We start from the raw sequence: 64,159 nt of genomic DNA, 5'->3' as shown, positions 1-64,159 counted from the left end.
GATTATAATGCTAAGCGAAATAAGTCAGACAGAAAAAGTAGAGAACCATATGATTTCACTGATATGTGGTACGTAACACTGAAAACAACAAAGGAACAAGACAAACAAAAGAAGAAACAAAAACTCATAGACACAGACAATTGGTTAGTGGTTACCAGAGGGTGGGGGGAGGGTTAGATGAGGGTAAAAGGGATCAAATATATGGTGATGGAAGGAGAACTGACTCTGGGTGGTGAACACACAATGTGACATATAGATGATGTATCCCAGAATTTTACTCCTGAAACCTATGTAACTTTACTAACAACTATCACCCCAATAAACTTTAATTTTAAAAAAGAAGAAAAGATCAAAAGTATGAATAATAAAACGGCAATAATTCCATATCTGTGAACAATTACTTTCAATGTAAATGGATTAAATGCTCCAATCAAAAGACATAGGGTTAAGGATGGTGAAAGGGGAAGTATTAAGAAGTACAAATTGGTTGTTATACAGTAGTCATGGGGGTGTAGGGTATAGCATAAGGAATATACTCAATAATAATGTAATAACTACGTATGGTGCCAGATAGGTACTCGATCTATCAGGGTGGTAGTTGGGAATAGGGTTGTTTAACTAGTACATTGCTTTGTACACATGAAACTAATTTTTTTAAAAAAAGGAGGAAAACAACAAGAGAGAGAGATCCCAGAGCACTAGATCGGTGTTCCATCATGTGAGGATATAATGAGAAGCCTATAATATGGAAGATGCCTTCACCTGACCATGCTGGTTTCCTATCTCCGACTTCTAGCCTCTAAAACTGTGACAAATAAATTTCTGTTGTTATAAGCATAAAAAAAAAGACATAAGGTTGCTGAATGGATAAGAAAACAAGATCCTTACATATTCTGCCCACAAGAGACTCACTTCAGATTGAAGACACACACAGAATGATAGTAAAGGGATGGAAAAAAGATATTTCATGAAAATGCTACGGTAGCAATACTTATACCAGACAAAAGAGACTTTAAAAAACAGGCTATAACAATAGACAAAGAAGGATCCAGTCATCCCACTTCTGGGTACTTACCGAAGAAACCCAAAATGGTGCTTTGAGGGGGTGTGTGCATCCATATGTTTATTGCAGCATTGTTTACAATAATCAAGATACGGAGGGAGCCTGGGTGTTCCTGAATGGATGAATGGATAAAGAAGAGGTGATATAGATAGAAGATAGATAGATTGATAGATAGATAGATAGATAGATAGATAGATAGATAGATGATAGATAGATAGATAGATAGATAGATAGATAGATAGATAGATAGATAGATATAATGGAATATTACTCAGCCATAAAAAGAATGGAATCTTGCCATTTGCAACAACATGGATGGACTAGAAGGTATTATGCTCTATAAGTCAGACAGAGACAGACAAATACTATATGATCTCACTTATAAATAGAATCTGAGAAACAAAGTAAATGAACGAAGAAATCAGAAACAAACTCATAGAAAAAGAGAACATTTTGATGTTTGCCAGATAAGAGGGGGGTTGGAGGATGGATGAAAAAGGGGAAAGGATTAAGAAGTACAAATTAGTGGGTACAAAATAGTCGTGGGGACAAAGTATAGCATAGGGAATGTAGTCAATAATATTGTAATAACTATGAGTGGTGTCAGGTGTATACTAGTTTTATTGGGGTGATCACCTTGTAAGAATATAAATGTGCAATCACTTTTAGTATACTTGAAACTAATATATTATATGTCAACTGTAATTGAAAAATGAAAAATTATTTAAAAAAATAAAAGCTATTATTGTTCATTGCCTGCTGTTGGAAAAACATGAATGCCAGAACACGGGATAGCTGAATTAGGGTCTCCTAGGCACTAGGGTTAGGTACCCTTTATATGTTAGTGCTACATGTTTGTTGAAAGCCTATCCTGCCTGAGTTCATACCCCAGCTCCATCAGTTACTAACCGTGTGACTTGCTTATCCCTTGTGTGCCTCAGTTTTCTCATCTGTAAAACACAGGTAACAATAGTACCTACATCATAAGATTGTTGTGAAGGTTAATGGAAACACTCCTCGAACATGGTATGAGTTAAATTTATTCATTTTTTCCTTCATCCATTCAACAAATATTTGTGTAGTGTCTACCTATGTACCTGGCACTTTGCTTGGTACTTAGGCTATGTCAATGAGTGAATCAATGATCCCTGTCCTCTTGGAGTAGCCTGAAAGGTGTAGTGGCAGAGAGAATAGAAGAAAAACAATATAATACGATGTGTTAGAAGATAAGAGCTATGTTAAAAAAAAAAAAAAAAGTAGAGTAGGATCAGGAATAGTGGAAATGCTGCAGAGGTTGAAAGTTGACAGTATTAAATAGAAGGGTCAGAATAGACCTCACAGAGAAGCTAAGATTTGAACAAAGAATTGCAGAAGGTAAGGAAGTAAGATAATGTGGATATCATGTATCTTTTGAAGAGCATTCAAAGCAGAGGGAATAGGTAGACCAAAGTCCCTAATGGTAGGAGTGTGCCTGGGGGTTCTTGGAACAAGACAGCCAATGCTGCTGGAATGGGATTAAGGCACAAAGTGGCAAGAGAGGAGGTCAGAGAAGTATTGTGTGTGGGTGGAGGGTGGGGTGTAGGGCCTTGTAAAATATTTTAAGGATTTTGGTTTTTACTACAAGTGAAATTGAGAGATTTGTAGGCTTTGAGCAGAGTGGTAACATGATCTGACTTAATATTTTATAAGTGTCTCTCTGGATCTGTGTTGAGAATTGATGGTTGTTGTGGATTGAATTGTGTCCCCCCAAGAGATTGCTCAAATCCTTACCCAGCCCCCTGTGCCTAAGAATGTGCTCTTATTAGAAATAGGGTCTTTGCAGATGTAATCAAGTTAAGATGAGATCACAAAAGTGTGCCCTAATCCAATCACTGATGTCCTTATAACAGGAGGGGAATTTGGGCACATAGACACACAGGGAAGACAGGTATGTGAAGACACACACACATAAGGAGAACACCATCTGAAGACAGAGGCAGTGATGTGTCTACAAGCCAAAGAAGGCCACAGATTGCTGGCAACCACCAGAGGTTAGGAAAGAGAGACTGTCCCTCAGAGTCTTCAGAAAGAATCAACCCTGAAACAGCTTGATTTAAGACTTCTAGCCTACATAACTGTGAGAGAATAAATGTCTGTTGTTTTAAGCCACCCGTTATGATACTTTTTCACGGCAGCCCTAGGAAACTAATACAGTGGGCAAGAGTAGAAGCAGTTAAGAGGCTATTGCAATAGTCCAGTCAAGAGATGATGGAGGCCAGGATCAGGGTGGTAATGGTAGAGATGGTGAGAAGCCATCAGATTCTGGATACATTATGAAGGCACAGTCAACAGAATCTGCTGATGTATAGGATTTGGTGTATGAGAAATGTTAGTTGTTGTTGTCTGTGTGAATAGTTTAAATATTAATCAACATGTAATATATCCCTATAAATGTATGTGTTTTCATTGCCTCTAATACCCCAGGTTTGAGGCTACACAAACAAAGATCACTTGCCAGGGAAATCAAAAGAAGCTTATTTTCTGTGTGATCAAAGGATAAATCACATTACTTCACTGGGTCTCAATATCCTACTTGGTAAAACAAGAAGGTTGGCCTCCATTGTGTGACTTTATGATTCTACTATTATCAAGTGCCTCATTGCTTTGATGTTGATAACGTTTCCAGAGGATAGTAAACCACTTTCTGACTTCCATATTTGTACACCTATCTCCAAGTCTGTAGTGGCTTTGAATAACAAAATTTTGTCCTCACTGCTGTTGATTCTCTGTCATTTGATACTTTGAGTGCATTGAAGGAGAGACCCACCATATTCAAAAATGGCATTACAGCAAGACCAAGGTAACGCTTTGTGCATTTTTTCAGGGATGTGGAAGTGGGGTGGGGTTGTCTAAAGGGAGCCTGAAACAAAGGTTTGGAATTCTGGATCTGGAGACTTCAGACTCTACTTCCCAGAGCATATCCTGGGTTATCACCATCAGTGTGTTTATATTTATATTTTGAGAAGGTAATGAATTTATAAGACAAGGTAATAATAATAATAGCAAACATTTATACAGGGTTTGCTATGTGTCAGGCCTTGTTCTAAGAGTTTTAAACAATATTTATTCACTCAATCCTCACAACATTCTTATGAGTTGGGTTCAATTATTATTCCCATTGTATAAATGAGGAAACCGAGGCACAGAGCAATTAAGAAAGATTATTTTATTACATTAATAAGGGATCTTATATCAAGCAAAAACAAATGGGACAATTTAAAATAATTACAACAGAAATGATAAATACAAAGCTATTTGGAGACTTAATATCAAGGAAAGAAGTTTTGTCAGAATTCCGCAAACAAATTCTAATCGGGTCCATAAGAAAACATATTCATACTTTGACACTGGGGCTTCTTCCTGCCTCTAATTCTTGTTGAAATTGGTTCTCTGAGGATAATTGAGACTGAGAACTAGGCTTCGGGGTGCCTGAATGCAACTTTGCCGGATCCCAAACACCTGTTAGATCCTGGTCCCGAGAAGTTTTGAAGTTTTGAAATGTATCCTAGCATTGTTTCTAAGTCACTCCCTTGCTTGGTCTTAATAAATTAGACTGTCACTTTTTAAACGTGCTTAAACCTCCTTTCACTTGAGGTTCTAGAACTAATGTTTCCTTTCACCCTCATGCTTCCTAGAAAATACTAGCTTTCCTAAAATTCACTATTATTACTTTTTTGGATACCCAAGTTCCACTCTGTTTCAAGGCTCCACAACCTTTGCCAGTTCCATCTTTTGGTGAGGCCCTGTGGGTGGGTCCAAATCAGTCTACAGCCAGAGTATGTTGTCAGTGTGTGTGACCAGTTTGGTGATGGAAGATCAGCATTGGACAACCAGGCTAATAAAAGTCTAAGAAGACTGTTGATTTATGCAGCAAAATACCATGACCGAAATCTATGATGTAATGAAGAACATGGGTTTGTTCCCCAACTAAATCCTGGAAGTTGTGAGCAATCTTTGAAGTTCCATAAAAGTAGTTTGGGGACTGATGAAAGGAAATCATTTTACACTGCCAGTAGTGTAGAACTAGTTGCCTGCAATAGGTTTTAAATTCAAATAGGTGCAAGAGCAGTTTAGAGAAATTCTTGAGTCACAATGAGGAAACGATAGGCCCCCTGAGATACAAACTCAGTCTCCCATAGGGGCATAACCGGGGACAATGCTCTCCTGACACAGGTCTTTGGAACCTTGGCCAGAGGCAGAAATTCTGGCCATTGTGCTGAGGGGCAGAGGTGCAGGTGGGGGTGGGGAGCGGGGTGCAACTGCCAGATTGTTAGGGACCTTGAACCAAATCCAGGCCACCTTCCAGAGCTACCCTTCCTTAATATCACGTTACTGACCTGCAGGCCTAGGGAGTAACTCTGTACCACTCCCTCCTTCCCCGACAATTGCAGTGTCCAGGTGACTTTGTGAGTCCCCCAGAGCCTTCATAATAAGCCCACTGTGGGTGGGGCTGCCTCGCATTTTCTTGTCCCTTCCCACCCCATCTTGGTTCTCCTGTGATTTGAGCTCCTGCTTCTTGCAGGCAGAAGCCGCCACGAGCCCGCCTCACCGACCATGCGCAGTGCTCCGCACTGTGAGCGCCAGCCCGCAGCCCCCCCCCCCCCCCCCCCCCGTCTCTTTAAATCAGGCCGGCCAGTTGCTAGGCAACTGCGCGGCCCGCGCTGGAGCTGCACTGCAGAGGCTCTGCCCCGGGCCGGCCTGGCCCGAGCGCGGTGGCCAGCGCCGAAACTGAGGACTGCGCCCCGCCCGTGGTGGCCGGCTTCACGGAAGAGGTCACAGGGCCCACTGGACCCCACCCATGCCTCCAGGTACGTCTGTGCGCGGGAAAGCTGGGCTTCCCCGGGCTCACCCCTCTTCTTCCTGGGCGCCCCTCGCCCACCTCGACCCCACTGCGGGCTTCCTCTCTCTTTAAGGGCCCCAGGCCGGGAAGTCGGGTGCATTTGGGAGGGAAGAGAACAGGGCGTGGGAGTCGGGATGTGGAAGGAGGAGTGGGGTCAGACCTCGCCCGCTGCCCTCTCCCTGTGTGCGCCAGCCAGAGGGTAGGGACTGGGAAGGTGGATGGTGTCACCTGCTTTGAGGGCCAGGCAGCGCCCTGATCCAAGCCACCTTCTTCTCTCCACTGGAAACAGCGATGGCAGGAGTTTTAGTGAACGATTTACAGAGAAAATCCCCACACTACGCATGCATAGATACAGTTTATAGCAAGAATGTGACTTCCATGCTAATAAAGTAGTCAGCCTTCAGAATGAAGGGGACTCTCTTTTCTTCTAGAAGGAATTATTTCCCACTAATAACAAAGAATTGGGGTAACAGTTGTTCACAGGGCCCAGTTTTCGATGGCACTTTGCTTTGCTTCAGTATCTGCCAAACAATAGAGATGACAATTAGTCCCGTGAAGTGGACACTTGGCTCATATGTTAGGACCCTGAGAGATTAAGGCACAAATCGGGATCACTGTCCTTTTTAATGATTCTTTCAAATTAACTGTGCTCTAAGGGAGGGAGGCAAGGCCTAGGCTCCAGCCCTTTGCTAAGGTGGCTCTCCACACGCTCATTAAAAACAAGCATCCTGCTCCTGCGGCCACCCGTTGGTGTCTCATGTGTTCAATAGATGCTAAAGGAGAGGAGATACTGTGTTTGATTACGATGCCACCTCGATTCTTGTCCCATTTGATATTTGCATTGCTTGGGGAAGGAAGACTTAGTGGCATAATAGTTGGGAAAGTGGGTTGACAAGTTAAAAAGAAAACTTGCTTCAAAGTGTCTGGCATCACATTTCAGATGGGCCAAAGGACATTCTAAGTATATCACTTGCCATTTTAAGCTGCATCTCAGATAGAAACATGGATATGGGCATTCTGGTTATATTTTCTAACTATGCTAGGGGGATTTTATTTATTTTTTTTAGTTCAAATTGGAGAAGGAGAACAACGGTATCAAATAGAAGACCTTGGACATCAGGAAGCGTAAGTACAGTTGTGCTTGCTGATATCTTATTATGGGTGTTTAGAAGTACAGAGCCTCGCCCAATGTACATCTTCAACCTTGTAACTGTATCATTAATCTGCATTGTCAGTACGCTATAAAAAAAATGCCTCATAAAAATACAAACGTGGCCTGAAGACTTTATCTGAGCCAAATAAACTTTGAGGGAAAAATAAAAGTCCTTTCCCTAAAATGTCACCCTAAACACTTCATAAGCCAGAGGAGAAATTATAAGTATTTATAAAAACTCAATTAGAATCAAAGCATCATAGATTCAGGAAGAATATTGAAGATCACTTATTCAACAAATATTTGTTGTATCAGGTAACAGCTAGGGATACAAAGATGAATAAGGTGCCAGGAGATCCAATGTATCGGTAAAATAAAAGTATGTATGAAATGCTGTAGAGGCACAGGAAAAACTGAGTGCAGTGTCATCCTTGCTGATATTCAAACTGATACTCCAATTGTAATATTTCTAAGAAGTTATTGGTGGCTCTGAAATACACTGGAGCATTTGCAAAGTTCTTGGTAAAGTAATCGGTGATAAAAATGCAAATATCTTCGGTTGTAGAAAATACTACCACTTTTCTGCTAAGAAAGAATCAATTTAACTTCACAAATTTGTGAGCATCAGTAAATTACAGGATTTAGGGCTAGTTCTTCCTTGAGGACGCAGGTTAAATTTATGTAAGATTTGAGTTTAGGTTCCCCTCTGCTTACCATACTACTTCCTATATATTTTTTTTTTCAAACTGACTTTTTCTGCGGTCTGATGACTTCAGGCTGGCAACTTTGGAGCACATATCTTTGGGAAAGGGTTGCATTCTTTAACTAGCTGGCTTATGTTCTAAGGGAGGGAAAGGAAAACCTAAAAAAGACCCAAGACCCATTGTTTACAGCATACTTTAAAATTACTTCCATTTTCATTTTCATTCATTTCTCTTAACTACCTGTGAAATAGGTATATTGTCCCTATTTTACATCTAAAGAAACTGAGGCTCACAAAAGGTAAGTTTTCACACAGTTCTAAAGTGTGGAGGTCAACATAACTGACTTCTTCAGTCTCCCTCATGCCCATAGTCTACACTCAGTTCCTTTCTCAAGAACTTCCTTTTCCTTCTTCTCCACAATTTTAAAACATATTCACCCATCTTGACTTCAGACAGTTCCTTTGAGTCCTCATTTTGGTATTTAATAGTTTTCTGCAAGGCAGTGATTCCCAAGAGGGTGGGGAACAGCAAAGCTCCCCTAGATGGGGTAGGTTAGACTCTCCTTGAGTAAGAAGACAGGGTAATGATGGCAGTGTTTTGTGCCTGGGAACAGTGGAAGCAGAAAAATAGGTTAGGAACTACGGCTTTTAATGAGAAAGATTGGACAACTGAGCAAAGAAGCAAGGCCAGTGCCTTTCTTTATAGCAGACTTTCCACCCCCCCCCCCCCCCCCCCCCCCCCCCCCCGCCCCTATTTTGGCCAAGCAGTTTTTCTGAGGGTCCGAAGAACTGAAACCATCAAAGAATAATGGGAAAAGTTCCCTGGGCTAAGAAGGGCCCTTTGTCTCCCACTTACTGCCCTCGGGCAATGATTAAAAAGCCCCGTCTTTAGTTGAGAGGGGCTGAGGAGCAGAGGGTAGTGACAGAAAGTTGCTCATCACAGGTTGGAGATGACCTTTTCCAACCATCATTCCCAATTTACAAAATTAGGGATGAAGCGTTCTTGCGAGGTGGGAAAAAGCTTCTGGAGGTTTTCCAGAACTGTTTCCCAGTCCCTGCCTACCCCTGCCTGGAAGAATAACCTGTTTTTTGCAGACAGATCTAGATTTATGCAAAAGAGGTGGTCCTAAAATTTTGAAATCAAATTCTAATGTAAACAAGGTAAGGCAACAGGAAAAAGATCTTTGAATTTTATGTCATCAAATTTCCCTAAAGCATGTAATTTAAAATATGAATATTTTAGGAAAAAATAGAGTTTACATATTTGATCGCTTGTCCACTGAAATATGAGTTTATTCCTCAGGGCCCCATACCTTGAAAATGAAAATGCGATGGTTTTGTGGCTTTCTCCTTTTACAATAAACAGTAGTGTATTATTTTCTGTAACTATTTAAAGATAGATACACATTTACCTAAGATTTTTATGGAAAAATTTGCCTAAAGATCCATAATAAATGATTACTCTTTGCTTAGCTCTCAACAATTATATTATGTCACATCACATTACATTATAAACTCATTTTCAATTTATTTTATCACTTTTTTTTCCAAATTCTTTAGGTAAATATAAGCCACTTTTATGAGTCAAGAGATCTCTTACTCCACCAAAATGCCATACTACTTTGCCACTGCAAAAAGAAGAAAATCACCAGAGTATGAATGGTGATATTTTCAGGGACACACTAACTAGAACCATCAGGAGTCTATTATTCATGTCGGACACGAATAAATAGATGTAGCCATATTATGGACACCTACGCCTTAATATGCAGTCCCAATGACTTCTGGGGGATCACGCTCTTAGGGGACCACTAATAGTATTTTTGTCATATGACTTTATATTATTTTTCTGTGTTCTGTCTTATTTGTTTCTTTAAATTTTTCGTTTCTCTTGGACCTCCTTTCCCTCCCCTTTAGTCTTTAAGTATCCAATATAGTTTTGGGTAGGCACTTATAATAATAAATATTCACAATTGACCCACTAAAAAGGCAATTTTGTTTTACAAAGGAAGAACTTTAATCTATACCTCATACTATGTAGAAAAACTAACTCAAATCATATTCCTAACTGTAAATCAAAAACTATAAGTCTAGATTTCTAAAAAGACAATCTTGTACTTGCAATAATGACTTCTGGTTTGATTTGCCTTATGCTGCAACAAATTACCTAATCAAGTTTATTGAGAGCACAGTGGCTGCCACTCCAGGGTAGAGGAGTGTCATTGTTTCAAAGCATATTCCTTGTCCTTGCCAGAGAATACTAATGCCATACTTGTTCTCCATAAAAAACAAACAGTACAATTTGCAAAGAGCAAATGAGAGTGTCAGCTTTTAACCCTGGCCTGGGCTTTGCCATACTCTGTGAGTAGATTTGGGAACAAGCCCTTAAACCATATCTTGCATTGCAATGAAAGAGAAGAGACGAGAAGAGTGAGAGAGAGTGAGAAAAAGGAGCTCAGAGACCCTTTGACCCTGCCCTGTATCAGCCATGGGAGGGGAATTCCAAAAGGCTTTTCAAACCTTTCTCTTTCTGTCTATTGATATGTGACATGCAATTCTCCTTACCCTCCCCTTTCCCCCTTCATTTTTCCTCTGTCCTTTTGTGGCCCCTTAAAAAATATCTAAGCTCTGAAAATAGTGGGGTTTTTTGTTTTTCGTTTTGTGTGTTTTTTTGTGTTTTTTTTTTCAATCTGTGAAATGAAACCTAGCAGGAGAATAAAGAGGAATTTTAGAACTAGAACTGACCTGGGAGACAGGGTCTCAGTTTTACCATTACATGCTTTGTGGCCTTGGTCAAGTCACTTAACTTCTCTGAGTCTCAGTTATAAAATAAGAGGACTCTTCCCAATTCTGTGAAAAGCATTGGCTATATCGGGAGATTGTACAGAAGCTCAGGAAGAAAGGTAGTGAAATTGATATATATATATATAAAATTTTGACTGCTAAAAAATGTGACTGGCTATTAGCATCACCATCTTTTCTCTTCTGTTCCTTTCCTTTACAAATGCTGTAATATTCCCCACTCATTTGCATTCATATACTAGAGAGGAGAGAAACCTGGATTATGATTATCTTTCCCCCTTAAGAACAGATAGATCATACATGCTTCTGGACGGTGACTAGTAGAATAATAAAAGTAAAAAAGGACTATTTCAAGAGAAAGGAGATGATGCTTCAATGGCAAACCCATACCATGAATTTCAAGTCTTAGCTTATTACTCTGGTCTGATTAACTAAACTTCAATAAAGCTTTGTTTATGACTTTCAAACCCATCATTTTAACACCTTCACTGAATATGTGTAACTTTCCCTTTCCTCAAAGCCAAGTAGTTGCAAAGGGGAATGTACCCTTGGGGATGATAGTGAGTCCTTTCCCTCTGTTTTGGGGGGCGGAGGTCAGGCATGTCCAGGACACATAGGTATCAAGTTTATTCTTTCATTTTCTGTAGCAAGGAAAATCTGTTAAAATTTAAACTACTGTTGCTAAAAAGAAAATACTGGAGAGATAGTATATCAAAAAGTGGTTATCTCAGGGCCATGGGACTACAAAGGAGATTCCTTTTGTTTTCTCTGCTTTTCTGTATTTTCCCAAATTCTACAAATAACATGCACTACTATTATAATCTTTGCATAATATGAAATATTGTATAAAATATGTTGTATATTAAATAATATAATACAACATTTATAATCTTTAATAATATTAAAGAAAATATTAATTAAAAAATAAACAACAAGAGTTGCCATTTTTCATTACCAAGGTAAAATTACGTTTGTGTGCATAGGAAAAACAGATGCAGGCATACTTTGGTCTTTCTCAGTGGTTATAGTACAAATATGTTACAGGAAATTGATGTATAAAATGAATGAAGTGACCCTTTACTCCTCTTTCCCACTCTATAGCGGTCACTGCAGTTATCAGTTTGCTGACTTCCGATGCCAGTGGCCCTTCAGTGTGTTGCCTGGGTCATTCTTCCGTCTCTCAGAAGTAGTAACTGATCAAATATTCCTGTGCTTTAGGAAAGCTGTATGTTAAAAATTCCTTTTGAATAGGGAAGATTCCTTTTGAAACAAAATAAATATCCTCTAATTTTTATGTATTTAGAAAGTCATTTGTGATTTAGTATGCTAAGTTTTCATCTAAAAACTACACTTGGAGTCAATATCTCGAGAAAAACATTTGGTGGCATTAATATTTTCAATTGTTGACATTCGGTTCTCATCATGAAATTGCTGTCAAAACGGATAGAATTCTATACAGTTGGCAGCCTTGTCTAAAAGCAAAGCCCAAGAATGGAATAGCAGGAATTTATAGGTCAAGACAGAAGGGCATTTGGCAGAGTTGGTCATGAGGAAGTCTGTATGGTGTACTTTACCAAAAGCAGCTCACATTGCATTAAGACCTGATGTTTTAGTCACTTTAAAGAATGAATAAACAGTAGTCCAACCCAAAAGAACTAGAAAAAAATCAGGCACATTGGAAGCACAGGTATTAGCCTATTATTAATATTAACCTATCAATTTTAAATCACTTACACTCTTTGAAGCAGTCTGTTTTCATGTGTATGATTGCTTTCCAATAGAATTATTTTCTCTACAACAAACAGCCAAATGTGTCAATTTATTGGTTATATTTCCTAGGATCAGAGAATTTTAAAGCTGGAACTTAGCTAGTCTAATCCTTTCAATTTACAAACGAGGGAACTGAGGCCCCAGTCACTTAGTCAGTTAGAGGGAGAGCCAGCCTTCAAATATTTAGGTTCCTTCGCCCATGAGCCAGCATTCTTAGTTCTTTCCACTACACTAGCTGCCAGTGTAAATAATGTGCCTTGATTTTAAATTTTGTTTTCAAGGAATTGGAAAAGGTACCTGAAGAAATGGATGCTAGGAGGAAACACTGGAAGGAGAATATGTTTGCTCCTTTTTTTAGTGCACAGGATGTTTTAAATGAGGCTTCTCAGCCTGAATCTTTTACTGAACAAATGACTTTAGATAAGGTCAAGAGAATGGAAGGAATTTGTAATTTGTCTAGTAGAAAGCTTCCAGAAGAGAATAAATTTAAGAGGAAAGAATTTATTTTCCAACTAAATGAAAAAGAACAAGAACCAAATATAAGAGAAAGAAAGATGAACATTTCAAAGAATGAAGCAGACATGAACTCTGCCTTCTGTGAATCATCTAATTTGGATGTTGCTACTGAAGAAAGCTTCAATAGCACCGAAGACCATTCTATCGGGAATACAAAGAAATTACCAACTCTACCGCGACAAGACACGAAGAAATTTACCGAAGGAATGTCTCCAAAACTGCGCCTGAATCTTTTGAATGAAGAACTGGAAGAACTCAATATGAAGTGCAGAAAAATAGAAGAGGAATTTGAAAATGCTGAAAAAGAACTTTTGAACGCCAAAAAAGAAGTCTCCGCAAAACCCCGAAATTTTCAAGAAACAGGGACGGAAACTTTGAAGAAAGACTGGGAACTTCGAGCTTTAAGAAATGACCTATCTGCAAAAGCAATAAATGTCAAAAACTTAACAGAAGAGCTCCAGCAAGCCAAAGAAGTCATCCACAAGTTGAGCCTAGAGAACAGAGATTTAAAAGAAGCTGTGAGGAAGTTAAAGCGTCACACTGAGGTTGGAAATGCATTCCTAGAAGAAGATGTGAAATTATATTATGAATTAGAAATGGAAAAGATCCACAGAGAGCTCAATGCCATCAAGATTGAACTGAGAGCTGAGAAGACCCTGCAAGCAAGAAATAACAGGGCCCTGGAGTTGCTTAGAAAACACTTTTCTTCTCTAACGTCAAGCACCCTTGACAGCTTTACGGGGGATTTTTTTTTTAAACATAAAAAAAATTTTCTAAAAGCCTTTCATTAGGCAAATCATTGAACCACATCAGTGTTTCTTGTGCTTTCTTTGTGTGCTATTGAAAAATGTGTGTAATGGGATATAATTTTCATTTTTGGTGAATCAGGATATCTGTAAAATGTATACATGTTAACTTCAAAGCTGCTTTCTCTTTCTAATGAAGTTTTTGCGAGAGTCCAAATGGAAATGAAGCTTCAGAAATCTCTTTTTTTACTGTATATTTCACTCAAGCCTGTAGTGATTCACCAAATCATTTATAAATAAATATCAACATCCATTTTGTGATCTTGTGAGCATTATGTCCTTGGCACATGAATATTCTTCCGTGTTCACTGATGTTAACAATAAAAACCTTGTTTTTGTGTATAAGCATAACATGTGTCTGTGGGTCTTATAGCTGCCTGTTCAGACTCAATGGGATACTAAAAATGTGTTTGCTTTCTTTGAGATCTAACCGTAATTAGGCACATATAAACATCTCCAGAGAAAATGCAGATTTTTCTCCTCCCCGCTGTTTTCCTCATGCTTTCTCCTTCGACCTAGCCACGGTTCCCATAGATTGGAAGACGATTTAGAGAGATGGCTGTGATAAGACCTCTGATTTTGTCAGCATTGGCTTTTGCATTTTCTTATGTTGACCACCAAGGGGCGTTGTTTACACAGTTCTTCCAGAATTCTACCAGGGAAAATTTATAACCTTTCTGCCCAGCTTACATCACCAGCTGGCTGGGACTGGGGTGAATGGTGTTGGGTGTCAGCTAGGTAAGCTGTTAGTGAGCTGGCTTGATTTATACAGGAATCCAGCCCTGTAAGGGCCCTGGGCAATGACAATTCATTTTATAGAGAACAAAAATATACTGCCTCATTCCTTTGGTGGAACCGATGGGCTAGTGGATTCTTTGCATTTGTTTGTATCAATCATCAAGATTTCTTATAATTGGAACTCTATTTGCATGGTATTTTTAAGTCCAATAAACCAAATGTAATTACAAACTGAGGGTGGGATACAATTGTAAGGATTTAGGTATCTTCCATGATAGAAAATCTCCAGACTGGGAGTCTGGACACTTGGGTTCTAAGACCTGCTTTGCCTTTAACTAGCTAATTAAGTCCTCATCTATAAAACGAGGGAATAGATCTGTCATCCAGATCTGTTCACTTTTAATGTTCTGTGATTTCACTGCAGTGATTTTATTTGCAAGTGTAATTGTACCTATGAGGAAGTAAAACTCCTATCACATTGGGTGCACTCGGTTCTGGTACTTTGGGGGGACCTACTTTGAAGACCCCACCCTTTCAAAAGAAATATACAAAGGCTTTTGTTTTTCTTTGATAGTTTGAACATCTCTAAATAGTGTGCTAATATTAATCAGGAGAGGGAATAATGAGGTTCTTTCTTCTCCTTTCTTTTGTTTCCTTTTTACTTCTTAAGGTCGGGGTGGCACTAAATGGAGAAAAACTAAGCTGACCTGGGGACTGAGCAGGCTCTCCGGGCCTGGGAAGATTGGACTAAATTGGAAGATAATAATCTTTGGCACTTTCTGACTTAGTCCTGATAACCCAAGCACTGGCAGCCTGCTCAAAGGGGAAGATGACTTTCAGGTTTTTGGTGGTCACTGGCGTCTCACCAGGGGTCTAGGTACAAAAGCAAATTAGGAACTGTTTGCCCCAATTGCCTGTTTTCCTCATTACCCCCTTAAAAATTATCCCTTTGTCCTTGCCCCAGAAAGATTCTCAGTCCCTGACCACTACTGTGCAGAGCTACTTACATGCTAAAATATTTCACAAGTTATATTAATTAAGCTACTGGGCTCAATCCTCTTAGTATATATTTCAAATTCTAAAGAGGAGCTTTTACACCGGGAGAATTTCTATCAACCAACCACTCATCTAAAGTCTTCAGTGACAACTTGGTTTATTTTGAATGAGTGTGGACATATGCTTATGTGTGTTTGAAGGGCAGGGAAGGAGTGGGGTAGAGGGAGATCCAGAAAAGATAAGAGCTATGACTTGGCCAAGCTCTAGGATGGTGGAGGGTTTGCGTTTCTAGCAAGGACCCGGAAACAGCCTGAGACGCTGAGCACCAGTGAGGTCCACCATATGGCAAGGCCCTATGGAAAGCCTAGGTCCAGACACTAACCAGGGAGACAGTAGACAATCACCAAGTCCAGAGGGCCAAGGAGAAGCAGAAGCCAAGGCAACAGAGCCAACAGTTTGGGTCTGGGAAGGGATCAGATCTTTTGATGCTTTTATTTTTAAAAGCAGGGCTGCAACAAGCTGGGAGAAAGCCGTGCAGTTCTTGCTGGGCAGATCGGAACAGCAGTGGGTTGAACTGGCTTAAAGAACCAGAATCAAGGCAGATGCAAATAGTCTTTCCCACTGTCTCTGTAATCACACTCATTGCAATAAGTGTCCCCCAATTTTGATCAGAATATATTATCACTGTACCTTTTAGTATATTGAATTGGAAATGTGGAGATGTTGTGGGGTTTGTTTTGGTTGGTTGGTTTTGTTTTGTTTTGTTTTCTTACAAAAATGGCACATCAGGTTACTCATCCCTTTAATGTGTTGGGTAAAATACTTGAAATCCGAAATGCAGTTGCACACCATTCCCCACCAACTCTCAGTTCCTTACTTATTAAGAAGCATGGGCTGTCACAGGGCTCTAAAATATCTGCTCCAGCTTGGGTTTACAATCCAGTTCTAGAAACATTTGCTGAGTACTTATTACCGTAGTTAATCACTTCTAAGACACACTTTAAAAAATGTTTTGACATCCCTGAATGTAGGACACATCTTGATAGCGATGGCTTGTCATAGTATAGTTCTCAGTGGGGTTTTTTTTTTTAATCTTTCTTAACGGTTCATAAAATAATGGTGTATCTTACAATCAGTAGGGTTTTAGATTTGATGAAATGTGGTATGTGCTAGGCTGGGGATGTGGGGATAAAAGGATTTATGAATAAGACAGGTCTCTGACCTCAATGACCTTATTTATGCGCCTAACTAAAACAATGTGGTAAGTGCTATAGTAGCAGTGCTAATACAAAGTGCTGTGGGAGCAGAGGAGGCTCAATTAATTCTGCCTGTGAGGCTGGGAAGGACTTCATAAAGTAGGTGACATTTGAGCTGAGCCTTGAAGGATAAGAAGGATTTTTCCAGGCCAAGCATGGGGGCAGGGGCGGGGGCATTTCTGGAATGTGAATGTGGAAGGTCTATTTGGCTTCAAAGAGGACTCCTAACAGCAATGAATTAGAACACTGGGATATTACATTTTGCTGACTTTTAAAGTCCCATTTGAGGTTCAACTTTGCACACTGCAGATTCCAACATTTTTGCTCATTTGCATGTATGTTTGCATGTATGCTGGAGAATGAGGTTCTCACGACAAAGACCAGATACCAGATAACAAACTGCAGGAAAAAAATTTTGCTGGTGCCACTGTACCTTTGGCTGCCATCATTTCTGTTTTGGAAACAAATGACCTAAGAGATTTTGGTCATTATATCCAGCTAAGTCTACTGTAAGCGGTCTGGTTTCAAAGAGATGTATAAAAGAAACACCACAGTTGCTCCTCTCTCCAAGGAAACACAGTACTTGTATAACAGAGATCGAGTACACAAACTTTGATTATCCACTTACTAGCCGTGTGATCTTGAGCAAGTTGCATAATTCCCAGTAGCTCAGTTCCCTCATTTTGTAGGATGGGGTTAATAAATAGTATTGTTGAGAGAATATGATGAGATCACATATAGTTAATAAATGTCACCATTGTTATCATCGTCATCATCATCATCATCATCATCATCATTATTATATAACTGATAAGGGGAAATTGACCCAGTCCATCTGTCTCCTCCCACCTATTACTCTCACCAAGCTTTACACATATCGTCCCTCAAATTGTGTTCTCTGGAGAGGATATGATAAACTTGTTCATAATATATGTATTAGTGATAATGTGACATGTTTGGAAAGGTGGAAGAAATTGCAGGGAAGACATTTTGATTTTATTAGTATATGAAATCTTAAGGCAAAGTAATGAATCTGTCATGATGGACTTTCTGGCCTCAAGGCAGATCCTGTAAAGGGAATTTTCTTGAGTCAGAGCCTACCCAGTCTCCCTCCAATCAGGTTGGTTTAAGGCTGGCCCTGGCCCTGGCAGGCAGAAGGAGATAAAAAGCCCTGCTGTAGTGCTCCAGTGGGAAAAAGCTCATCTAGGAAAAGAGAATGGAGACAAGAGAGGCTATTATAGTATTTTCCATTTCCTCTTGGCACACGGAGCCATGCAGCTGGGGACACACTACTACAGCTGCTCAGATAATAATAAGTCATTGTCTTGTTCTTTGTACTCTTAAGACACTAAAGCTGTAGTTCGCCATGTATTGTAGGTATGCCCTCCTTTCCATACGGAGTATCAAGGTGATGTCTCCCCTGTTTAGTGGCCAGAGCTACTTTTCAGTTCTCTCTCTCTCTCTCTCTCTCTCTCTCTCTCTCTCTCTCTCTCTCTCTCTCATCTCTTCCACTCCCTCTCTCTCACACACCATTGATCACACTCAGCCTTTTGATGTTTGCTACATTTCAGTGGGCTCAAGTTGCCATTTCCCAGGAGACTGGGATATACCTGGTTTTCTAAGGATGTGTTCTGGGGTATCCTTGAAACATTTCTTTTGTCTTTCAGCCCATGCCTGTTCACTCCACAATAGGTGTTGTCATGTATATTCCAGACCATGATAGGAGACATACCTGAGAGATTCTCCTCATGTCACTAATACGCTAGCTTGCATTTGGACTGTTGGTTAAAGCCTCGCCACAAAACTTTATTATGTGTCACACACTTCCATGTACACCATCTTATGTAATCTGCACAAAAATACTTGATCATTAGATGAGGAAATGGAGGCTCAGAGATATTAAATGACTTGTTCAATATCGCACAGCTAGTAAGTGGTGAATCTCGGATTCAAACCCATCCTGTCCAATTTCACATATGATGCTTGTTCCATTATATCTGGCCACCTTTTGTGCTAAAATTAATGAGCCAAATGTTCAATCACTATGAAGGTTATTTAACTTTTTCAAAGACAAACTGGTATATTACAGCAATCTGAACTCAGCTTGACTCAGCCATCTCTTAAATTGCTGAGATGAACAGTAAAGATGCATCTCATTATTGGAAGGACGATAAAGTTTTCATGTCTTCTCATGGTGAGTTGTTAGGTCTACATGAAGGACACAGCATCTTCTTCCTATAGCAATGAAATTGACTGTAATAGTAACCTAAAAAAAACAAAACAAAATTGAAATATGAAGCCCAATTGACAACTCCAGCCCTGATGCAACCAAATTAATAAAGAACCAGGACTCTTTGATCAACACTCATTGTGCGTTTGGGGTCTGTTTTTAATTTTTTTTTATAATTCAAAATTATCATATTTAAAACAATATTTTGCCCTTGGAATCTTTGCCTCCTAAAGTGTTTTCATTGAAAGCTGACTACTTTTTAATAAAAAAAATGCTGTGATGGGGCCAGAAAGTCCTTGATGCTTAGAAAGTGTTAAATATGCTTGGTGATTATATCTGTATATATTTCCCCCTTGTTCTTTCCTGGTAAGTTTCTCAAAGTTACATTAAACGAATAGTATGCTGTTCAAGAATCACTGAAATGATTCTTGAAGAATACTAAGTCAGGATCTCTTTATTAAAATATCTTCAATAACAAGACAAAATATTTTCTTTAAATTTACAAATTTATTCAAGATTTTACAAAACACCAACCCCCCTTTATATAATAAAGTAGAAGAGAGGAGGCCTGAGGGGGAAAAAATAAAAGAAAATCTGGAGAGCTGTTTGGGCATTCATAAATGTGGGTTATGTCAGTGGAGAGCCTGGAGGGCATTTCTGGTTTTGAGGTAATCAACCTTTTAAAATGCGTAATATACTTTTATGTGGTTTTAATGAGTACAAAAAATATATTTGCATGTAGTATAAAGACTTTTCCCTCATAAAATGTGAATTATCTGAAATCTTTTCCTTTGGGGATATATTAAAGCACATTTATAAATAAACCGCTGAGAGCAAAGGGCTCCAGTTCCTATGTTTGTGCCAGGGCAGAGTGATAGACTAGAAAAAGCAAGAGATGTGGAGTTTGCCCTATTTCGTGCATGGTAGAAGACACTGAGGTGGAGTTTGGGGTGCCAAAAGTTTATTAGGGATCAACGCCAGTGAAGGAAAAGGAGAGGAAGCAGGATTGAGCAGAGAGAGAAGTCGAATTGCCATGCAAACCTGACAAACACTTATCAACCAGGCAGGGAGCTCTGGAGTACTGTCCATCAGTGACCCAAGTTGGGTTGAAACGTGGCTGGGACTTTATACCCCAGCCTCACTCAGTCACCAGACAAGGGTTGTCTCTGGAAGGGTATAACCTGGGACAGAGTGGCTCTCCACAGATAAGGCAGAACCTGAAGGAACTGACAGCTGGAGACTGTCTGTTGACCTCACTCCCCTTTGTTGGGCAGTAAGTCCTTCCTGGAGGGAGACCTGGGTGGTGCATCTTTGTTTCTATTACTGTCCATTCCTTACACCTCCCCTTCTGGATTCCATTGGACCTGTCTTCTAGAGGAGAAACTTAGAATAGTGCTGTTAGTGAGACTAACTACAGCCCCCATCTCTGCAGCTGGTCTTGGGCTGCAATTGACAGAACCTCCTTCCTTCACTAACCATTCTAAGTCACTCTCACCCTTAGCTACTGCCCTCTGGTGGCCTCAGTGGCTTACTGGCTGACCTGACCCAGACCCTCATCTCTGAAGCAACTGAGCCCCTGGTCATTATGCTCTTCTCAGACTGGGGCTGCTGTACCTGTCCGAGTACAGTCACCATTGGGCAAGGAATATTAACACATGCCCAAGTGGCATATATTTCCACACATATTTCTCCACACCCACATTGTGTAACAGCAGCCCTCCTCCTGATAATCAGAGTCGTTTACCCTGCCAAGCCACTGACCGCTCTTCTGGCCTGCTGGTCCCTGAACATAAGGAGCCTAAAATGCCCAGGCAGAAGCTGTAGCTTAGAATTCAGTGGGTTTCTTGCTGTGCCCCCCAAGAAGGTGTGCTCTCTTTGAAAACCAGGTCCTCTAGTTCTGTAGAGTTATAAGGATGGTAAGCACAAAGTTCCTGTATTAGTCAGTATTCAATCAGAGAAGGAGAACCATTAAGAGATTTTTATTTTTATATCTATGTCATCTACATCTATCTATCTGTCATCTATCGACATAGACATCAGAGATTTCACCTTAATTGTGGGAGCTAGTTAAATGATCTCTGTAATATTTACTTCTAATGCAGGAGTTTGAAGTCTGCAGGGCAGTTGGGAGGGGGCAATAAATGTAAAGTTGGGGAGAACAAAGACAAACCAGAACACAGAAGCATGAGCTGGAACCCAGGGGGATGAACTGGAGTCTCTATCAGTCTCTCATCTCCAACTTTGATGATGTGGCTATCCTGCACATCATATAGAGGGGAGGGTGTAATAGCAGCTGCAGGCCTGGTTGTTGCCCCACACCAGTGAGGTGGGCCAGTAGATAAGTGACAATATATGTGAGCTACAACTACACCTGGTGCCCCTGCACTGAATTTCCAATGTAGAAACTATACTCACATGTTGGATTCCTGCTTCATCAAGCCCCACCAAATCTGCAAGTCATCTCACAGGTAAAGGAATTCTTGGAAATGTAGTTCAGTCTAGGCACGTTGTCACATTACAAACCTACCGCATTCCCTCAGTGGGTCATTAGGAGTAGGATGGTCATTGGAACCAATCCTACTTCCACCCTTTGATTCCCAAACTACGTATTCTTCTACCTGAGAACACGGTGCTGTATAAAATTCTTTGATTCGGTGCATATACTGGAAGGTGGTACTCTATTCGTATAGAGTGTTACGTACTTTGCCTCAATTTTTGAATGATATTTTTGCTCGGTAAAGAATTTTTGCTTGATTTTTTTTTCCTTTGAGTATTTTAAAGATGTGGCTTCACTGTTTTCTCATATGCATTGTTCCTTTGTTCCTTTACACATAATTTTTTTCTAGCTGCTATTACCAGTTTTAAATAATTGATTGTCATGTGCCTTGGTGTTGTTTTCTTTGTGTTTCTTGTACTTGAGGTTCACTGAGCTTAGATCTGTGGATCTATGTTATATCTTTAAATATTTTTCTCTCCCTCATCATTCTCTCTGAAGCTGAGCTTTCAGCTGGCTGGTCTATCAGACCAGCAAATTCTGAATGATGTGGTATGTAATGTGGCCAATGGTCCTGGGCCCTCTCTTGCAACCCCTTGCTGTAAAGTTGGTCTTCCTGGTCTGACACAATGTTCTGTGGGATCCAATGCTGGTGGATCAAATACTCCCTAAGTCCTGAGAAAGAGATACTGGCTGAGGCCCTGCAGGAAGGAAAGCTAAACCCATACTTGAAATATGTGTCTATTCTTATGAGAATGAACCATTGGCCCTTTCAGGATAGAAGGAGCATAATGTTATGAACTTGCCATCAAGTTGCCATATGGTCTCCTCGAGGAATGGTGCCATACTGGGGGCTCTGTTGTGGTCTCTGTACTTGGCAGGTTGAACATTCTGCAGTAGCAAAGGCTAGATCAGCCTCGGTAACTGGCAGTTCACGCTGTTGGGTCCATGCATAGCCTCCATTTGTGTCACTGTGCCCATCATGCCATCACTGGGATGGCCAAAGACAAAGACTGGCTGATGTCAACTGCCCAGGTCATTTTGTCTACTTGGTTGTTCATTGCCTCCTCTGAGCTATATGCTGTCTGGTGGGTGTTAACATGTGATGCAAAGATCTTCATGCTTAGAGACCAAGCTCACATGTCCAACCACGTGCCTCTGCCTCAGATCTCCTTGTTCTCGATCATCCAGTCTTTTTCCTTCCAAACCCTACCAGCTAGCCAGGCCATTCACCACTGATCATAAATTCATAAATATTTTAACCTTGGGCCACTTCTCTTTCCACCCAAGGTGGGTAATCAAGTGCATAAAGTCCCTCATCCCCCAAGTGAGGCTATATTTCAGCCATTGTCCATTTTTGGCTTGCACTCTCACATTGACCCAACCCTTCCATGAACAAAGCTTCTTCCTCCTGCTTCAGGTGATCTGATGGGGTACCCAAAGAGCTGTAGGCATGAACTGAGGGAGGTGCACTGGTACAACAGTGGTGTGTGTCATGGGCATCTGAGCTATCTGATCTTGAAGTTTTCTTGTGCCCTTTAGTCCTGTTCATAGTCACTTCTGGATACTCCCCATTTCATCTTTTGATAGATTGTTGCTGGGTCTGCCTTACCTTATGATTTAGTGGGTCCGATAAGACCCAGTTCATGATAGGCAGTTCTAGTTGCATGGTTACTTGGTGTCCCACGGTCACCAGGGCCCAGTAGCATACCAGAAGTTCTTTTTCAACTACTCTTGTGATTCTCTTCTGCTGATGGCATGGCCTTGCTCCAGAGCTCCATGGGCTTGCATTGTGATTCTTCCACAGAGGTTTGCTATAGGTTCTATACTGCATCTTTTCCCACCACTCATACCTCCAATACCATATGATCTGCCAGATTGTATGGTCCAGGTGGCAGGGCAGCTTGCATGGAAACTTGGACTTGCTGCAGAGCCCTTTACTGCTCTGGGCGGCAGTCACAGCCGAGAGCCTTCCTGTCACCGGGTATAAGGGATGGAGTAGAATTCCTAGGTGTGGGATGTGCTGCCTCTAGAATCCAAAGAGGCTCACTAGATATTGTGATTCTTTCTTTGTAGCAAGGGGTGCAATGTGCAAGAAGTTGTCTTTTAAGTGAGTGCTGCCGCATACCCCTGATCACTGGACCTCTAAAAATATGGATCTGGTAAGAATGTGAATTTTTGTAGGGTTTTTATCTCCCACCCTCAGGAGTGCATGTGTCTTACCAAGACATGGCACACTACCTACCTCTTGCTCTTCCGGTCTGATCCACAAAATATCATCAATGTAATACGCTGATATGATGTTCTGCATGATATCCAGATGGTTGTGATCTCTTTGGACTAAATAGTGACAGAGGGTAGGGGAGCTAATACAGCCCTGGGACAAAACTGCAAATATATACTATTAATATTTCCTTTTCCTTTTGAATTCCAACTCTTTCTGCTTTTCTTTTCTGATTGGAACAGAAAATACAGTATTTGCCAAATCAACGGCCATAAACATGTAGTTGAAGTTATATGAATCTGCTCCCACAAAGATACCATATCTAGCACAGCAGCTGTGATTGGAGCTACTACTTGGTTGAGTTTGTGGTAGTCCATAGTCATCTCCCACCTGACTTCTGCAGGCACAAGACTGGTAAGTTAAATGGAGATATGATGAAAATCACCATGCTGCCTCCTTTAGATGCCTAAGGGTGGCACTAATCTGTACCCCTGCCTCCATGTGATGATCTTGGCCAGGATTGGTGGTCGTGGTGGTGATGGTTTAGTAACAGACTTCCATTTGGCCTTTCCCCCTGGGGTAGCGCTTATCTCACTGGCCAAAGTCACAAAGCCGTGGTTGTGCCAATCACTCAATTGTACATTGGAGTTCTTACACTCAGTGGTTCTCCTATGAACTGGATCTTGGCCAGGACTCCATTTATTACCTGGTCTTCATGTTTCCACTCTCACAGGTGGCCATGATGGTGTTTTGGGTCTCCAGGTATCTACATCAACTCAAGCTCTAATAGTCCTCAAAATATCTATGTGTACCCTTTCTCCAATGCATAGTTAGCCAAACCAAATGGCCAGGCTTTCCTTTGCAGAAGGAAAGAAGGGAATCACTACAGTTTATACTTGTGGTATTGCAGGGTCCTTTCTCCTAGGGACCAAGCCACATTTTCTATCAGTGAGTTCTGGGTTTGAAAACTGGCTCAGGTCTGGAAACTGGACAGGGGATCATGAATTTTTATTGAAATGACTGCCCTCGGCCTACCAGATTTTTTCTGCAATTACAAGCTGAGTAGTACCCTTTTCAGCGGCCCATAAACTTTGCCCCTAGGGGGTGCCATGTTCTACTAACCATCTCCATAACTCTGTGGGTCGGGCCCCTTGGCTGCCATGTGAACTTTATTTTATAATAATTTCAAGTTCCCAGCTTCTGGCAGTTTAGCACCACCACCTCGCTTCTGTTGTTTTGGGTATTATCCTCTACAGTGTTATCAGTGAGCTAAGTTTATAACAGCTTTTTCTACTGTCAGTCCTGGACTGCAGGGGAGGCCAACACTGAACTTTTGAGTGATGCCGGTGTCCCTCCCACCAGTGCAGTCCTGATGGCTTTGTTAAATAGTGTGCCCTCTGCCTCTTCCCATGGAGTACAATCTTCTGGTGTGTCTTGTGGCTGTACATGGTGATATCCACTCCAGTATGCCCACTCACTTCCTTGAGCCTTCTAATCCCATCCTCAACTATTTGCCACAGCAATTCTGATGTTTCAACTCCACTCAGCATAGGCAATCACATTTTCTTTCTAGGAGCCATCCTATAAGAAAATTTGTACCGTTTCCTGGTGATCTTAATAGAGTGTTAAATCCTGATTCTCAGGAAAGCACTCAATAAACTCATTAACCTCTTTTTTTTGGTAAGGTAAACCATCCAAACAGTTTTGATTAATTAATATTCATAAATACAGCAGCTTCATTAGAGATTTTAATTTTCCTCTTCACTTTGAATGCTAGGAGAGCCTTTTGCATGTCAAGAAGGTACAGGAAGCAGAGAGCATCCCTGCACTGCTATCTACATTTATCTGCTAGAAGTAAAAATTAGTTAAGGGAAATGATTATCATATATATTTTTTCTCTCTTCCTTTTGAATGTATACAATGCAACCAGAGTGACAGACCTGAAATTAAAATCACCAAACAAAACCAAGATAGTTGTTGTCCAATTTCATTGGCAATTACAGCACAGAGGACATTGTCTGTAAATTGGGATATCATCAAAGAGGAGGTGGTGGAGGCTCATTTCCCTTATTACTCTCTCTTTTTTTTTTAAATTTATTGGGGTGATAATTGTTAGTAAAATTACATAGATTTCAGGTGTACAACTCTGCATTACATCGTCTATAAATCCCATTGTGTGTTCACCACCCAGAGTCAGTTCTCCTTCCATTACCATATATTTGATCCCCCTTACCCTCATCTCCCACCCCCCACCCCCCTTACCCTCTGGTAACCACTAAACTATTGTCTGTGTCTATGAGTTCTTGTTTCTCATTTGTTTGTCTTGTTCTTTTGTTGTTTTTGGTTTATATACCACATATCAGGGAAATCCTATGATTCTCTGCTTTTTCTGTCTGACTTATTTCGCTTAGCATTATACTCTCAAGATCCATCCATGTTGTCACAAATGTTCCTATATCATCTTCTCTTACCGCCGAATAATATTCCATTGTGTATATATACCTCAACTTTTTTTTTAATTTTATTTTTTAAATTTATTGGGGTGACAATTGTCAGTAAAATTACATAGATTTCAGGTGTGCAACTCTGTATCACATCATCCATAAATTACACTGTGTGTTCACCACCCAGAGTCAGTTCCCCTTCCATCACCATATATTTGATCCCCCTTACCCTCATCTCCCACCCCCCAACCCCCTTACCCTCTGGTAACCACTAAATTACGTTCCCCAGATTAATTTTCAAACCCCGATATACCACAACTTCTTTATCCATTCATCTATCGAAGGACATTTTGGTTGTTTCCATGTCTTGGCCACCATAAACAAAGCTGCAATGAACATTGGAGCACACGTGTCTTTATGGATAAAAGTTTTCAGATTTTTTTGGGTAGATACCCAGGAGAGGGATTGCTGAGTCATATGGTAATTCTATTCGTAATTTTTTGAGGAACCTCCACACTGCCTTCCATTTCGGCTGCACCAGTCTGCATTCCCACCAACAGTGTATGAGGGTTCCTTTTTCTCCACAGCCTCTCCAACACTTATTACTATTTGTCCTGTTGATGATAGCCATTCTGATTGGGGTGAGGTGATATCTCATTGGGGCTTTTATTTGCATTTCTCTGATGATTAGTGATGTTGAGCATTTTTTCATATGTCTATTTGCCATTAGTATGTCCTCTTTGGAGAAATGTGTGTTTAGGTCCTCTGCCCATTTTTCAATTGGGTTGTTTGTTTTTTTGTTGTTGAGTTTCATGTGTTCCTTGTATATTTTGGATATTAGCCCCTTTTCGGAGGCATTGTTTGCAAAAATCTTCTCCCATTCAGTTGGATGCCTCTTTATTTTGTCAATGGTTTCTTTTGCTGTGCAGAAGCTTTTAAGTTTCATATAGTCCCATTCGTTTATTTTAGCTTTTACTTCCACTGCCTTTGTAATCAAATTCATAAAATGCTCTTTGAACCCAAGGTCCATAAGTTTAGTACCTAAGTTTTATTCTATGCAGTTTATTGTGTCAGGTCTTATGCTTAAGTCTTTGATCCATTTTGAATTATTTTTGGTACATGGAGACAGAAAGCAGTCCAGTTTCATTCTTTTGCACGTGGCTTTCCAATTCTCCCAGCACCATTTATTGAAGAGGCTGTCTTTCCTTCATTGTATGTTTTTAGCTTCTTTGTCAAAAATTATCTGTCCATATATATGTGGTTTTATTTCTGGGTTCTCAATTCTATTCCATTGGTCTATGTGTCTGTTTTTCTGCCAATACCATGCTGTTTTGATTATTGTAGCCCTGTAGTACAAGCTAAAGTCAGGGAGTGTGATACCTCCAGTATTGTTCTTTTTTCTTAAGATTGCTTTGGCTATTCAGGGTCTTTTTGGTTCCAAACAAATCTGATGATTTTTTGTTCTACTTCTTTAAAAATTGCCATTGGGATTTTGATGGGGATTGCATTACATCTGTATATTGCTTTGGGTAATATGGCCATTTTAACTATGTTGATTCTTCCAATCCATGAGCACGGAATGTCTTTCCATTTCTTTGTGTCTTCTTCAATTTCTTTCAAAAATGCCTTATAGTTTTCAGCATATAGGTCCTTCACATCCTTGGTTAAGTTTATTCCTAGGTATTTTATTCTTTTTGCTGCAAGTGCAAAAGGAATTGTTTTTTGTATTTCTTTTTCTGAGATTTCATTGTTAGTATATAGGAATGCAATGGACTTATGTACGTTGATTTTTGTAGCCAGCACTTTACTGTATTCGTTGATTGTTTCTAATAGCTTTTTGGTGGAGTCTTTAGGGTTTTCTATATATAGCATCATGTCATCTGCAAAGAGTGATAATTTAACTTCTTCATTCCCAATGTGGATGCCTTTTATTTCGTTCTCTTCCTGATTACTCTGGCGAGGACCTAGGAAGGCTATATGTTTCTAAGAACTTGTCCATTTCTTCTAGGTTATTGAATTTGGTGGCATATAGTCCTTCATAGTATTCTTGGATGATCCTTTGTATTTCTGTGGTGTCCGTGATAACTTCCCCTTTTTCATTTCTGATTTTGTTAATTAGTGTCTTCTCTCTTTTTATCTTAGTGAGTCTAGCCAACGGTTTGTCAATTTTGTTAATCTTTTCAAAGAACCAGCTCTTTGTCACATTAATTTTTTCTATTGTCTTTTTTGTTCTCTATTTCATTTAGTTCTGCTCTGATTTTTGTTATTTCCTTTCTTCGGCTGACCTTGGGTTTCCCTTGTTCTACTTCTTCTAGTTCTTTAAGGTGTAACATGAGGTTATTTATTTGGGATTTTTCTTGTTTCTTGAGATGGGCCTGTAATGATATGAATTTCCTTCTTAAAACTGCTTTCGCTGCATCCCAAAAATTTTGGTAGGATGTATTTTCATTGTCATTTGATTCTATGTATCTTTTAATCTCTCCTTTAATTTCTCCTTTGACTCAGTCGTTCTTTAAAAGTATGTTGTTTAATCTCCATGTATTTGTGTTTTTTCCTGCTTTCTTTTTGCAGTTGATATCCAATTTCAAAGCCTTGTGATCAGAGAATATGCTTGGTATAATTTCAATCTTCTTAAATTTGCTGAGGCTGACTTTATGTCCCAATATATGGTCTATCCTTGAGAATGTTCCATGTACACTAGAAAAGAATGTATAGTCTGACGTTTTAGGATGAAGTTTTCTATATATGTCAATTATGTCCATTTCATCTAATGTGTCATTTAGGGCTGCTATTTCGTTATTTATTTTCTGTTTGGATGATCTATCCATAGCTGTCAGTGATGTATTTAAATCCCCTGTGTAATTGTGTTTTAGTCAATTTCTCCCTTTAGTTCTGTTAGTATTTGCTTGGTATATTTCTGTGCTCCCTGATTGGGGGCATTGATGACTGTTCTATCTTCTTGTTGTATAGTCTCCTTTACCATTATGAAATGTCCATCTTTGTCTCTTATTATCTTTTTCACCCTGACGTCTGTTTCATCTGATATCATTATGCCTACACCTGATTTTTCTCTGGGTACTATTTGCTTGGGGTGTCAATTTCCACCCTTTCACTTTGAGTCTATGCTTGTCCTTGTAGCTGAGATGTCTCTCTTGGAGACAGCGTATGGTTGGGTTGAGTTTTTTGATCCAATCTGCTACTCTGTGCCTTTTTATTGGTGAGTTCAGTCCATTTACATTTAGGATGGTTATTGATATGTGAGGATTTCCTGTCATTCTATCTTTAGTTTTCTGGTAAGGCTGTGTCTCCATTGTTTCTTTGCCTTGTTGTTGTTGTCTATTATTTCTGTGTGGTGGTATTCTATGATATTTTCCTCTGTTTCTTTTTTTTATTACAGTATATATTTAAGTTCTGGATTTTTTTTGAGTGGTTACCCTTAAGTTTATGTAAAAGAAAGTTTGATATTTAGAGTATTCCATTTTCTTCAGCACACTGACTTTCTCCATTCCATATTCCGGTTCAGGCCTTACTCTCCCCTTTTCATGTTTCGGTTGCCACAAGTTGTCCCTGTTGATGGTGGTCGAATAGCCTCCTTTAGTATTTCTTGTAGTGCAGGTCGTGTATTAGAAAATTCCCTCAGCTTCTGTATGTCTGGAAAGGTCTTTATTCCTCCTTCATATCTAAAGTATATCTTAGCTGGATATATTATTCTTGGCTCATAATTTCTCTCTTTCAATAGTTTGAATACTTGGTTCCATTCCCTCCTGGCTTGTAGAGTTTCTGCTGAAAACTCTTCTGGTAATCTAATGGGCTTTCCTTTGTAGGTTACCGTCTTCTTGGCTGCCTTGAGGATTCTTTCTTTGTCGTTGATTTTAGACAGCTTCGATACAATGTACCTTGGAGAAGGCCTGTTGGGACTGAGGTAATTAGGTGTTCTCTTTGCTTCTTGGATTCGAGGATCCAGTTCTGTACATAAGTTTGGGAAGTTCTCATCAACAATTTGTTTGAATATGTTCTCTGTTCCCTTCTCTCTTTCTTTTCCTTCTGGTATGCCCATTATTCTTATATTGCTCTTTCTGATGGAGTCAGAAAGTTCTTGTAGAGTTCTTTCATTTCTTTTAAGTCTCAAGTCTCTTTCTTCTTCCATCTGTGTAATTTCCAGGTTTCTATCTTTGATGTCACTGATTCTTTCCTCCATCTGGTCAACTGTACTACCAAAGCTGGTTATTTCATTCTTGATTTCTTCTATTGAGTTCTTAATCTCCAGAAATTCTATTTGGTTCTTTTTTAAAATTTCAATCTTTTTCGTAAAATGCTCATGTTGTTCTTTGATTGTGTTTCTGAGTTCATTAAACTGCCTTTCTGTGTTTTCTTGCATCTCGTTGAGTTTTTTCAGAACTGCAATCTTGAATTCTCTGTCAGTTAAGTCACATATTTCCATATCTTTAAGTTTCTTAGCTGGAGACTTTTCACTTTCTTTCTGAGCTGTCTTGTTGCCTTGGTTATTCATGGCAATTACTGATTTATTATTTCTCTTCCTAGACAGCTACAGGAGTGGCTTCTGCAACAGGTTGATAGGAAGAGGTCTTTCTTTTGTTTTCCAGTACTTCTTGGTAGAATGTTTTATTTTCTCTCCGACTGCAGCCTTTTTTTTTCTCTCTCTCACACGGTAGTGCTATGTTTTCTCTGCACTATTCCACCTTCTCATACAATGGGGGATTTCCCTGGGAGATGGGCTTCTCCTCTGTTAATAGTTCCCCTGGGTCACAGAGCACAGTATCCTTGTGGGTATGCGGAGAGCTTTTGAAGTTCCAAAGCTCTTCCTGCACCAGATTCAGAGTCCCTATGTTTCAGCAGTTCTGTTTACTCCTGCAGGGATCCGCCCAGATAGGTGGGGCCAGGGGCGGGGAGAGTTGTGAGAGGTGGCCCAGAGCAATGGTGGCGACCGCCACCACAGCCGGTCCTGCTTCCACAGCTCCCTCCCCTTTGCCAGAACTAGTTGGCCTGCGAATCTGTGTCTGCGTTCCACAGTTCTCAGAACAGCAAATATTCTGTTCTTTTGATCTGACACTGCTATTGTTCTGCTTCTAGCATCGGACAGGTGGGGGCGGGGCGAGCTCTGGGAAGGTAGGGAGGGGGCGGATAGTCTCACTGCCTAGGGCTTCCGTTCTCTGCTTCGCAGTGAGGGCTTATACCGCCGTTTTCAGCCTTCTTCCCTCAATGTTTTCTCCGAGGTCTTTGCTGTGAGCGTTGGGTTCATCCGTGTTATATGCTGCCCCTTCAGCCGTATGGGCCATAATCGGAGCCCTAGCAGTCCGAGTTCTTCCCTCTCCCGCTGCAGTAGTTCCGGGATGCAGTGAGCTCAGAACACTGAGCTAGGTCTGTGTCCTTCGCCCACCCTCGCGGCTCCATCTCAGCACTTCTCCCTTCCCTCCTCCCCCGCTCGTGTGATTCGCCCACCTTTAGGTGAATTCAGTAGTGGGCCTCTTCGTCTTGCCTGTCTACTGGGCAGGGAGTCCTTTGTGGAGTTACTGTTGTTCGATTAGTAGTAAATTCCAGGGGAGCTTTACAGAGGCTCACCTCACGCCGCCATTTTGATAGGAATGTTCTGCTATTACTCTTTTAAATTTAGGTTTTCTAAAGCAACATCTAAATGCATAATATCTACAGAGCCCATAGCACCAAAATCTGCCATCTGCCCCCGTTCGTCCTCATCTGAGGAGGAGCTCTCTTTGCGCACTTAAGTCGACAGAAGGAGCTCGGACAAACAGGCTGTGGTCTGCGCGCTCACTTACCATGGACTGGCACTCTATTTCAGATATTCTAGGATCATTCGACCTTATTAAAAGATACTGAGAATTCTGGATAGTTTGCTGACTGCTTTCTGTGTTTGCTGTGTTGGTTGGTGCTGTGGATTGTGTGACTGGAGTGGTGACACATCTCCTGTTAGTACGTCGGCTTGCATTGCGTGCCGTCAGTCTCCAGTTGCTACCGTTCCAGTTGTAACTGAGAAGCCGAAGGGCCAGAAGATTAAGCTGTCTTCTTGCAGAACGTCTCACTCCTGATAACTGAGACAAAAGTTCAGCTATAGGATCCATGGCTTCCCTATTGCTTGGAGAATGTGAACTCTGAGAAGAAAATCCACCAGTAGAACTGCTAGTAAAGTGTGTGTTTGATCTACAAGCACGATGACCTAATCCCTGGCCAGTGTGAAACATTCCACATACATGTCGAACACCACTTGATTCATCTAAATCTCTAGGTGCTCTGTGTTCAAGTGTTAAGATGAGCTGCAAAGTCATCTGTGATGTGATCAGGATTACCTCTAGGTAATGCTGCACATTTTGGAAAAATCACTTCTGTTGATGTTTCTGTGTGTTCAGAAGTTACTTGTTCTTGAAGAGATGTGTCCATATAGCCCATTTTTTCCACAAGAGGAACAAGTAAAAGACCGTGGCTGCTCTACAGAGAAAGTTCCCCACCATGGTACAAATAAAAATCTATACTTGTCAATATGCACTATCTGGGGTGGTCAGTTGTGTATGCCTCGTTGTTGCACCACTTTCATAACAAGATGCACAAAGATCGTAATTGTAGCAAATTAAATACTTATATCTGCAACCTGAAAAGTTTCCTTTTAAACATACCTCACAGCTGACACCTTCATGTCAGGACATCCTAGTTTACCCCGTGGCGGCGCGGCCCCTCCCGGGCTCGGGTTGCACTGTCCGGCGCGGGATCCCCCGCGCTGCTTGCACCAGCCTGCTGCGGGGGCTGGGTGGGCAAGGGAGTGCTCCTAAAGGTGGCGGCTGGGAGGTGGCGTAGGGCAGGAATGGGGCCGGGCCTGGCAGCGGCTGAGCTCCTCCAGGATGCGGGTCCCACGTCATGCCTCTGCGGGTGTCCGCCGTGACTTGGTCACTCTCCGGCCCACCGGCTCCCAACTGTAGCGTCATGCTCAGCAAATCCCGCTGCTCCCCTCCCCTGGTCCACCCCTGCCCTTCTCAATCACCTCTTATTGAGTGTATCTGTCCCTAACTTGATCAAGCGCCCAATCCAGTCTCACCTATATTTCCCTTTCTCCTGCTGTAAGCCAGCTACTTCTTGCAGCGTTTTTGAAGCTTCCTTATCAGGCTCAGCACATCCCCAGCTGGGTAACGCTTAGACTTACCCTAACTACTGGTATAAGGCTAATATCCTAAAAGGGAGGTGAGAATGGGTTCTTTAGAGGGAGTATATGTTTCCCTGTAATAGGCCTCTCCATGGTCTTCCAGCATGAGGATTGGAGGGTGTTAGGGATGGAGCAGTCCTTGTCTACTAACAGAAGGTGCAGGGAAGTCTGGGGAGTCAAAATCTTTGTCAGTACTCACCTAGAAGACTCCATCCATCAGGATGCCAGATTTTCCCAACCAAGGGCCTTGTCTTGCTTGGGTGTTTAACCTTGGTTGAAATTCAGCCACTCTGTTAAGTCCTGGGCTTGGTTCTCAGAATTCTAAGCCCTCCCCATATAGGAGATGTGAGTTCTTTTATATTCAACCAAAGAGGCCTTGTCTTTCATACTTGGCTTTCAATTGCCTGTTACTCTCAGCAGTTCATTAAATCTCTAGTCATCTGAGCTTAGTAGCCATTTAGTTAATATTCTGTACCTGTATTTCTTTTTTATTATTTGAATAGAATATGGGCATTATTTTATTTTTTAATTTATTATTTTTTAGGGTATACAACATTATTTAATATATGTACGAGGTTGGACAATTAAGTTCCCGAACTCATCCTAGAAAAAGTGCTGCATACCTCATTGCTGAATATCACTACAGTCATCTTCGAAGTACTCCCCTTGGGAAGCTATGCACCGATGCCAGCGCCTACTCCACCCTTCAAAGCAATTTGGGAACCCTTTCTGAAATGGCCATCAGAGCTGTCGTCGTATTACCCTTGATGTCCTGAATGTCATCAAAATGTCTTCCTTTCAATATTTCCTTTAGCTTTGGGTAAAGAAAGAAATCATTGGGGGCCAGATCAGGTGAGTAGGGAGGGTGTTCCAATACAGTTATTTGTTGACTGGCTAAAAACTCCCTCACAGACAGTGCGGTGTGAGCTGGTGCATTGTTGTGATACAAGAGCCATGAATTATTGCCAAAAAGTTCAGGTAGTTTTTATCTAACTTTTTCACGCAGCCTTTTCAGCACTTCCAAATAGTAAATTTGGTTAGTCCAGTCGGTACAAATTCATAATCAGTAATCTTTCTGATATCAGAAAAAGTTAGCAACATCAGTGCAACAAGTTCGCGAACTTAATTGTCAGACCTCGTATACATTGTGAATTAATTACCACAATAAATTAACACATCCATCACCTCACATCGCCTTTTGTGTGTATGTGTGTGTGTGTGTGTGTGTGTGTGTGTGTGTGTGGTGACAACACTTAAGATCTACCCTTTTAGCAAAGTTCAAATATACAATACAATATTATTAACTATAGTCACCATGCTGTATATTAGATTGCCAGAACTTATTAATCTTATAACTGAAAGTTTGTACTCTTTAACCAGCATCTCCCTATTTTCCCAATATCCCCCACCCCCTAGCCCCTGGCAATTACCATTCTGTTTCTATGAGTTTGAGGTTTTTAGATTCCATATATAAGTGAGGTCATACAGTATTTGTCTTTCTGAGACTGGCTTATTTCACTTAGCATAATGTCCTTCAGGGGTTCATCCATGTTGTTGCAAATGATAGGATTTCTTTCTTTATTACAGCTGAATAATATCATATATATATATATATATATATATATATATATATATATATATATTCACATTTTCTATATCTATTCATCCGTTGATGGACATTTAGGTTGTTTCCATATCTTGGCCATTGTGAATAATGCTGCATTGAACATGGGAGTGTAGCTATCTCTTCAAGATTGATTTCATTTCATATGGTAGTTCTACATTTAATTTTGTGAGGAACCTCCATGCTGTTTTCCATAGTGGCTGTACCAATTTACATTCCCACCAACAGTGTATGAGGGTTCCCTTTTCTCCACATCCTAACAGATGTGAGATGAAATCTCATTATGGTTTTGATTTGCATTTCCCTGATGATTAGGGATGTTGAATATCTTTTCATATACCTGTTATCCACTTGTATGTCTTCTTTGGAAAAATGTCTATTCAGGTTCTCTGCCCATTTTTTAAATTGGGTTATTTGTTTTTTTGCTATTGGGTTGTGTGAGTTCCTTTTAAATTTTGGATATTAACTTCTTACCAGATATATGGTTTGCAAATATTTTCTCCCATTCTGTAGGTTGCTTTTTCATTTTGTTGATTGTTTCCTTTGCTGATTAAAAAGCTGAATCTTTTGAGTTTGAAGTAGTCACACTTTATTATTTCTGCTTTTTTTGCCTGTGCTTTAGGTAAAAACCAAAAAATTATTTCCAAGACCAATATCAAAGAGCTTTCCCCTATGTTTTCTTCTAGGAGTTTTATGGTTTCAGGTCTTACCTTAAAGTGTTTAATCTATTTCAAGTTAATTTTTTGTGTATGGTGTAAGGTAAGGGTCCCATTTCATTCATTTGCATGTGGATGTCCAGTTTTTCCAACACCATTTTGTCTTCTTGGTGCTCATGTCAAAGATTAGTTGACCATATATGTGTGGGTTATTTCTCGGCCCCCTCTTCTGTTCCATTGATCTATGTGTCTGTTTTTATGCCAGTACCATACTGTTTTGATTGCTTTGTAATATAGTTTGAAATCAGAAAGTGTGATGCCTCCAGCCTTGCTCTTCTTTCTCAAGATTTCTTTAGCTATTCAGTCTTATATGATTCCACACAAATTTTATGGTTGTTACTTCTACTTTTTTTAAAAATGCCATTGGGATTTTGATAGAGATTGCATTGAATCTCTTGATTGCTTTAAGTAATATGGACATTTTAATAATATTAATTCTTCCAATCCATGAACACGCATTATTTTTCCATTTATTTCTGTCTTTTTCAATTTCTATCATCAAGATCTTATGGTTTTCAGCATATAGATATTTCACCTCCTTGATTAAATTTATTCCTAAGTATTTTATTCTTTTTTGATGCTATGGTAAATCAAGTTTTCTTAATTTTTAGATAGTTCATTGTTATGTATAAAATGCAACTGATTTTTATATGTTGGTTTTGTATCCTGCAACTTTACTAAATTCATTTTTTTAATTAGTTTCAGGTGCACAAAACAATGTAATAGTTAGACATTTATCATTTATATACCTCAGACAGTGGCAACCCCCCTCCCCCCATCTACTACCCCTCTGACATTGCACACAGCCATGACATTTCCACTGTCTCTATTCCTAATGCTGTACTCCACTTCTTGTAACTATATATGTATATAAAATTGTAGTTGACATTCATTATTGTTCAGCTTCAGCTTCAGGTGTTGTGGGGACAGAGCCCCAGAGAGCAGTTTCCAGGCTCTCGGCCTCACATGGAAAGGTGCTGGCTCGGGTAGTAGATGGCCGTCAGCTGTGGCTAGTTGGCCGTCAGCTGTAACCCTTGAGCCATTGGCCACTAACATAACTGCCGCGTTTGCATTGGAGAGTGGAGTTGAGGAGAGTCGAGTTGGTCGAGTGGCAGAAAAGCGGACAGCAGGTCACACGTCATGTGAATCCAGCCTCCAGTGAGACTATAGTAGTATGACTCCCCTACCTATGGCTCCATGGGTGTTCCTTTTTGGCCTCACCATATGCTGCGTTCTTGTGTGGGGAGCAGGAGCAGAGACCCTGTGTGACTCCCCGCATGACAGGTGTACATTGTGGTGATCAGGCATCCACATCATCCCTAAGGTGGTCTCCCTAATGAGACAAGTGTCCATTGGATACCCTACAAAATCTTTACAACATTATTGATTATATTCCCCAAATTGACTTTCGTAACCCTGTAGCAATCTTGTGGTTACTGACTGTGCTTTCTAATCCCCACACCTTCCCCTTTTTCCCCACCCCTGAATTCATTTATTAATTCTAACAGTTTTTTTGGTGGAGTCTTTTTTTTTTAAGTCAGCATTTTAAAAAGTTTTTATTTTTTATTGGGGAACATTGGGGGACAGTGTGTTTCTCCAGGGCCCATCAGTTCCTAGCTGTCCTTCAATCTAGTTGTGGAGGTTGCAGCTCAGCTCCAAGTCCAGTCACCATTTTCAATCTTCAGTTGCAGGGAGCACAGCCCACCATCCCATGTGGGAATTGAACCGGCAACCTTGTTGTTGAGAGCTGACGCTCTAACCAACTGAGCCACCTGGCAGCCCCTCTGGAAGCTCAGCAGCAGCTTGTTGTCTTCAATCTAGTTGTGGAGGGTGCAGCTCACTGGCCCATGTGGGAATCGAATCAGCAACCCTGTTGTTAAGAGCTTGCACTCTGACCAACTGAGCCATCCGGCCGCTCCTTGGTGGAGTCTTTAGGGTTTTCCATGTATAAGATCTTGTCATCTGCAAACAGAGGCAATTTAACTTTTCCTTTCTGATTTGGATGCCTTTTATTTCTATTTCTTGCCCAATTACTCTGGCTAGGATTCCAGTACTATGTTGAATAGACGTGTTAAGAGTGGATACTCTAGTCTTAAAGGAAAAGCTTTAAGCTTTTCACCATTGAGTATGATGTTAGCTGTGGACTTGCCATAGGGACTTTATTATGTTAAGGCACCTCCCTTCTATACCTCATTTGTTAAGAGTTTTATCATGAAAGGATGTTGAATTTTGTCAAATTCATTTTCTGCACCTACTGAGATTGATTATATGACTTTTATCCTTCATTCTATTAATGTGGTATTATCACATTTATTTATTTTCCTATGTTGAATTATCCTTGCATCCCAGGGATGAATCCCATTTGATCATGATGTATGATCTTCTTAATGTGTTGTTGAATTTGGTTTACTAGCATTTTATTGAGGATTTTTGCATCTATATTCATTGGGGATATTGGTCTGTAATTTTCTCCTTCCTATATTTCAAATGCTTTATATGTCACACCAACTAGTACATTTCCTATACATCTCTGGTGAAAGTTTTAGTAATTGGGCTGCCACCTGGTGCCAGAAGCTGGCTGTGCTCCACCTACCACTAACGAGGGGGTTCTCATACACACTGAGAGGTAAGTAATCCAGCCCCCAAAGCTCATGTTATTAGCTCTTTTCTCAGACCATTCCCAGTCCCAACTATCACAGATTGGGTTCTCTGGAAGCAGACATGGTGTTCGAGTTGGAGTGGAAGATATTTATGAGGGATAAATATTTGTGAACGGAAGGGGGGAGAGAAGCAATATTGGGCAGAGGGAGAAGTTGAAATGCTAAGCAGATCTAACAAAGCCTTCGCCAACCCAGTAAGAAAGTCAGAAGCAAATAATACTCATCAAAGTGCCCTGTATCAAGCCAAAATGTCTATGCTTTTACAGCTCTGACTCTTTCAGTGACCAGGTGCAGCCTGTCCCAGGAAAGGTGTGACTTAGCAGCAAAGTGACTCTCTACCGCTATGGAAGAAGCTGACAGCTGGAGGCTGTTGCTGACTGAATTCCCCACAGCTGGGCAGAATGTCCTTCCTTGAAGAGGGATTACGGTGAATTTCTCTGTATCCACCACAGAGTTAGAAGATCAGGGTCTGAGTCCTGAATCACTTCCTTGCTATGTGACACTGGACAAAGTGCTCTACACTGCTGAATCTCTGTGGAAATACTTCCCTCATAGGGTAGTTAGGAGAAATTTAAATGAAGCAATGCACATATGATAGATAGCATTTTGTAAACTTCAAGGTATATTATAAACGTTAGCTTTTATTGTAGGAAAATTTACATTAATTGGGATTCAGAGTTGTTTTCTTTTCACTGACCTACTTCCAGGTCTTTCAGCCACCTAAATTAAAACAAGTAATACACTGGATAAAGTTATGTGTTTTGTTCTATATTGGGGTATTTAATATCCATTCATGTGAAGACCCATATTTGACTTATATTTGGATATCCAATAGTGTCTAATACAGGGCTTAACATTCAATAAATAAATATTTCTTCGCTGAAAGGAGAAACAGGAAAAATTGTTCCCACTTTTAGAGGAGAAAATAAAATGTTATCATAAATAAATAGTTATTTGGAAAATTATATTAAGTAATAAATCCAGATGTGGGGACAGAGCCCCAGAGAGCAGTTTCCAGGCTCTCGGCCTCACGTGGAAAGGTGCTGGCTCGGGTAATAGATGGCCGTCAGCTGTGGCTGGTTGGCCGTCAGCTGTAACCCTTGAGCCATTGGCCACTAATATAACTGCCGCGGCTGTGCTGGGGAGTGGAGTCGAGGAGAGTCGAATCGGTCGGTTGGCAGAAAAGCAGACAGCAGGTCGCACGTCGTGTGAATCCAGCCTCCAGTGAGACTATAGTGGTATGACTCCCCTGCCTATGGCTCCGTGGGTGTTTCTTTTTGGCCTAGCCACATTCTGCGTTCTTATGTGGGGAGCAGGAGCAGAGACCCCGCAGGCTGCCCTGCATGACACCAGATTATTTGATTTCCATGATATAGTTACATTAGTACATCAGCTGGTTAGGCAATCCTTTAGGAAATAGAATATGCTCTTTCCAGTGGGCTGAGAATTTCCCATCAGATGAGGCCTCAATAGTCCAAGACAACATCATTTGCTTCCTTGTAACAGGCACAGCTTGTTAGCAAGATTTACCTGGTGGCTCTACTACGTTTCCTTCAAGTAAGCTCTCCTTTAGGTAGACAATGCTTCTTGCTCTCCTATGAGGATCAAAGGTAGCCATATACATAAGAAATATTTCATGTCTTCATTTCCATTAATATTTTTTTCTGCCCAATCATTCCCTGCTTGAAAGATAATTTCAAGCCACTGTAAAGATGTCCTATCCTTAAGGCCTTGCTTATAAGTGTCACTTTCTCTTTAGAGGCTGGATTTTAAGTAATTTCCCCTTTCTTTCCTACCAAACAATAAGCTCCTTGATTATCACAGTACAAATATTCAATAATATTTGTTGAATGATTGAGCGACTGAATGAAATATTTTTAAAAGGCTAACTGCCTTTCAAGTGTTTCTTGCTGAATGGAAGGCCTTACTTGTCTCTGTTAAATGTGCTGGTATTGAAAGAAGAACAAGCTATTTTATTTTCACTCTAGGCTTTCCCCAAGTTTGGTAGAACTTCCTATCAAAACTTTTTCTTTTTTACAGTATGATTTTTAGTTTTATGTATGTCTCTTTTTTCTCTCTCTTTGTCTCTGTCTCTCTCTATATATAACATTTTTCTTTTTTCTTTTTTTTTAATTAAAGTTTATTGGGGTGACAATTGTTAGTAAAGTTACATAGATTTCAGATGTACAATTCTGTAATATATCATCTATAAATCCCATTGTGTGCTCATCACCCAGAGTCAGTTCTCCTTCCATCACCATATATTTGATCCCCTTTACCCTCATCTCCCACCCCCTTCCCCCTTCCCCTCTGATAACCACTAAACTATTGTCTGTGTCTTTGAGTTTTTGTTTCTCATTTGTTTGTCTTGTTTTTTTCTTGTTTTTGGTTTATATACCACATATCAGTGAAATCATACGGTTCTCTGCTTTTTCAGTCTGACTTATTTCACTTAGCACTATAATCTCAAGATCCATCCATGTTGTCACAAATGGTCCTATTTCATCTTTTCTTACCGCCGAATAGTATTCCATTGTGTATATATATATATACCACAACTTCTTTATCCATTCATCTATCGAAGGACATTTTGGTTGTTTCCATGTCTTGGTCACTGTAAATAAAGCTGCAATGAACATTGGAGCACACTTGTCTTTATGTATAAATGTTTTCAGGTTTTTTTGGTAGATACCCAGGAGAGGGATTGCTGGGTTATATGGTAATTCTATTCTTAATATTTTTTTTTTAAAGATTTTATTGGGGAAGGGGAACAGGACTTTATTGGGGAACAGTGTGTCAGTCTTAGTTGTGGAGGGTGCCATTCAGCTTCAAGTTGTTGTCCTTTCAGTCTTAGTTGTGGAGGGCGCAGCTCAGCTCCAGTTGCCATTGCTAGTTGCAGGGGGCACAGCCCACCATCCCTTGGTGGGAGTCGAACTGGCAACCTTGTGGTTGAGAGCCCACTGGCCCATGTGGGAATTGAACTGGCAGCCTTCGGAGTTAGGAGCATGGAGCTCTAACCACCTGAGCCACCGGGCCAGCCACTCTATTCTTAATTTTTTGAGGAACCTCCACAGTGCCTTCCATTGCGGCTGCACCAGTCTGCATTCCCACCAACAGTGCATGAGGGTTCCTTTTTCTCCACAGCCTCTCCAACACTTGTTACTATTTGTCTTGTTGATGATAGCCATTCTGACTGGGGTGAGGTGATATATCATTGGGGTTTTTATTTGCATTTCTCTGATGATTAGTGATGTTGAGCATTTTTTCATATGTCTGTTTGCCATTTGTATGTCCTCTTTGGAGAAATGTGTGTTCAGGTCCTCTGCCTATTTTTCAATTGGGTTGTTTGTTTTTTTGTTGTTGAGTTGTATGAGTTCCTTGTATATTTTGGATATTAGCCCCTTATCGGAGGCACTGTTTGCAAAAATCTTCTTCCATTCAGTTGGTGGCCTCTTTATTTTGTCGATGGTTTCTTTTGCTGTGCAGAAGCTTTTAAGTTTCATATAGACCCATTCATTTATTTTAGCTTTTACTTCCCTTGCCTTTGGAGCCAAATTCATAAAATGCTCTTTGAACCCAAGATCCATAAGTGTAGTACCTATGTTTTCTTCTATGCAGTTTATTGTTTCAGGTCTTATACTTAAGTCTTTGATCCATTTTGAATTAATTTTGGTACATGGTGACAGATAGCAGTCCAGTTTCATTCTTTTGCACATGGCTATCCAATTCTCCCAGCACCATTTATTGAAGAGGCTGCCTTTTCTCCATTGTATGTTTTTTGCTTCAAAAATTACCTGTTCATATTCATGTGGTTTTATTTCTGGGTTCTCAATTCTATTCCATTGGTCTATGTGTCTGTTTTTTTGCCAATACCATGCTGTTTTGATTATTGTAGCCCTGTAGTACAAGCTAAAGTCAGGGAGTGTGGTACCTCCAGCATTGTTCTTTTTTCTTAAGATTGCTTTGGCTATTCGGGGTCTTTTGTGGTTATGTATAATATTTTTCTACTTAAATTTTCTATGCAACGTCATTGCCAATTAATATGATCATTGATGGTATTGAGTTTAAGTAACCAAAATACATTTAAAAAGCTGCAGTTTTGGACCCCTCCGTACCCCAAACTGAATAATTAAAAATGTCATTCCTTGCATGTATAATTAATATTTGAAAAAAAGTCACATCTCAAATCAAGTACAAAAATATGCATACTGCCTTGTTTGAATTGCAATATTTCCATTACTCTGCAGTGTTTATACAGAATTTAATAGCTTCTAAAATCCTAGTTGTTTGGTTTAATTATTGTTACCTTTGTAGAACAGTGTCACATTATAAATTGTTTTGCTTTTATTATGGAAATTTTCAAACATACAGGAAAGTAGACAGAATAATATAATGAACCCCCACATATACATCACCCAGCTTCAATAATTACCAACACATGGCCCAACTTGTTTCATCTATATCCCCTCCATTCTTCTTCACGCAACTTCTAGACAATTTTAAAGCAAATCCCAGACAGCGTATTATTTCACCTATAAATACTTCAGTTTATAGGAACCGTTTTGAAAGAAGTATTTGCCATGTCTTGTTTGTTTACTCTACTGGTGTATATAGCAATATTAATTGTTTTGTAGGAGATATAATATCAAATATTCTCAACAAGGCAGTGTTGGTATTTAGTCCTGCATTTTTTAAAGCAGCTTAAAATAACACGCATATTTATTACCTCACAGTTTCAGGAGTCCAGGCGTGGTTTAGCTGGGTCCTTTGCTTCCAGGTCTCTCACAAGGCTGTAGTCAAAGTGTTGCCTGGTGCTGGGGTCTCATCTGAGACTCAATTGGGGAAGGATCCACTTCAAAGATCTCACAGTTGCTGTCAGAATTCACTTCCTTGTGATCTGTTGGACTGAGGGCCTCAGTTTCTTGCTGGCTGTTGTCTAAAAGATCACCTCATTTCCTTATCACATAGGCCTCCATAACATGGCTGACTGCTTCATCAAAGCATGCAAGCTGAGGAGGCAATAGAGAGTCTGCTAAAAATACAGAAGTTACAATCCATTGTAATATAATCATGTAAGTGACATCCTATAACTCCTGGCACATTCTACTGGTTAGAAACAAGTCACAGATTTCCCACACTTGAGGGGAGATGATTTTACAAGGTGTGAGTGCCAGGAGACAGGTATCATTGGGAGCATCTAAAAGGAAATGTGTCACACCTGAGATGCTTGAGGATAGTTGATAAGATCAAGGTTCAAAACAGTTTCTGGAGCTATGTCCAATCACTCGAGAGCAGGGCTGTACTAAGATTGAGTGTGGTCAAGAGATGAATTGGGTATAACAAAAGGTCTCTTGGTCACCCTCCACTAATCTGATCAGCGGAACTAACAGATGCTTTCCAGTCTCTTTGTGCCTGTGCTTACTAATGTCCAAGGTGACTGCACGTGGGAGGCTTCTCTCAGGCCAGCCCTGAGTAAGTACTCTTGTCTCCTCCATTTGAGTGGTATGCCTGAACCCGTTCGTGTGTGTTGGGTTTGTCCCCGTTTTCATCCATTTGGGCTGCTATAACAAAATAACACAGACTATGTGGTTTATAAACCATAAATTTATTTCTCACACTTCTGGAGGCTAGAAGTCCAAGATGGAAGTGCCAGCATGGTCGTATTCTGATGAAGGCCCTCTTCTAGATTGCAGAGCACCAACTTCTCACTGTGTCCTCACATGGTGAAAGGGGTGAAGGAGCTCTCTGGAGCCCTTTTCATACGGGCACTGATCCCATTCCTGAGGGCTCTGCCTTCATGGCCTAATCACCTCCCAAAGACCTCACCTAATACCATCACCTTGGGGGTTAGGATGTCAACATATGAATTTTGTGGGGACACATTTAGACTATAGTAGTCCCCAAAGCTGATAACACCAGATATTGTAATTACATTATTATATAATTGAATATTACATAAATTGAATAGATATGACTATGAAAAAATGTGCTTTTATAATAACGTTTAATGCTTATAGAAAATATTATTAAAAGACTCAAGTTAGGGGATTGGAGGGCAGTCGGTGACCACAGGATGGCCACGGGGTTTGAAAATTAATCTGGGGAACGTAATTTAGTGGTTACCAGAGGGTAAGGGGGTTGGGGGGTGGGAGATGAGGGTAAGGGGGATCAAATATATGGTGATGGAAGGAGAACTGACTGGGTGGTGAACACACAATGTAATTTATAGATGATGTGATACAGAATTGCACACCTGAAATCTATGTAATTTTACTAACTATTGTCACCCCAATAAATTAAAAAAAAAAAGACTCAAGTTGCTCAAACCTCATTATCAAATTAGTTGTGGTTGAGATATCTGTAAAAATGGGGGGAAATATGAAAATCTAGAAATTTTCTGTCCCCAGATTTCTTTGCCCATGTCTCTAAGTCCTTTAATTGTTTTAAATAAACAGAAACTGGAAATCAGATGAAGCATAAATGTGCTGTTTAAACAAGAACAAGGAGAAAATCCTATCAGCATATTCGCACTTGGAAATAAATAAATAAAAAAACCTTGACCTTAAATCAATAAATTGGTGAACAAGTGTGCAGATTTATGGTAGAAGAAAGTGTTCATGCATCTTTTTTCCTTTTTTTGAATAATTTTGTAGTCAGTATTTATTGATCTCCTGTATCAGAACTGGCTATTGACAATCTCCTTGTTTATCCCATGGGCATCCCAGGTAAGAGCTTGCTTCCCACCTACCTTCTGTTTTGCTATTCTTCCAGGTGGTACTACCCTTGCTTAACCCGGTAACTTCCATTTTCCCAGCTCCCAATGGTTAGTGTTTCTTGCTGGACAGCTGACTTCATCTACCCATGGGCTTAGGTGGCTGGAGCCATTCAGGTGCTTGGCAAACCATAGTAGTGGATCCTTCAAACACCCAAGGGTCTGATAATAGAAGCCTGAGGGGCTTCAAATCTAGCTGTGTTCCCAGGCTCACCATTAGATCTGCCTGTCTCCAGGGAAGTCCTGTCAGGTCTCCCAGGGAGATGTAATCATACGCAACCAGCTGTCCTTTCCTGATTTGTCCTAATTGCTTCTTTCTTTTTTGTTTTAACAGTTTTATTGAGATATAATTCACATACAATTCACCTATTTAATGTGTACAATTCAATGGCTTTTATGATATTCACAGGCTTGTGTAACCATCACCACTATCTAATTTTAGAACATATTCATCACCCCAAAAGGAAAGCTTATACCCATTAAGCAGTTGCTTCCCATTCCACCTTCCTTCAGCCCCTGGCAACCACCAATCTGGTTTCTGTCTCTATGGATTTGCCTATTCTGGATATTATATATAAATGGAATCATACAATATGTGGCCTTTTATGCCTGTTTTCTTTCACTTAGCATTATGTTTTCAAGATTCATCCACGTTGTAGCATATATCAGTACTTCATTTTTTTTTATGACTGGATAATATTTTCACTGTATCGCTATATACCACTTTTTGACCATCCATTTATCTGTTGATGGACATTTAGGTAGTTTCCACTGATTTGACTATTATGAATAATGCTGCTATGAACATTCGTGTACAAGTTTTTGCGAAGACATGTTTTCATTTTTCTAGTAGTGGAATTGCTAAGGCATATTGTAACGCTATGTTTAACCCGTTGAGGTTTGTTTAATAGAAAATTGATTTCTAATTCTCTGCATGTACATTTTTTTTTTATTTCATGCATTATTCACCATCTAGTTTAACCTCATGCTTGCATCCCTGTTATTCATATATCCCATGATCATTGGTGGCTGTTCAGGGAACAAAAATAAATTTAATTATTAACCTAATCGAAATTAGAATTAGACAATTGAAAAACAACAGTTAAAGACATACATGTAAGCTTTGGATAATTACAAACTAGCCCTTGCTATTTAATTTATACACTGATGTCTTTGTGTTTAATTAGTCAAACATTCTTACTCTAATCAATTTTGGAAAATGATGAAAAATTGAGTAAAATTTTTTAGTACAATACTTATATCTCACTTGTTTTATTTCTGCTGCTATTTTAATAAGATGGTCAAAGGAAGTCATTGGACTTTAACATTTTTTTAAACTTTCTTTTTGCTACAGTCTAGACCACCAGCCTCTTTAACTTCCTGTGCTGCTGTGTGAGTGACCCACTTTCCTGAGTTGGCCTCACAAAGACACGCTTGAGTTCCTTGCTCATGATGGTGTTTTAAATAGGAATATAAAGGAATCAGCTGAATTAGCCAACAACTGGCCTCTTCCATTCTCTTCCTAACTTTACCCTAACTTGGGCACTAAGCCTTGTACTCACCCCAATTATGAACTCCTATGTTCAACCACAACAGTAACGTTCTTGGAAAAAAGGCAAGGGGAAGCAGAAGGGAATGCATAAAAGAGCTATTCTGGGATAGGTTCGCATTATAGAAAAATCTTGAGTAGCTTCCTGGTTCAGCTCCCCACCACTGAGCTCCAATCTCTGGGTAAGACTATCTATGATGTGCCTGTTTTCTGCTTGCAGTGAGGAATTTATCTTTGGGGATCTATAATCTCACCAAAGTGTTATTTTCGATGTTTTCTTTAGATGTGTCTACATAAGCAAAAGTCAAACTGAATTTGAGAACTATGCTGATCGATTAGCCGGCATTTGGTCCTGTACAAAATGTCCACGCTCAGAAAATGTTCCTGTGTTCAAATAATCCAAAGCATTTATTTATACTTTTGGTTTACAGGATTCAGACATAAAAATAATAGCATTTTTTGTTATTTCAATAATAGTATCGTGGCTGTATTGCCAATAATAATCATTCTTGCCTGGGTAACCTAGCTAGTCATGGCACATGGGGTTAGGTAGATAGGTCAGGATTCAAAACTTTCAGAAGAGCGGGATTTACATTAACTATGGACCAAATGTCTCTATGGACATTCTGGACAGGATCAAATTTTGGCATGGACCAAATGTCTCCATGGATGTTTGGACAGGACCAAATGTCCCACAAGGTGCTACTTATCTTTTTAATTCAGGCAAAATATTTGGCTCTTGGGTAAAATGAGATTTTTTTTTTGTGTTAAATTTTCCATACTACCTAAATGCAAGTGACTGTAATGATACCATGGTCCTTAGGACTCATACTGGGAGCATTGTAATTTGGGTCTTTGGATCTTTTAGCAATTAGAAACTAGCTCATAAAATAAGGCTTTTACCAAATATCACGCAATGTTTTTTAAAAAGCCAAGTTTCACAAACATAGCAGATGATTGCTCTACTTTTTATTTACTTTATTTTAGAGCTATAGGTTTGGAGAATGCTTTAAATTCTGTTAAAACAAAGTGAAATGCTTTCTACTAAAGCAGCTTCCTCCCAGACATGTCTGTGTGTCTGAGGCAGCAGTGACTCTACAGTTTACAACGAACCAGTCATGACAAACCACCATGATCTATTTTAGGCCAGGCCTTCTTCCTTTGATTCACATGGAATCTGAAAGGTTAAAAACTTGTTCATACTACAAGATACTTAGAAAAACAAGACCTTCACCCTTCATTTTTTTAAGTTCATATTTTCCTGATTATAAAAGTAATACATATTCATTGTGGAAAATCTGGAAAATAGAATGTGCCCTTTGATCCACTAATTCCATTTCTAGGAATCTATTCTTGCACATGGACGGGCTCAGTGATTTATGATGTGCATGGATGTTTACTGTAGCATTGTTTGTAACAATAAAATATAGGAAACAACATAAATGTCCATCAAAAGGGAACTCATTTAATTATAGTATCTCCATGCTGTGGAATCTAGGCAGCAGCTTAAAAGTCACATTAATCTATATGAACTGACATGGAATAGGTTTTGTTTTTTTTAAAAGATTTTATTGGGGAAGGGAACAGGACTTTATTGGAGAACAGTGTGTCAGTCTTAGTTGTGGAGGGTGCCGTTCAGCTTCAAGTTGTTGTCCTTTCAGTCTTAGTTGTGGAGGGCGCAGCTCAGCTCCAGGTCCAGTTGCCATTGCTAGTTGCAGGGGGCTCAGCCCACCATCCCTTGCAGGAGTCGAACCAGCAACCTTGTGGTTGAGAGCCCACTGGCCCATGTGGGAATTGAACCAGCAGCCTTCGGAGTTAGGAGCATGGAGCTCTAACCGCCTGAGCCAGCGGTCCAGCCCTGGAATGGTTTTTGACATGTATTTATTTAAGATTAATTGTACCTTTATCACAATTGCACATTGCTTTTCCTGTTGAAGAGGCTGAGTCTTGATTGCTGTAGTAAATACATCATCTTAAGGCAGAACTAGAGAGAGTTTAGATAAGGAAAGCTTACAGAGTAAACACAGTCCCTTGTGGATGGTAGATATTTTCTCTTTATCAATATAGCTTCCATTTTCTGCTTTTTTTTTGGTGGAATAGGGGGTGTCCTACTTTATTTTATATTCAATGTAACACAAGCACAAGGTTAAACATATGAAATACTACAGGCTTTTAATGAAACACAATAATCCCCTGTCCCAGTCTTCTCAATTTTTAGACATACTTCCTACAAGTAACCATTTTTAACCATTCTTTTTAATTTTTCTGGTGGTTACCCACTTAATGCTAAATACCACAAACACCATTTAAAAAACTGAAATTGGTGATGCAAAGCAAGGACATACAACCAAGACTTGTGTACCCAAGAAGGCTGTCATTTAAAATTGAAGGAGAGATAAAGAGCTTCCCAGACAAGAAAAAGCTGAAGTTGTTCATCACCACCAAACCAGTATTATAAGAAATGTAAAAAGGACTTCTTTAAGAAGAAAGGGGGGGTGAAGAATGTAAATATGAATCATAAAATGGTGATAACCACATACCTATCAATAATAACTTTAAATGTAAATGGATTAAAGGCTCTAATCACAAGACATAGGATAGTTGAATGGATAAGAAAACAAGACCCATACACATGCTGTCTACAAGAGACCCACTTCAGATTGAAAGACACACACAGACTGAAGTAAAGATGTAGAAAAATATATTTCATGCAAATGGAAACAAAAAAAAGCTGGGGTAGCAATACTTATATCAGACAAAATAAAAAAGGCTATAATAAGAGACAGTGAAGGACATTATATAATGATAAAGGAATCAATACACCAAGAGGATATAACCCTTGTAAACATTTATGCACTCAACACAGGAGCACCTAAATATATAAAGGAAATATTGACAGTCATAAAGGGAGAGATTGACAGTAATATGGTCATAATAGGGGACTTTAACACCCTATTGACATCAATGGATAGATTTTCCAGATAGAAAATCAACAAGGAAACAGTGGCTTTAAATAACACATTAGATCAGAGGGACTTGATTGATATTTTTAGAGCATTTCATGCTAAAGCACCAGAATATAGATTCTTCTCAAGTGTATATGGAACATTTTCCAAGATAGACCACATGTTAGGCCACAAAACAAGTCTCAATAAATTTAAGAAGATTGAAATCATATCAAGCACCTTCTCTGACCACAGGGTATGAAACTAGAAATCAATCAATTACAAGAAAAAAACTGAAAAATGCACAAACACATGGAGGCTAAACAATGTTACTAAATAATGAATGGATCAGCAACTAGATAAAGGGAGAAATCAAAAGATACCTTGAGACAATCGAGGGAAAAAAAAACACAACTACCCAAAATCTATGGGACACAGTACTAAGAAGGAAAATTACAGCAATACAGGCTTACCTCAATAAACAAGAAAAATCACAAATAAACAATCTAACCTTACACCTAAAGGAACTAGAGCAAACAAAGCCCAAATTGAGTAGACGGAAGGACATAATAAAGATCAGAGTGGAAAGAAATGAAATAGGAGTCTAAAAACAAAATACAAACAATCAATGAAACCAAGAGCTTGTTCTTTGAAAAGATAAACAACATTGATAAACCTTTAACCAGACTCATCAAGAAAAAAAGGAGAGGACCCAAATAAATAAAATCAGAAATAAAAGAAAAGTGACAACTGACACCACAGAAATACAAAGGAAGGACTATAAGAAAATACTATGAACATTTATATGCAAAAAATTGGATATCTGGAAGAAATGAGTCAATTTCTAGAAACACAATCTTCCAAGCCTGAATCAGGAAGAAAAAGAAAATCTGAACTGACCAGTTACTACTAACAAAATCACATTAAGAATCAAAAACTCCCAACAAACAAAAGTTCTAGATCGGACGGCTTCACAGGTGAATTTGACCAAACATTCAAAGAATGTATCCTTCTCAAACTATTCCAAAAAATTCAAGAGGAGGGAAGTCTCCCATGATCATTTTATGAGGCCACCATTACCAAGATCCCCAAACCAGACAAAGACATTACAAAAAAAGAAAACTATAGGCCAATATCCCTGATAAACATAGATGCAAAAATCCTCAGCAAAACGTTAGCAAACTGAATTCAGCAATACATTACAAAGGTCATACACCACAATCAAGTGGGATTTATTCCTGGGATGCAAGGTTGCTTCAATATCCACAAATCAATTAATGTGATACACCACATAAACAAAATGAAGGATAAAAATCATATGATCATATCAATAGATGCAGGAAAAGGCATTTGATGAAATTCAGCATCTATTTATGATAAAAACCCTCAGCAAAATAGAAATAGAGGGAACATACCTTAACATAATGAAGGCCTATATGACAAACCCACAACTAACATCATAGTCAATTGTGAAAAGCTAGAAGTTTTCCTTAAGATCAGGAACAAGACAAGGATGTCCACTCTCAGCACTTTATTCAACATAGTATAAGTCCTAGCCACAGCAATCACACAAGAAAAAGAAATAAAAGGCATCCAAATTAGAAAGGAAGAAATAAAATTGTCATTATTTGCGGATGACATGTACTAAAGATTCCACCAGAAATCTATTAGAACTGATAAACAGATTCAGTCAAGTAGCAGGATACAAATTTAATATTCAGAAATTATTTGCATTTTTATACACCAATGACAAACTATCAGAGAAATTAAGAAAACAATCTCATTTATAAATTGCATCAAAAGTTAAAATAAAATACCTAGGAATAAATTTTTTATGCATATTTAAATTTTTAATAGACAATGCCAAGTTGCTCTCCAAAAAGACTTTACAAATTTATACTCTGACCATCATTGCTGATACTATCTATTTCCCTGAAGTCTCATTAACAATGGACATTATTAAACTTTTCCATTATTTATCACAATGATGGAGAAAATAATATTTCATTGTTGGTTTAATTTCAGTTATTATATTCAGTACTATACAATTTAATTTAAAGTATGTATTCAATTAGTGAGATTGTACATCTCTTCATGTTTATTGACTGTTTAAAAATTTTCTTCTGTCATTGCCCATCTATAACCTTTGCCCATTTTTCAATTGCTTGCTATCTTTTTCGTATCATTAATTTGGTAGCTACGGTCTTTCCCCGAAAACAAGACCTAACCGGAAAATAAGCCCTAGCATGCTTTTTCAGGATGACATCCCCTGAACATAAGTCTTAACGTGTCTTTTGGAGCAAAAATCAACGTAAATCCCAGCCTTATTTTTGGGGAAACATGGTATTATATATGATGCACAATTTTCTTCCTATTTGTTACCTAGGAATAAATTTAACCAAGATGGTAAAAGACCTACAGGAAAATTATAATACATTGAAGAAAGATATTAAAGAAGATACAAATAAATGGAAGCATATACCATTCTCATAGATAGAAAGAATTAACATCATTTAAATGTCCATACTACCTAAAGAAATCTATAGTTTCAATGCAATCCTTATCAAAATAGTAATGGCATTTTTCACAGAACTAGAACAAATAATCCTAAAATTCATATGGAACCACAAAAGACTCCAAAAAGCCATGGCAATCGTGGAAAGGAAGAACAAAGTTGGAGGTATCACGCTACCTGATATCAAACTATACCACAAGCCTACAGTAATCAAAACAGCATATTACTGGCATATAAACAGACACATAGATCAATGGAATAGAATAGAGAGCCCAGAAACAAACCCACACCTCTATTGTCAATTAGTTTGTGACAAAGGAGGCAAGAATGTACAATGGGGTAAAGACAGACTATTCAATAAATGATGTTGGGAAAACTGGACAGATACATGCAAAAAAAAAAAGAAAAGAAAAGAAAAGAAACTGTACTACTTTCCTATAACATATACAAAAATAAAGTCAAAATGGATTAAAGACTTAAATATAACACCAGAAACCATAAAACTCCTAGTAGAAAACATAGGCAGTAACTACTCTCTGACATTTCTCTTAGTAATATTGTTTTCTGATATATCTCCTTGGGCAAGGAAAACAAAAGAAAAAATAAACAAATGTGACTACATCAAATGAAAAATTTTTTCTTATGGCAGAGTGGTATTCCACTGTGCATATATACTGCATCTTCTTTATCCAATCATCTATCGGAGGATACTTAGGTTTTTTCCATGTCTTGGCCACTGTAAATAATGCTACAGTGAATATCAGAGTATGTATATCTTTATGGATAATATGGATAAATGTTTTCAGATTTTTTTGGTGATACCATGGATGGATCTTGAGATTATTATGCTAAGTGAAATAAGTCAGACAGAAAAAGTCAAGAACCATATGACTTCACTCATATGTGGGATATAAAACTGAAGGCAACAAAGGAATAAGACAACAAAAGAACAAGAAGAAACAAAAACTCATAGACACAGACACCAGTTTAGTGGTCACTAGAGGGTAAGGGGAGTGGAATGGTAGAAGAGGGTAAAGGGGGTTAAATATATAGTGATGGAAGCAGAACTGACCCTGGGTGGTGAACACATAATGCAGTATATAGATGATGTGTTACAGAATTGTACACTTGAAACCGATGTAGTTTTGTTGACCATTTTCACCACAATAAATTTTACTAAAGAAAGAAAGAAAAAGAGAAAGAAAGAAAGAAAAAGGTTTTGCACAGCAAAGAAAACAGCAACAAAATGAAAAGACAACATACTGAATGTGAGAAGAAATTTGTCAATTATGTATTGAATGAGGGGTCAATATCCAAAATTCATAAAGAACCCATACAACTCAACACCAAAAAAACCAAACAACAATATAAAAAAAAGGCAAGGGACCTGAACAGACATTTCTCCAGGGACATACAGATGGCCAATAGATGTATGAAAAGATGTTCAACGTCATTAATCATCAGAGAAATGCATATAAAAGCCACAATGAGATATTACCTCACACTTGTCAGAATGGCCATCATCAATAAATCAACAAACAACAAGTGCTGGTGAGGATGCAGAGAAAAGGAAACGCTCATGCACTGTTGCTGGGATTGCAAATTGGTGCAGTCACTATGGAAAACAGTCTGGAGGTTTCTCTAAAAACTAAAAATATAATTAATTACCTTATGACCCAGCAATTCCACTTCTAGGTATTTATATGAAGAAATCCAAAAGCTTAATTCAAAAAGATATATGTTAATCGCACTGTTATGTACAGTAGCCAAGATATGGAAGTAACCTAAGTGCCCATCAGTAGACGAATGGATAAAGAAAAGGTGGTACATAAGACAATGGAATATTACTGAGCCATAAAAAATGAAATCTGACTATTTGTGATAACATGGATGGACGTAGAGGGTATTATGCTAAGTGAAATAAGTCAGACAGAGAAAGACAAATACCGTATGATCTCACTCATATGTCGAATCTAAAGAACAAAATTAATGAACAAATAAAACAGAAACAGAGTCATAGATACAGAGAACAAACTGATGGTTGCCAGATCAGAGAGGGGCTGGGAGGCTGGGTGTAAAAGGGGAAGGGAATTAAAAGTACAAATTGGTAGTGATGAAATAGTCACGGGGATATAAAGTACAGCATAGGGAATATAGTCAATCATATTGTAATAACTACGCATAGTGCCATGTGGATTACTAGACTAATTGGGGGAATCACTTCATAAATTATATAAATGTCTAATCACTATGCTGTACATCTGAAAGTACTTTACAATAAGATTGAATATACTATGAAAAAAACTGAAATTGTACCAAACATACTTCTAATGCAAAACATCAGTCTTTTGACACATCTGCTCTGTTTCTACTCCTCCCGAAGTAATCAATTTCTTGTCATGTTTTCTAGTTTATAATAAGGTAATACATCAACATGGTTCAAAAATCAGATGTACAAAAGAGATATACATTGTGACAAGTCTCACTCCTTCCACCTCATTTTTATCTGTGTTTTCCAGCGTTTATGACATGTATTTTTCTCCTTCTTATATAAAGGTACCAAACTCAAAACTGTTCTGCACATTGTTTCTTAATATTGAACATCTTTTCATATCAGTACATAGAGCGCCTCCTTCTTTTTTTAACAGTTGTGTAATATTCCAATGAGTAGATGCATCATTATTTATTTAAGGCCCTTACTGATGAATTCTTGGATTGTTTTCAGTCTTTTAATTGATTCAGAATGAAAATAAGACCTTAGACCTGAAATTTTGGGGGATATGACCTAGGCCATTTAATTTTACTAAAACAAACAAACAAACAAACAAACAAACAAAATGCTTTCTTTCCAGGAGTAGCTTTGAGATCCATGGGATTTACAAGAAACCACATTTCAAAAGGCTGATAATATACATTTAAAAAGTTGCATACGTTTTGAAAACAGGAGAAATAGAAACCAGACAAAATATACTTTTAACAAAAGACTCAAAAATATTTTTGAAAACAAGAGGAACCAAGGGGAGTATAGTAGTGAATTTATAAACTTCATTCAAGATACAGTTTCTTTTGTTTGTTGTGTTTTTTAATTTAATATATGATTTTGGGGGCTGCCTTCTTATTCAAAAGATAACCACATTCAAAATATTTAAACTAATCTTGATTGTATTTACCATGGTATTTCCAAATAATATTATATACATATTATTATTTCCTGATTTGTCCATTTTAGACATTGTCTATTTACTTTTCTTTTTCTTGGTAAAAGTGTATACTGGAAGCTTATCGCATTCTTTGTGCTAGAACTTAAATGTAACATAAAAGATAAACCTTGGTTTATCAAGGCTTTTAAAGTTTCAAGGTTTTTATCCTTTAGGAGCTGAATCAAGAACACAAAAGTTAATACATTAAAAATATGACTAATTGGCTGGACATCATCAAAATGGCGGCGTGAGGTGAGCCTCTGTAAAGCTCCCCTGGAATTTACAACTAATTGAACAACAATAACTCCACAAAGGACACCCTGCAGAGCAAACAGGCAAGATGAAGAGGCCCACTACTAAATTCACCTAAAGGGGGGCAAATCGTGCGACCAGGGGGAGGAGGGAAGGGAGAAGTGTGGAGACGAAGCCGCCCGAGCAGGCACAGGACACAGACCAAGCTCAGTGCTCCGAGCTCGCTGCATCCCGGAACTACCGCAGCTGCGGGAGAGGGAAGCACTCTGACTGCTAGGGCTCCGCTTATGGCCCACAGGGCTGAGGGGGCCGCATATGGCACAGCTGAACCCAAAGCTCACAGCAAAGACCTCGGAGAAAAGACTGAGGGAAGAAGGCTGAAAACGGTGGTTTAAGCCCTCACTGCCGAGCAGAGAACGGAAGCCTTAGGCACTGAGATTAGCCGCTCCCTCCCTACTCTCCCAGAGCTCGCCCTGCCCCACCTGCCCAGTGCTAGAACTGGAACAGTAGCAGTGTCAGATCAAAAGAACAGAATATTTGCTGTTCTGAGAACTGTGGACTGCAGACACAGATTCGCAGCCCAACTAGTTCCGGCAAAGGGGAGGGAACTGTGGAAGCAGGACCGGCTGTGGTGGTGGTCGCTGCCATTGCTCTGGGCCACCTCTCACAACTCACCCCACCCCTGGCCGCACCTATCTGGGCAGATTCCTGCAGGAGTAAACAGAACTGCTGAAACACAGGGTCTCTGAATCTGGTGTAGGAGGAGCTTTGGAACTTCAAAAGCTCTCCGCATACCCACATGGACACTGTGCCCTGTGACCCAGGCGAACTATTAACAGAGGAGAAGCCCGTCTCTCAGGGAATCCCCTCATTGTGTGAGAAGCTGGAATAGTGCAGAGAAAACTTAGCACTACCATGTGAGAGAGAGAAAAAAGGCTACAGTCGGAGAGAAAATAAGACGTTCTACCAAGAAGTACTGGAAAACAAAACAAAGACCTCTTCCTATCAACCTGTTGCAAAAGGCACTCCTGTAGATGTCTAGGAAGAGAAATAATAAATCAGTAATTGCCATGAATAACCAAGGCAACAAGACAGCTCAGAAAGAAAGTGAAAAGTCTCCAGAAAAAGAACTTAAAGATATGGAAATATGTGACCTAAATGACAGAGAATTCAAGATTGCAGTTCTGAAAAAGCTCAACGAGATGCAAGAAAACACAGAAAGGCAGTTTAATGAACTCAGAAACACAATCAAAGAACAACATGAGCATTTTACGAAAAAGATTGAAATTTTAAAAAAGAACCAAATAGAATTTCTGGAGATTAAGAACTCAATAGAAGAAATCAAGAATGAAATAACCAGCTTAGGTAGTAGAGTTGATCAGATGGAGGAAAGAATCAGTGACATCGAAGATAGAAACCTGGAAATTACACAGATGGAAGAAGAAAGAGACTTGAGACTTAAAAGAAATGAAAGAACTCTACAAGAAATTTCTGACTCTATCAGAAAGAGCATGTGGGGACAGAGCCCCAGAAAGCAGTTTCCAGGCTCTCGGCCTCATGTGGAAAGGTGCTGGCTCAGGTAGTAAATGGCCATCAGCTGTGGCTGGTTGGCCGTCAGCTGTAACCATTGAGCCATTGGCCACTAATATAACTGCCGCGGCTACGGAGGAGAGAGGAGGAGACTGAAGGAGAGTGGAGGAGAGTCGGTCGGTTGGCAGCAAAGCGGACAGCAGGTCGCACGTCGTGTAAACCCAGCGAGACCATAGTGGTATGACTTCCCTACCTATGGCTCCGTGGGTGTTCCTTTTTGGCCTAACCATATCCTGCGTTCTTGTGTGGGGAGTGGGACCAAAGACCCCGCCGGACATCCCACACGACAGAGCAATATAAGAATAATGGGCATACCAGAAGGAGAAGAAACACAGAAGGGAACAGAGAATATATTCAAACGAATTGTCGATGAGAACTTCCCAAACTTGTGGACAAGACTGGATCCTCGAATCCAAGACGCAAATAGAACACCTAATTACTTCAATCCCAACAGGCCTTCTCCAAGGCACATTATATTGAAGCTGTCTAAAATCAACGACAAAGGAAGACTCCTCAAGGCAGCCAGGGAAAAGAAGACGGTAACCTACAAAGGAAAGCCCATTAGATTATCATCAGATTTCTCAGCAGAAACTCTACAAGCCAGGAGGGAGTGGAACCAAATATTCAAACTATTGACAGACAGAAATTATGAGCCAAGAATAATATATCCAGCAAAGATATCCTTCAGATATGAAGGAGGAATAAAGACCTTTCCAGACATTACAGAAGCTGAGGGAATTTTCTAATACACGGTCTGAACTACAAGAAATACTAAAGGAGGATATTCGACCACCATTAACAGGGACAATTTGTGGCAACCGAAACATAAAAAGGGGGAAAGTAAAGGCCTGAACCGGAGTATGGGAATGGAGAAAGTAAGCGTGCTGAAGAGAATGGAATACTCTAAATATCAAACTTTCTTTTGCATAAACTTAAGGGTAACCACTCAAAAAAAAATCCAGAACTGAAATATATACTGTAATAAAAGAAGAAACAGAGGAAAACACCATAGAATACCACCACACAGAAATAATAGACAACAACAACAAGGCAAAGAAACAATGGAGACACAGCCTTACCAGAAAACTACAGATAGAATGACAGAAAATCCACACATATCAATAATCACCGTAAATGTAAATGGACTGAACTCACCAATAAAAAGGCACAGAGTAGCAGATTGGATCAAAAAACTAAACCCAACCATATGTTGTCTCCAAGAGAGACATCTCAGCTACAAGGACAAGCATAGACTCAAAGTGAAGGTGGAAATTGACACTCCAAGCAAACAGTATCCAGAGAAAATCAGGTGTAGCCATAATGATATCAGATGAAACAGACCTCAGGGTGTAAAGATAACAAGAGACAAAGATGTACATTTCATAATGGTAAAGGGGACTATACAACAAGAAGACAGAACAGTCATCAATGCCCCCAATCAGGGAGCACAGAAATATACAAAGCAACTACTAACAGAACTAAAGGGAGAAATTGACTAAAACACAATTATGCTAGGGGACTTAAATACATCATTGACAGCTATGGATAGATCATCCAAACAGAAAATAAATAACGAAATAGCAGCCCTAAATGACACATTAGATGAAATGGACATAATTGACATATATAGAGCACTTCATCCTAAAACACCAGACTATACATTCTTTTCTATTGTACATGGAACATTCTCAAGGATAGACCATATATTGGGACATAAAGTCAGCCTCAGCAAATTTAAGAAGATTGAAATTATACCAAGCATATTCTCTGATCACAAGGCTTTGAAATTGGATGTCAACTGCAAAAAGAAAGCAGGAAAAAACACAAATACATGTAGATTAAACAACATACTTTTAAACAACGACTGGGTCAAGAAGAAATTAGAGGAAAGATCAAAAGATACATAGAAACAAATGACAATGAAAATACATCCTACCAAACTTTTTGGGATGCAGCGAAAGCTGTTTTAAGAGGGAAATTTATATCATTACAGACCTATCTCAAGAAACAAGGAAAATCCCAAATAAATAACCTCACGTTATACCTTAAAGAACTAGAAAAGAAGAACACGTGACACCCAAGGTCAGCAGAAGAAAGGGAATAACAAAAATCAGAGCAGAACTAAATGAAATAGAGAACAAAAAGACAATAAAAAAAATTAATGTGACAAAGAGCTGGTTCTTTGAAAAGATTAACAAAATTGACAAACCGTTGGCTAGAATCACTAAGATAAAAAGAGAGAAGACACTAATTAACAAAATCAGAAATGAAAAAGGGGAAGTTATCACAGACACCACAGAAATACAAAGGATCATTTAAGAATACTATGAAGGACTATATGCCACCAAATTCAATAAACTAGAAGAAATGGACAAGTTCTTAGAAACATATAGCCTTCCAAGGCTGAACCGTGAAGAACTGGAAAATCTAAACAAACCGATCACAAGTAACGAAATTGAATCAGTCATCCAAAACCTTCCCAAAAGCAAAAGTCCGGGACCAGATGGCTTCCCTAGTGAATTCTACCAAACCTTCAAAGAGGATCTAATATCAATCCTACTCAAACTCTTCCAAACAATTGAAGAAGAGACAGTACTCCCTAACTCATTTTATGAGGCCAACATTACCCTGATACCAAAACCTGGTAAGGACAACACAGAAAAAGAAAACTACAGACCAATATCTCCGATGAATACAGATGCAAAAATCCTAAACAAAATTCTAGCAAATCGAATACAACAATGCATTAAAAAGATCATTCATCACGACCAAGTGGGGTTCATCCCCGGGGCACAAGGATGGTTCAACATCCGCAAATCCATCAATGTGATCCATCACATAAACAAAATAAAGGACAAAAATCACATGATTATACCAATTGATGCAGAAAAAGCATTTGACAAGATACAACATCCATTTATGATTAAATCACTTAATAAAATAGGTCTAGAAGGAAAATACCTTAACATAATAAAGGCCATATATGACAAGCCCTCAGCTAATCTCATAATTAATGGTGAAAAACTGAAGCCCTTTGCTCTACGTTCAGGAACACGACAGGGTGTCACCTATCACCTCTGCTTTTCAACATAATGTTGGAAGTCCTTGCCAGAGCAATCAGGCAAGAGAAAGAAATAAAAGGCATCCAAATTGGTAATGAAGAAGTTAAATTATCACTCTGCAGATGACATGATGCTATATATAGAAAACCCTAAAGACTCCACCAAAAAGCTATTAGAAACAATCAACGAATACAGTAAAGTTGCTGGCTACAAAATCAATGTACAAAAGTCCATTGCATTCCTATATACTAACAGTGAAATCTCAGAAAAAGAAATACAAAAAACAATTCCTTTTGCAATTGCAGGAAAAAGAATAAAATACCTAGGAATAAACTTAACCAAGGACGTGAAGGACCTATATGCTGAAAACTATAAGACATTTTTGAAAGAAATTGAAGAAGACACAAAGAAATGGAAAGACCTTCCGTGCTCATGGATTGGAAGAATCAACATAGTTAAAATGGCCATATTACCCAAAGCAATCTACAGATTTAATGCAATCCCCATCAAAATCCCAATGGCAATTTTTTAAAGAAATAGAACAAAAAATCATCAGATTTGTTTGGAACCACAAAAGACCCCGAATACCCAAAGCAATCTTAAGAAAAAAGAGCAATACTGGAGGTGTCACACTCCTGACTTTAGCTGATACTACAGGGCCACAATAATCAAAACAGCATGGTATTTGCAGAAAAACAGACACATAGACCAATGGAATAGAATTGAGAACCCAGAAATAAAACCACATAAATATGGACAGATAATTTTTGACAAAGAAGCTAAAAAGATGCAATGGAGAAAAGACAGCCTCTTCAATAAATGGTGCTGGGAGAATTGGAAAGCCACGTGTAAAAGAATGAAACTGGACTGCTATCTGTCACCATGTACCAAAAATAATTCAAAATGGATCAAAGACTTAAGAATGAGACCTGACACAATAAACTGCATAGAAGAAAACATAGGTACTAAACTTACAGACCTTGGGTTCAAAGAGCATTTTATGAATTTGACTCCAAAGGCAATGGAAGTAAAAGCTAAAATAAACGAATGGGACTATATGAAACTTAAAAGCTTCTGCACAGCAAAAGAAACCATTGACAAAATAAAGAGGCAACCAACTGAATGGGAGAAGATTTTTGCAAACAGTGCCTCCCATAAGGGGCTAATATCGAAAATATACAAGGAACTCATGAAACTCAACAACAAAAAACAAACAACCCAATTGAAAAATAGGCAAAGGACCTGAAGAGACATATCTCCAAAGAGGACATACAAATGGCAAATAGACATATGAAAAAATGCTCAACATCACTAATCATCAGAGAAATGCAAATAAAAACCCCAATGAGATATGACCTCACATCAATCAGAATGGCTATCATCAACAAGACAAATAATAACAAGTGTTGGAGAGGCTGTGGACAAAAAGGAACCCTCATACACTGTTGGTGGGAATGCAGACTGGTGCAGCCGTTATGGAAGCCAGTGTGGAGGTTTCTCAAAAACTTACGAACAGAATTACCATATGACCCAGCAATCCCTCTCCTGGGTATCTACCCAAAAAATCTGAAAACATTTATACATAAAGACACGTGTGCTCCAATGTTCATTGCAGCTTTATTTACAGTGACCAAGACATGGAAACAACCAAAATGTCCTTCGATAGATGAATGGATAAAGAAGTTGTGGTATATATACACAATGGAATACTATTTGGCGATAAGAAAAGATGATATAGGAACATTTGTGACAACATGTATGGATCTTGAGAGTATAATGCTAAGCGAAATAAGTCAGACAGAAAAAGCAGAGAACCATGTGATTTCACTGATATGTGGTATATAAACCAAAAACAACAAAAGAACAAGACAAATGAGAAACAAAAACTCATAGACACAGACAATAGTTTAGTGGTTACGAGAGGGCAAGCGGGGTGGGGGGTGGGAGAAGAGGGTAAGGGGGTTCAAATATATGGTGATGGAAGAACTGACTCTGGGTGGTGAACACACAATGGGATTTATAGATGATGTAATCCAGAATTGTACACCTGAAATCATGTAATTTCACTAACAATTGTCACCCCAATAAATTTTTTAAAAATATGATTAATTGTATTTTAATGTAAAGCATATACATGTTCTTTAGCACTATTTCCCAAATGCTTCTTGCATTGCCTGATTTCTTTCTTTAATTGACTTTTTATTTTAGAGCAGTTTTATGTTCATAGCAATACTAAGCAGTAGGTACAGAAATTTCCCATATACTCTCTACACTCACAGATGCATATCTTCTCCCTTTATTAACCTCCTCCACCAGAGTGGTATATTTTTTATAATTGACACTTTATAATCATCCAAAGTCCATAGTTTATATTATGGTTCATTCTTGGTTTTGTACATTCAATGAGTTTGGATAAATGTATAATGGCATGTATCCACCATTATAACATCATATAAATTAGTTTCACTGCCCTAAAAGTACTCTGTGTTCTGCCAACTTATTACTCACTCCCCCTTTAGCCCCTGACAACCACTGAACTTTTTTACTGCCTCCATAGATTTGATTTCTCTAGAGCAGGGGTGTCCAAACTTTTTTCAACGTTTTTTACCAAGGGCCATATGCGGTAAAATACACAAACAGCTGGGCCATTGACTCGAGGTGAAGTACGTATTGCCTCACCTGGTTTATTTAAGTAAACTAAATATATTTTTGGAATTTGCTGCGGGCCAATTAAGAATGGATTGTGGACCGCAGTTGGCCCGCGGGCCACAGTTTTGACACCCCTGCTCTAGAGTGTTATATAATTGGATCCATACAGTATGTAGCCTTTTCAGATTGGCTTTTTTTTACTTAGTAATATTCATTTAAGCTTCCTCCATGTCTTTTCATGGTTTGATAGGTCGTTTCTTTTTTTTTTCTTTTTTTCTTTTTCTTTTCTAAACAACAAACATTTATTTCTCACACTAGCGGAGACTGGGAGTCTGCTATCAGGGTGCCAACAGGGTGGGGTTCTGGTGAGAGTCCTTTTCTCTTTGTAGCCTCACCTGACGGAGAGAGAATAGGCTACTCTCTTCCTCTTCTTATAAGGACACTAATCCCATCATGGGGGCTCCACTCTCACTGATGTGATTATTGTCCTTATAAAGAAGTGGATACTAACAGCTCCACCTCTAAATACGTTAGGGCTCCAGATACATGAGGGTTTCAACATACAAATTTGGGCTGGGGATGGGGGACGCAAACATTCAGTCCATAGCAGCTATTATAGTTGAAAAATGATGACTTTCCAACTCCAGCCCTTCCTTCAGATCCAAACCCACTCTTCATTGCCTGCTCTGTGAAAATGGATGTGGGCCCTTTAAATTTTGTGCTTTTGTCAGTTGGCACAATGTTTCGTTTTGATAGTAGAGGGCAGTGGAGAGACATTGCAGGAGGAATTCCCATTCTCTCCCTCAGTAGGTTCCCACAGCAGGGGTAGCTTCTCCAGGGCCAAGCTCCTGGGATGTGTGCAGCCTGCCCATTGCCTAGCTCCTGCAGCACAGACAGCTAATCTCATGTAGCAACTTCAGGATACATGGCTGTTCCAGCACCAGGCTCCTGTAGCGGCAGCAGCTTCTCCAAGGCCCAGATCCTTTCTTCTTTCGCGTCTTCCCTTCTTCCTCTTACTTGATTCCTTCCCCTGCCTCTTCCCCCAGGCTGATCCCCGCCTTTGTCTCGCTCATTTCTTTTTAATACTGAGTAATATTCCATTTCCCTGGTGACATATGATGTAGAGTATCTTTTTATATGCTTATTGGCCATCTTTATATCCTCTTTGGTAAGGTGTCTGTTAAGGTCCTTGGCCCATTTGTTAATTGGGTTGTTTTATCTTTCTTATCGTTGAGTTTTAAGTGTTCTTTTATGTTTTGGTTAACAATCCTTTATTGGATGTGTCTTCTCAGAACTCATGAGCACTAGAAGACCCTGGGTTGATATATTCAAAGAACTGACAGGGATGTAAAGTACAACATAGAGAATATAGTCAATAATATT

The 64,159-nt window shown here is 39.3% G+C and overlaps 1 protein-coding gene and 1 pseudogene across 1 annotated transcript; one reads left to right on the top strand and one right to left on the bottom strand.

Moving 5' to 3' along the window:
• Positions 1-5,767: 5,767 nt before the first annotated feature.
• On the top strand, positions 5,768-13,954 carry CCDC160 (coiled-coil domain containing 160). The gene is made up of 3 exons (XM_033112643.1): positions 5,768-5,910; positions 7,010-7,067; positions 12,652-13,954. Exon 3 carries the CDS (start codon positions 12,676-12,678, stop codon positions 13,675-13,677), a length of 1,002 nt encoding a protein of 333 aa, XP_032968534.1. The 5' UTR covers positions 5,768-5,910; positions 7,010-7,067; positions 12,652-12,675; the 3' UTR covers positions 13,678-13,954.
• An 11,712-nt stretch (positions 13,955-25,666) lies between these two features.
• LOC117026109 (E3 ubiquitin-protein ligase KCMF1-like) lies at positions 25,667-32,751 on the bottom strand (annotated as a pseudogene).
• Positions 32,752-64,159: the final 31,408 nt, after the last annotated feature.

Source organism: Rhinolophus ferrumequinum, chromosome X (genome assembly GCF_004115265.2).
Source record: "Rhinolophus ferrumequinum isolate MPI-CBG mRhiFer1 chromosome X, mRhiFer1_v1.p, whole genome shotgun sequence".
Lineage (NCBI taxonomy): Eukaryota > Metazoa > Chordata > Mammalia > Chiroptera > Rhinolophidae > Rhinolophus > Rhinolophus ferrumequinum.
The sequence above is the reverse complement of the archived record's forward strand: the minus strand, read 5'-3'. Positions and strand labels throughout refer to the sequence as shown.

Excerpts from the sequence above, each read along its gene's own strand:
- CCDC160 (XM_033112643.1), top strand. The coding sequence starts at position 12,676 with ATGGATGCTAGGAGGAAACACTGGAAGGAGAATATGTTTGCTCCTTTT.